Here is a 72,089-nt window from a genome sequence, read left to right as displayed (position 1 = left end):
GGAATTGGTGATGGCAAAATACAAATCGACACGACCAATGGATTGATCGCTATACCGAACAATTTTTGTACTATTGTGCAATCGATAGATGAATTGATTGAATGTGTTTTTCCGAATATTCTTCAGAATTATATAAATCATGATTGGTTGAGAAAACACGCCATTATAGCACCAAAAAACATTCATATCATTGCTATTAATTTTCAAATTCAAGGGAAACTGCCAGGTGTATTCACGACATATAAATCAATTGACAGTGATATGAATCAAGATGAGGCATTGAACTTTCCAGTTGAATTTTTAAATTCATCGGAACCGGCTGGTATGCCACCGCACTGCTTAAATCTGAAAGTTGGTTCTTTAATTATATTATTGCGAAATATTAATCCACCAAAACTGTGTAATGGCACCAGATTGACAGTGAAAAAGTTATTGCCAAATTTGATCGAAGCTACGATCTTAACTGGTAAATCTAAAGGTGAAGTTTGTTTGACACCGCGTATCCCTATGATTCAAACTGATATGCCATTCGAGTTCAAACGATTACAATATCCTGTTCGTTTATCATCTGCGATGTCCATCAACAAGGCCCAAGCGCAAACACTTCACGTTTGTGGTGTGAATTTGGAAGAATCATGTTTTTCACACGGCCAATTTTATGTTGTCTGTTCCAGAGTCGGTACCCCCAGCGGTTTGTTTATTCACACTCAAAAAAGGAGAAACCAAAAATATTGTTTATCCAAATGTTTTGAATTATATTTTAATAACTAGCAATTAAGTAAATATATTTTTTTAAGAAATGATTCGATGTTCTGACTCATTTTTGGCCGCGGGTAATGTATAAATATGTCGTACATATTAACAATGGAAACAAACTCTCCATAATTTCGGGCATATTTTAAAATTTCAATACAATATTCACATATTAACCCGAGCTACCTTTTAACTTAACGATAACACCGTCTGCGTTATATTGAACGTCTAAAGTTCGATTCTCGTTCGTGACTTACTAAACTGCATTAGCATTAGCAGCCTGTAAATTTCCCACTGCTGGGCTAAAGGCCTCCTCTCCCTTTGAGGAGAAGGTTTGGAGCATATTCCACCACGCTGCTCCAATGCGGGTTGGCGGAATACACATGTGGCTGAATTTCGTTGAAATTAGACACATGCAGGTTTCCTCACGATGTTTTCCTTCACCGCCGAGCACGAGATGAATATAAACACAAATTAAGCACATGAAAATTCAGTGGTGCCTGCCTGGGTTTGAACTCGAAATCATCGGTTAAGATGCACGCGTTCTAACCACTGGGCCATATCGGCTTACTAAACTGTTATTTATGTTAATAAGAATTTGGTAGTTAATAATATATTTCATTTGAGATATGGAGTAATTATTGAGGTTCTTGTTGGTTCTTTTCAGTAGAATCTGGATAACGAACCGGTTCACATTAAATATATCAAAGTGTTACTTGAATAAAAAATAATTTTCATTTTGATTTCCTATGTAAGCTATAGTTTTACTTAAACGTAAATTACCAGTGGACTCTTACAAGCTATGTCGGAATATAGATTCTAATAGTGATAGATTCAAAGGGGGATTTAAGTGACTCAAGCCTCCAAAAGTATTCAAGTTCTTCCGTGACAAATCTTAAAGTGAACTTGATAATTAATTATTATTCTAATTAAACTTCTAGCAAGCATTACACACCTTAAAGCAAAAAGAATTGTATGTTTTGATTTATATGTCTAGATACTGTCAAAGCTGAGAACGCGTCAAAGCAAATAGAGGCCAACAGTTGGTCAGTAAAACGCACACTAGTAAATTAGTATGTTTGGCGAGTGTCAAGTTTAGCCGTCACGCACACCAAGATAATATTGTCTCGTTGGTTTTAGTTAATTAGTTAGTTAATTTGGATATATAAATAATGTAAGGTTGTGTGTGTTTTTAGTGTATACTTTGGTGAAATACTACCCAAGAAATTTGTATAAATATGTCGAGCTATTTTAATATAAATGTAGGAGGAATTACAGTATGTGCCACACTCTCAAAATCGGCTGCCTCACTCTCAAAATCTGATGGGGCGGAGTTTTTCTTAACCCAACACTCCAATAGTTCTTTTAGACTCTTCCCGAATAAACCCAGAAGGGTTCAAAGTTCTCCTCGAAATCACCAGCTAGCCACTTTTATCTCTAGAAATTATTTCTTACGCGTCCTCCACGTGAAGTTGTGAAATATGGTACTCACAGTACCTAGAACGTGGCCCCAGCTCACCAGAACACTCATTAAATATGCATTAAATATGTGTTCGTCTCGAGACGGCCAACAGAAGTGATAACATAAACTAATCGCTGCTGAATGCGTAAGAGAAAGGGACGCCAACATACTAAAGCCGTAACGCGTTACGTAACGAAGCGGTTTACCCTCCCATAAGAAGTTATCACTTCAAAACCAGCGGTACCTAATATCTCTAAGGTCGCATCACGGGATCACTTCCTCATAATCAACTAGACCAACAAAATATATAAATATATTAGTAAAATTTATATTTGTGTAACATAACATATTCTTAAAACTTTCACACTTAAAAGAACATAATTGAAATCCGAAGTACCATAACTGAGTGCACAATACGAACTAGAAATATACGATAAACTCGTATTCAATTGTAAATTATTAAGAAAACTCGTCCAGATGGTACAATTATAAAAGAAAATTATTTCATTCTATCTGTATACGTTTCGTTTAGCCCTCATTTGAATACGCGTCGTTCAACTTGCCCGCCGGTTAAACTGATACTCGTGCGCATAATATGGATCTGTTATTAATTAATGCTATTTAAAAATCGTTTACTTCTCATGATATTTATTAAAATTAAAAGATATAAAACTTCATATTAAAAACACATTGATAAATAAAGTATATTATTAAATAAATCATTTTATTAAAGATCAAAAAGAATGGACTTGGTTTTTGTTGATTTATAAGCTTGATATACATATATATATATATATATATATATATATAGTCAGTAATTGAAATGCTGGAAAAGAGTAACTACTGAGTTTCTTGCCGGTTCCTCTCGGTAAAATCTACATTCCAAACCGATGGTATCTTCCCTTAATATCGTTTGTTAAATGACGATTTAAAAGTGCTTGTAAAAACCTACTTGAATAAAGTATATTTTGATTTGAATTGATTTGATTCGACCACATGTATCCGCAACATTGAGATATTAAGATACTAATATAAAATTCAATGACAAGACAGCTCAACTTCAGAAAGTGTTTTCGAAATAATTATTTCATTCAATTATTCAGTATTCAGTAGAATAAATTATAGGTGAACGTTTATGAAAAACTTATATGTTATGTGAAAACTAAAGAATGAAGCGTATTTATTTAGTTTTACTTCTACCCCAGCGAAGGCAGTTTTATATCTATTAATATACTGATTTTGTTTTTTGGAAATTGATGATAAGAATATCACTGAAATTTATGCTGAAATGTAATTTATGTTTAATAAGGTTTATGTCAGTAATATATTGAGATGCTGCGTCTTATCCATGCTAAGATATCTCCGTCTCAAGTTAAACTGTATACGTATATTATTTACTTGGTAATATTTCGTTTTTTATACGAGTATTATCTCCGATTCGTTATATTCATGGAATTATTTGTAACAAACTTCGGACATACATTTAATTTTATGAGATATTTTATTGCAAGGGATAATATTATTGTTAAAGTTTAATTATTATTTGTGTATTTTTTAATGTAATTTATTATGTAAAGTTATTTTGTTTGTTGCCATTTAATATTAAATAGCACAGCTGTTACAGAATTTACACATATATATATATATATATATATATATGTATGTATATATTATATGTAAAATATTTTGATGTTTGTTTTTCTTCGCATTAGGAAAAAAAGCAAAAATTTAATGTATATATTATGGACATTTTGCTTTTTAAGATTATATATATTTTTAAGGAAATTCGTTGATCAGTAAATTGAAAACATTCCTACAGGTAGACCGATGTAGACAGTGGAGGGACCCGTCTGGTTGTAAAAGGCGAGCCGAGGGCTTTAAGGCACCTCGAAAGCCTTTCGTAGCCCGTGTATAAGTATTTTTATTTAATGACTAATTGTCGCTCGCGACTTTGCTCTCGTTTTAGAGGTTGGGTTAGGTTTTCCTTGGAGTTCATGGGAAGTTGTCACCATTTCAACCATCCCCTACATTGTAATGTACCTTCTGTCTGCAATTACACTGGCTCACTCAGCCTTCAAACTGGAACGCAGCAAAACTAAGTGTTGATGTTGGTATTAGAATATCGGATGAGTAGGTGTTATAACCAGAATGGTTTGTAGCACAAAGCCCTTGTACCAATTTTTTGTCCAATATTTACACAATTCAATATGAAAACAATTAATAAAAATAATTCGTCTAGTATTTTAAACGTCATTAAAATATAAATATTAAGAGTATTTTAGGAGACTCGTTAAGTTTATAACAAACAGAATGAACGCTTAGCATACAAATTATACAAAATCAGTCAAGCGTGACTGAATTATTTCGCGAGGGTTCCGGATAGAATGAAATATAAATTGTCAATGGTTTACTTTACATTCAACTTGTCGTAGTGACAACTATTTATACTTTTTGTTTTAAGTTACACTAGTAATTAATTTAATTAACCTTCAACGCCGAGCACGAGATTTTATTATAAACAAAAATTAGGAGCATGAAAAATGTTCTACATAAATATATCGTAATAATAATTTTGTTGGTCGATGGTAGGGCTCAGTGTAAGCCCGTCTGGGTAAATGCCACCCACTCATCAGATATTCTAACGCCAAACAGCAGCAGTCAGTATTGTTGTGTTCCGGTTTAAAGGATGAATTGGTCAGTGTAACGACAGGCACAAGAAACAACATCTTTGCTCCCATACATTACTTAGTATAAAGGGATAAAATTGACTTACATTACATTAGCAGCCTGTAAATTTCCCACTGCTGGGCTAAGGCCTCCTCTCCCTTTGTGGAGAAGGTTTGGAGCATATTCCACCACGCTGCTCCAATGCGGGTTGGTGGAATACACATGTGGCAGAATTTCGTTGAAATTAGACACATGCAGGTTTCCTCACGATGTTTTCCATCACCGCCGAGTACGAGACGAATTATAAACACAAATTAAGCACATGAAAATTCAGTGGTTCCTGCCTGGGTTTGAACCCGAAATCATCGGTTAAGATGCGAGCGTTCAACCACTGGGCCACCTCGGCTGTAAATTGACTGCTTGCCTCCAATAGTATATCATATAATATATGCTCAAATGTGTATTTTTGACGAAAAACATCTATTTGCGCGCTTTGGGGGTAAGTCTTGTATGCCGTGACGGCCAATGGCATGACACAGTCTTATGTCGTCTTAAGGGGGAGTCTCTGCCATCGTTCTCTACTTCATGTATATAATATATATATATAATAATAAAAGCATTTTTATTTTTATTTATTACAGTTACAAAAATATATAATCCATACTAATATTATAAATGCGAAACTAACTAGGTAGGTACCACCCACTCATACGATAATCTACCTGGCCGTGACAGCAATACTCAGTTGTGTGTTTCGGTTTGTCAAAGTGATGTAACTAAAGGCACAAGGGAAATAATACCTTAGTTATCATGGTTGATGGTTCGTTAGCGATGAAAGAAATGGTTAATATTTTTTATACAACTATTATAAATGCGAAAATAGCTCTGTCTGTCTGTTGCTCTTTCAATAAACCTCTGAACCGAAATTGACGATATTTAGTATGGACCAATCGAACTCCAAGGAGTCCTTTCTTAATAGGCTTTTAACAGCTGACGACTAATCCCTAAAACACGTTGGAAGTCGCCAGCGCCATCTAGTTTTATATATTTTACTTCATATTATATTAAAATAAACGGAAGGAACTTATGACTCCAGGTTACAAAGAATATTAGCAGCTATGGTCCACAGAGTTTTAGATTTTTTCAATACGGAACCCTAATATTAAGATGTGATTATTTTTTAGTTTTTTTCCCACCCTCTAGAGTTCTTTGGGTATATTAAAACGGGGATTTTAATTTGCATAACGGATTCCTTAGTCTAATAGCTAGTACGACATTCTTAGGTCCCCGGTTCGAAGCCTGTATCGGATCAATAATTGAATATTTAAGGAGTCGTTGTAAAATGTAAAAAAAAAATATATATCCCGCTGAGTTTCTTTCGCCGGTTCTTCTCAGGTCCGAGGTGCTAAATTCCGAATCGGTGGTAGATTTTTGACAATCAATAAGCAAGTGTAAACACTTCTATATTGAATAAAGATTTTTGACTTTGACTTTGAAATCTTTATTAATTCTGTGTAGTAGGGTATCAGACGCAACTAGTTTTTGTCTGTTTTAGTTCTATATATATTATTTATATTGTTAATTATTTTAAATGATAATAAAAATTGGGAATAAAATGAACGCCATCAGAATATTAAAACAAAAATGTCTCGGCGGTGAAAAAAAACATCGTATCTGCATTACAGTTAAATTCAGCAACATTTGTCATGGAATAGAACGAGCCCTGGCACTTCTCCGCAAACCGAGAGAAGGTCCAGCAGAAATTACTGTTACTTTAACAAAAAATAAAATAATATTAATTTTGTTATAAGCAAAACAAGATGAGCCGAGTTGGCCCAGTGGTTAGAACGCGTGCATCTTAACCGATGATTTCGGGTTCAAACCCAGGCAGGCACCACTGAATTTACATGTGCTTAATTTGTTTATAATTCATCTCGTGCTCGGCGGTGAAGGAAAACATCGTGAGGAAACCTGCATGTGTCTAATTTCAACGAAATTCTGCCACATGTGTATTCCACCAACCCGCATTGGAGCAGCGTGGTGGAATATGCTCCATACCTTCTCCTCAACGGGAGAGGAGGTCTTAGCCCAGCAGTGGGAAATTTACAGTACGATACTATGACAACATGCAATGTTGCATGTTGTCATAGTATCGTGTCCCTAGTATATATATTGAGGGAATTATGTTGATGTAGAAATTATATTCAACAAAAAAGAGCTGTTAAGACTATTTACAATCTGATATATTTTTGACTTATTTTTGTTGACGTTATTGTCTATGAGGTGTAATTCAAATATATAATATACTAGCGATCCGTCTCGGCTTCGCTCGGGTGCAATGCTACAGAGGGTTCGTTTGAACGTTCACAGATTATTTTTTATTAGACAATACAAACCGCTATGTCTCTTCATTTTAAATATGTAATATCTTCGAAACAAAACATTTAAATTACATTTTGTAAAAGGTCGTATTTATCTATATTAAATGCACAATGTATTTATGGTACTTAAATGGATAAGAATTAAAGCTGTATTGCATTAGAAACATCTAAAATTATAAGTGTTTCTCAACTATAATACAAAAAAACCGCATAAACATCTGTTGCACAAATTTAAAGATGTAAGCATACACAGGGACAGACAGATGTTGGGAAGCGACTTTATTTTATACTATGTTGTGATTTAGCGTACAGAAGTGTTATTGTTTAAACAATAAAAATTAAAATACTCAAAACAATTAACTAACAAACCAAAAATAGTTCTAACTTCGAATTTATCTTAACAGAAATAAATGACCAAATCATACGAAATTGAAGTAAACTACTTACTCAGTTAAGTTTACAATTCCAAAATAAAACACAAGGAACACTTTTAACAAATTTGAACTTACTGTCCGCGCCCAAAAGAAAAATAATAATGGCGGCTTAATTCAGTTTCGCGCGCTTTTTTTTTTTAAATTTGTTCTAGCTAGTTTTATGGATAAAGAAATATCCTATATGTATATAATGTATATACTAAAAATAAAAAAGTTTCGAAGTGTATAAAAATAAGAAGGCGACTTTTATAGCTCGTGACTCGTAATTCAATAACGATTAGAGTTACATGCTCTTAAAATATTTATTAACGTATAAAAGTAAAATGTCCCGTCTGTATATGGACATAATTTTGTACAGATACTTTACTTGGTGGTAGGGCCTTGCCCGTCTGGGTACCATCAACTCATTAGATATTCTACTAAACAGCAATAATACTTAGTATTTCTCTGTTCCAATTTGAAGGATGTGTAAGCCAGTGTAGCTACAGACACAAGGGTAATCTTAGCTCCTAAGGTCGGTGGCGCATTGGAGATGTACGGGATGGTTACAACTAATTTTTAAAATTGGTATACTAACGGTACCATCGCAAATATATTTATATAAATAGCGAAAACCATTGTATAAACTCTAGAAGTAATGAAATATTTGTAACACCTGGTTTCCGTCTGCGCAAAGACAATTCATTCATTGTTGTCCGGTCAATCTAGATATTCGGTGATAGATAAACTCACAACAAGCTTCTATCAAGCAAAATGTTGAAGTTACCCTACACTAACTTCGAAGTACAACAACATTTTGTTGTAGATAATTTTATGATCTACAATTTATGTCTAAAACATTTTTATGATCAACGTACCGTTTTGCTGATAATTGCGAAAAACTAATTCATTGACCTCGAGTAATTTTTTTTCCATACGCAGGAATGGTGGGGAATTACAATTTTTTTTTTATAATTGTATTTTGAATAATTTTTCGAATTATCAGCTTGTAAGTATCTTCGTTCTCGTTTTCTGGTCTATTTTGAACGGATTGTTGTCAATGAATAAAATTCAATCATATGTAAAAAAAAAAAAAAAACTTTATTCGTCAAAGTCTTATATACACAGAGGATAAAAAGTGTATTGTTAGTATTTTTTTATTTCCACGAGGGATAAGTAATAGTTCAACTGTTGTATCTAATAATGTATGCAATTGATTGCAGGAAAAGAACTGCTGAGTTTCTTGTCTGTTCTTCTTGGTGGAATTACTTTTACACACACTTTTACAGTACATAAATTATTTATTAAAGCCTACTGGAATAAAGTATATATAAGTTTAATTTTTTAATTGACATTTCTATGTGAGTTATTCGCTGAGCCGCTTTTCGAGTTTCAACACAATCACGGCGACATTAAAATACATAAAAAAAGTGGTCTATCGTCCGACGCTTTTTTATCTCTCACTGGAAATGATATTCAGTCATTTCTCATACTTTATGTGAACTGGCCAAGTGCTATACCATCGCTACCCACTAAGACCAGCGCTACCTTATCCGTGATGGTGGACCATCACTCGTATTTATGTATAATATGGTTGTGACGTCATCACGTCGTGCCTCTGCGGTTTTTCTTATATTAAGCGCTGCTCAGAGGGAGTCTCCATACTCCACAGTAGCTTTAAACTATTGGAATATCGTGATATATTAAAATGGGTTCTTTATGCGATCAGTTCCTGTGTGAATTATCTATTTATGAATATATTAAAATGGTCCAATCTGCTTTTCCAAAATATTAAAGGAACAGATCTATATAAACGTCAAATGTGAGTACTGAGATATCTTAATTTAAGAAGTTTGAATCCTGAGTACCAGTAAATGACTTGATGTCATGATCCCCACGACAGCCATACCCAATGGCAGCTAGCTAGCTATCTGAGGTACGACAATGTAAAAGTGACTTCCAAACTTTAAACTCCAGCAAATTTCTCAGGTCTAAAATCCAGGTCTTCTGTGTCTCTAAATAAGTTAGCGACTTAAATGAGACAGTCTCGTTAGAGAAGTGTCATATTTGAAATCCAATTTAAACTAGTTCAGCACCTACAATTCAATACCTTTATAATGAAATTTGCAGTAAAACCTCCTGCCGTAACAGTCTATGTTTTTAATAAAACCTCTGCAGTATTTTTGAAATATTCACAACATAGCCCGAGAGCTGCAGATATTGATTTTCCAGATCTTCCGTCCAATTGGCTCGACGCCACGCCTCTGTGACACGAGGGGGATGAGCGAAAGTTGAGCAGACTCGGTAAATAGATGCGGCTGTTTAGCTGATCCAGTCAAGTTTAAAGTGCACGTGAAGTAATGCAATTGTTTGTCTTGGTTTGTAATGAAGGAAATCATATAATAAAAACGCCGAGATAGTTTAGACTATATGAGTTGAAAATGAAGGTTACAGGTGTGCAGGAAAATATCGCGAGGAGAATTCTAGGAGGAGATATCTACCACATGTGAGGTGAATCTGGTCCAAAATTTATTTTTAAAAAGGAAAGCCGTATTAGCGTACGAATATCTAAAAATATCTCTAATAGATGACTACTGTAGGCTTTAGAAATATCGAGCAGAAAAACGTTGTAAGCTGAGTGAAGGGAATCGTTGTGATGAGGTGAGATTAGTAGAAGAGACGAGAGGGGAGGCGTAGAGTTTTGACGGAAAATGGTAATTCGAATAGTATTGCTTGATTAGTACTTAAGTTTTAATATTTCATAAAGTGATGTCTTAGCTTAGGTTTTATAGCAATGTGATGGATGCCTAGATGACATAGTGTGCGGGTCTTAGACAATATCCTCCAAATAATGAAAGGGTAATCCCATTAACATCATCGTGAGAATCCATCTGATGAAATTTTGTCACGTTAAAAGACGGAGACTGAAAAAACGGAGTGGATACCAGTGGTTTTTTAGTAGGTAATCCGGCGCTTTTAGCAACGGCACTACATATCCCCACATCGGGTGGGGAAAACGCGTAATGACGTTTTACCGAAAAAATATATATGATGATGCGATTGGAGGAGTTTCAGCGCAGAACTAACGGTTTTACGAATCTCTTGACAGGGACATGCCTATAACTTTTAAGAGACGCTGAGCTTTATCACAGGACCCAGTTATAATCCAGCCAAAAGACAAATATCAATTCAGAAATTGTTGAAACAAATATTCCATGTTAAATAATAAATATTCCTCCGCCTCCAAAATTCCTGCATCGATGTCATACGAACCACGCCCAACCCAAGTCCCTCCCACTCGGATAGGCGTGTCCATTTCCGTATATAAAACATATACAGTATATGTACATTACATAGCTGTCTGTTCGTAAACTCTTTGTTCGTAGTTGTTACTTTATATCTGATACATTTGAAGTTGATTATGTCAATTGTTCATAGAGAGATTTTTTGCGGTATAGATTCTATGAATACGCCAGACACTGGCAATTATTATCGGTGAGAATTGAATTAAAAAGGCCAATGTAAGCCAGTGGTTAAGCATATGTGAATCTTAATTGAAGATAATGGATTCAATAAAAATCAAAATATACTTTATTCAAGTAGGCTTTTACAAGCACTTTTGAATCGTCATTTAACAAACTATTTAAAGTAAAGCTATTACCGGTTCGGAATGTAGATCCTACCGAGAAGAACCGGCAAGAAACTCAGTAGTTAATCAAACATGATTTAATTTTCATATCCTTGAAATCAAATGAAATCAAGATCCTTTATTGAATAAGGCAGCATTACACTTTGTAAAATTTGTAGATATTAGTATACTAATATTATTTATGGGATAGTAACACTGTCTGTCTGTTGCTATTTCACGTGCAAACAATTGAACGGAATATTATGATGAAATTTGATTTGAAGCAAGTTGGAACTCCACGGAAGGTCATAGGTTTTTTTGACTAACACCTGACTAACCCTTAAAACGTAACCGAATGCAGGCGACAAATACTACTAGACTATTTTCTCAATTAATAAATACATATTTAATATACATATACTGACTTAGGTTTTCGTCAATATTATTTTTTGAATGATACAATATTTTCTGGACTTAAACGACTTCTATATTTGAGTATAATATATATTGCTAAATCCAATCCTTAAATCACCAATGCGCCACCAACCTTGGAAACTAAGATGTTATGTCCCTTGTGCCTGTAGTAACAATCAGTTCAATTTAGTATTTGCATTTTATTTTTTGCAAATTAGTATAGCTGTTGGCCGTAGAATATCTGTCGAGTGGGTGGCATCTACCTAGACGGATTTGCCCGACGCCACCACCAAATAAAAATCTTCTGTTTTTCAGCCGGTAATGATGCAAGTCCATGTTTCTGTATTCAATAAACATTTTGGTTTAGCCCTTTTGCATAACAGCATCAATAAAATAAAATAAAACTGATCGTCACAGACTCCCGGCTTAAAACATAAAAATTAGGCAGGATATATAACATATAATTGTATTTAACTAACATAACTTTGTATTTTAAATATTGGAAAAGAGTATCTAAAAGAGGAACTACGGAGGTTCTTGCCGGTTCTTCTATGTAGAATCTACATTCCGAACAAGCAGTAGCTTGACTTAATATAGTTTGTAAAAGCCTACTTGAATAAAGTACATTGATTTGATAAGTATTTTGATTTGATTTAAAGATGATGATTGTTATAGAAATAATTAAAATAAAAATGAAAAATATATATATGTTGCAGCGTCAGATAATTAAATACTTTGATTGTAATCTCTTAGTTTTGAGATTTCATTCTGGATGGCCAGGGAAGTCAATCACTCTTTGTTACGTTAGAAAAACAAAAAAATGTCAGTTGTCAAGCAGGATAAGACAGATGTGGTCGCGGCCAATGAAATATTGTGAAAATCAATATACGATAATCCAGCTGTCGATTTGTTGTATTATTTGTGAACATGTATGACGAAGATGGTGACCCCGAACCAAACAATACTGCCGGCTCGCCGTTATATATATAAAAATTGATATAAACAAAATATTAACAGTTTCGTGAATAATCCAAATAATGTTATCATTTTTGTTATAATTATTTACCCTTCCCGGCTTCTCGCGAGTACAATAAGAGTTTATATATAACTTTAAGATTGAAGAGCAGACGTAAAAAGAACAAATTTTGTTATTTCCGGCCAGGAAAGTTGAAATTCTCAACTTTTCACGAATAAAATCAATTCGCCCGAAGGAGCGGGAACTGCATAGGCAAAAACGCGTGAAGCACCAATGAATTCCCATTTTTTTATATTGGAGATAGGCGGACCAACAAATGGTCCACCTGATTTTAAGTGGTCACCACCGCCCATAGACATTGGCGCTGTTAGCTGTTAACCATCCCTTACATCACCAATGCGCCACCTTGGGAACTAAGATGTTATGTCCCTTGTGCCTGTATACTGGCTCACTCACCCTTCAAACTGTAACACAACCTAAATCCTAAGATTTACCAAGTGAATGATGGTAAAAGTTCGAATCCCAAATTTTGATGGACATTTACCATTCATAATCGGTAAATCTTAGGTTTTACTGGTAAATCTTAAGATTTACCGTAGTTCGAGCTTTTAAGGTAAAATATATAATGTTTTAATAAATAGAGCCATGTGGTTTTGTTGACGGGCGTTATTATCCTCAACATCTTGTTTATATAATATGATACCTAAACAAATTATTATTATATTGTAATTTCAGTAGTTCGGGATGGCAATAAAATTATGTTTTTTACAATGATGCTCCAATCTCTGTATATATCTTTTACAATCCCTCACAATCCTCCAATTGTTTTCCTTATGACAGCTCAATCATTTTTAAAATAAGAAATAGTGTTACATGCCAGTATTAAATGTTATCCCATAAAATAATATTAACTAAAGTTGTACAAATTATTGATCAATTAATTACAATAATAATTGTATATATTTATAATATATGATATTATTAATGGTATAATTAATTATAATATCCTATGACGTAGCACCGTATGGAGGCTAGGGCTAGTCTCGTAACAATATACTTTAAACATGTAAAAACAACAATGTTAAACACACCTTTATTTAATTTCCAATACTATTAAGTTTTACTTTAATTTACAATATATATATATATTATTTTAAAACACAAAACAATATACAAAAAGTTAGACTTATTATACTTTAATTCACAAATTAACCACGTTTATATAAGGAAAAGTTATACTAATGACCAGTTTTACTTTAACCCAAAACGCTTCTCTTGTAATGTTTCCTTCTAGGGCGCCGAATGAAGTGAACTCAGCATCTTTCGATCGCGTGAAGTAAGCTCGGTGCAGGTGTCGCCATTTGTCAAAACAGGCTAGCCAACTTCGTACCGAATATATTTTTATTATAATTTTAAATGGCGACAATACATACACAAAACTAAATACAACCTCAGAAATTAAACTATGTAAAGGGGATGTTTAGTTAAACACTGATCTCTCTTTCTGACATAATTGAAAAAAGCCGTTAATGTTTACGTTTCCTTATAAAGGAAATTTACATTACATTAACAGCCTGTAAACTTCCCACTGCTGGGCTAAGGTCTCCTCTCCGTTTGAGGAGAAGGTGTGGAGCATATTCCACCACGCTGCTCCAATGCGGGTTGGTGGAATACACATGTGGCAGAATGTCGTTGAAATTAGACACATGCAGGTTTCCCCACGATGTTTTCCTACACCGCCGAACACGAGATGAATTATAAACACAAATTAAGCACATGAAAATTCGGTGGTGCTTGCCTGGGTTTGAACCCGAAATCATCGGTTATGATGGACGCGTTCTAACCACTGGGCCACCTCGGCTCAAAGAAGCCGAGCCGAGAAGGAAATTTAATAATGATTAAATTTTAACATATTTCGGTAATTAATTTTGTTATACTTTACAGTAAGGGGGGTAAAAGAAATAATTTAAACTTAACTATACGAATGCTTTCTCTAGAAATAATAATCTTTTTGTAGGGCTTGATAGACCTCTAGAAAAGTCGCCGAAAATCTATTATGATCAATTTAGAAATTAATAAAATTTGACTTTTTTATGGCACAGGGGTAAACTCTCTGTGGCATTTATTATTGCCATCTGGTGGTCGGTACAGGATGTTTGTCTGTTGGAAACAATGACAAGTGCAACACATTCCAGCTTCCGGTCGCGTTGCCGGCTTCAAAGTAATGATTAGTCTTCCATGGAGGTTACTAAGTCGAATCGGTTCGGAAAAATTGGCGGCGAATAAAAGCTGTATTTAAAATAAATTTAATACATCAGAAAGATCACATCTGCAAGTTTCAGTTAGTTATATGTGAATTCATCTAATCGATCCGTTAAATATTGTACTATTTTAAGGAGATCACCAAAAAATCATGATCAATATAACATCATATCAGTAATTAGACCAAAAACTGCTGCTGAAATCACATCAATAAATACGGAAGTCATTATTAATTTAATTAAATATATCTACTCTTAACTCCATAGTTATCAATATGGTTAATAACTGATTTGTGGAAAAATGCGTTTATACAATACGATACCAGAAAACGTTTAAAAATATTCAACTACAAAATTTAAAAGAATCGTTCGGCATGGTTTTTTTGCTAATCATTTCGAAGGTGACACGAAAATTGAATTGAAAAGTCCGCTGTTCCTTTTAGCAAGTTTAACGTGTCTATATTAAATAAAAGTTTTTGATTTTGACGTAATTTTGTTCTATAATTGGAGACACTGATCTTTGTTGTAATTCCTAGTATGTATTATATGGTATTCTATTGTATACTTATATTAACTTATGATGCATTTCATCTAAAAACAATGGATGTTATTAAATGTTCCGTACTTTTTTATATTATATAAAACTTTGCCCAAATATACTTTATTAATTGTAATATACTATATAATTTATGTTATTTATTATAATCTATATAATTTATATATACAAATGAAACTTTCCTTGGTTACTATTTAACTTGATAACGACTTTACTGATTTCATTCATCTTTGTTTTTAGTTTTATAAAAAATTAGGGAAGGTTCTTACGGAAAGAAAAATTGCGTGAGTCAATACAATTCTTATTTCACGCGGATTAATTCGGGACGAGTATCCAGTTATATATATTTTTATATTAATTTACTCTTAAGGTAATATAATTTATAATTAACTTGACACAGACCCCACCATTTTTTTTTACTCTTTCAATCGAGTCTAAAGTGTGTTAGGAGTGGGCATGACAATAGCTCAAGAGCGTAGGATTGAACCTGCGACTTTTTACATTGCTACGCTCGTAAATCAAATCACCATTGACGTTCTATATATTGGGTTACAAATACATCATAAATTATTAGATTTTCGTTATTTTTGCTCTAAGTGTATACATATATATATATATTCAATATGGAGATTGAACATATATTTTTAATAGACAAAAATGGCTAATTTATACAAAAACATATTAGTCAACAGTAATTAAATCCATTTTTGATTTTATCGCATTCAGAAAGACAGACTTTGTTTTATAATATTTATTGATAAAGCTGACTAAAACGATTATTAAATTCTACAACATTTTTTTTTTAAATATCGTTGCGTAAATAAATATTAGACAAAGGTAAACGATGACGGGAACAAACACTAGTTCAATAAACACGTCCGTCCCAAACCAACAATAGTGCGGAACAAAATGTTTACGACTTGGTCGGGTGAGGGCGAACATCCCTTAATAATTTAGACTCAGCCGAAGAATTTTATTGGCAAAGGATCGATAGGGACGAGGTGAAATGTCAATGAAAATATTTCTTCCTGATAACAACAAGCATCAACCACTACCCTCTGTTACTTGTTTAACTACCATCTGTTTGTTGTTGTTAAAAATGGTGATAAGCATAATGTTAAAAATTATCATGGAATATCAAGGTTGTCAATCATACCAAAATTATTTGAGAAGATTATTTACGATGTTTTGTTTCATTTAATAAAACCTCTGCTTATTACACAAGAACATTGATTTTGACGACCTCCGTGGTCGAGTAGTGTGTACACCGGTTTTCATGGGTACGTCACTCCGAGGTCCCGGGTTCGATTCCCGGCCGAGTCGATGTAGAAAAAGTTCATTAGTTTTCTATATTGTCATGGGTCTGGGTGTATGTGGTACCGTCGTTACTTCTGATTTTCCATAACACAAGTGCTTCAGCTACTTACATTGGGATCAGAGTAATGGATGTGATGTTGTCCAATATTTATTTATTATTAACATGGATTCGTAACTAAAAGATCAGTCGAGTCCAATCTTGTCGAGTTTCTTGATGTTGTTCTTTTAGCTATGGAGAGAGGACATCAAGTTGACGCTGTGTATACTGACTATTCAAAAGCATTTGATAAAATTCCACATTCGTTACTAATTAAAAAACTTGAATATATCCGTATACACGGCGATTTGCTTAGATGGTTAACATCATATCTTCGTGACAGAACTCAAGCAGTTGCTGTCAAAAGACACGTCTCTAGTTTCGTCCCCATAACATCTGTGGTACCCCAGGGCTCTCACCTCGGTCTCCTTTTATTTAACATTTTTATTAATGACATAATGAAAAAATTTCAAAATCCTAATATTCTTTTATAATTTTAAAATCATAAAAAACTGTGACGACTGCTCTAATTGACAAAGTGATTTAGACATTTTAGAGCAATATTGTTTGTCTAACGGTCTACATCTTAACTTTGATAAGTGCTGTATAAAAACATTTTGTAGAAAAAAAAATCCGATTTTGTTCAATTACACAATTTCCAATCATTCAATTAAGAGTGACCGAAATTAGGGACCTGGGAGTGCTTATGGATTCAACTTTACTGTTTGACAGGCACGTAAATAAAATTATTGCAAAAGCTTTCAGCATGTTGGGTTTCATATTTCGCCAAGGAAGTGATTTTAGAAATATAAATACATATAACCTTTTGTATAACGCGTATGTAATGTCCAGTTTGGAATTTGCTTCAATTGTTTGGAGTCTACAATATTCAAAGTATATTATAGCTATCGAAAAAGTACAGAATAAATTTATTAGAAGATTAACGCGCAAATTTGGGTCCAATTCCGTTAATAAAGTTAATATTTTGTCGCTTGAGAAACGCAGAGAATGCAAAGATCAGGTTTTTCTTTATAAAATTATAAATAACTATATCGACTCAATGTACTTAGTTAACAACATTAATATCAAGTGTCCACATGCCTCTGCCCGTTCAAAACAAACCTTTTATGTGCCGATATGCAAAACTAACTATTCCAAAAATCGCTTTTTGGTAAGAGCATGTGCTAATTATAATAAATATTAAATTTAACGTAAATCTGTTTAAGTTCTTACGAGTCTTAAAAAACACTATTGATCATTGATATTATTAGGAACTTGTTGTTTTGTTTCTTTTGTTTTATTTTTTTGTTAATCTGGGAATAATTCATGTTCGATAACCTTATTTCATATACTTTGATAATATTTTATTTTTATTACATGTCTTTTAGTTCACTCCATGTTTTAATGCAACAGTGGAAACTTTTTTGGCATATGATAGAATTATTTTGGTATTAATTGTATGTATTATACTATGCTGTATGTTTCCCTAAAATATTTAAATTAAAAAAAATACACAGGGGTGTAGCTCTTTCGTAGCAATGTGCTACGCTTCTACGAAATCCCAGAAAACGTTCAAAATTACACTTCATTCAAGAACTTGTTATCTTATAGCGAGAAGTCCTAGCCTCCAATACGGTGCTATGTCGTATTATATCGTATTAACCAATTATTTAAATTTTAATACACATTAATTTTGTAATTAGTTATTTAATATTTTGTTAAACTTTAATTAATATTATTTTCTGTGGCATTATGTGTATTTAAGACTGGCACGAATACATATATATATATTTTTAAGAAGATTTATAGTCACGAGAAATAATAAGATTATTGCGAGTCATTGAAAAATATATTTGTTGGAGAATTATTATCAAGCTTGAATTTATTTTGTCAACCTGATACTGTATTTACACTTATATTGAATTTAGTAGTTTAATGTGCCCACATGTAATTATTTCCAAGCAGAATTACTTCCATATAATATACGATAAAAAGACTTAAGTTAGTAATTGTTGATTTTAATAAATAATATATTCAAAAGATTATGATATTCACGCTTGTCTATAAACTAAACTTAATTTGGATGAAACTTCGAAGCGTAGCTGCTAATATATTAATATTATATACTAAAATGTTCTCCGAAACGCGTTGTATCTTCTAATATAAGTTTTATGTATATTGGTTCAGCAGTTATTTTACAATTACGTATTACAAAAGATACGTGTCCTAATTTATCTGTACTAGTTTAACCTACGGCTTTTTCTCTAGCAGACGCCCCTTATTTACCCCCTCGAGAAGTGAATTTAAAAAACTCAAACTATCACCATACGAAATCATCTAAATTGGCTCGGCTCATTTATAATATTAGTATATATATACAGGGTATTTGTCAGTTCCTTGTTTCATTTTCGTAGAATATACGTATCCTGCGGTAGATTTAACTTAGAGCCTTGTAGCCTCCACAAGAGGATCGGTCGCGATTCAAAATGCTGCTAGCATTCTTCGCCATCATTCAACGCGGTCATGATTTGTACAGTAACCATTTTTAATTCTCATTTGTATATAGTTAAAACCTACTTAAATAAAGTATATGAATTCACAAGAGAATCAGCACTATTAATAAACATATTGATAACATTTACAATAACAACATAGCAAAATATAGCTCGTAAAACAAAAAGCAAACAAGTTGGAGGGGAACCCCTCGGTTTATATAAGAAGCGTTGATTTCGTAGGTTCACCCTTTTCTATACAGAAATTAGAATAAAACAAAAACAAATACGTTTTTTCATTTCTCCTGTTCACAAATCATGAACGTTCGGAAAGGGGTACAGTTTTGGGAACCCATGGGATTTTCATTGTTAATCGATATAATGTAAATAATAGAATTATCTAGAATATATGTATGCTTATCCGAGATGGACTGGTCTTCGAATAGGTGACACTTAGCGAAATTGTGGTGCTGCTATCTATGGGGGCGATAGTCACTTTCCATCAAGTGAAACCCTCAAGCCTCTTCCATAAACTTGTGTTATGGACAATGAGAAGTAACGACGTCACCACAAACACCCAGACCCAAGACAACATAGAATACTAATGAACTTTTTCTACATCGACTCGGCTGGGAATGAAACCGGGATCGGAGTGGCGTACTTATAAAATCCGGTGTACACACTACTCGACCACGGAGGTTGTCAAATATTATTATATTATATTATATTACTGATCAGATATTACTAATGGTTAGCATTATGTCAATGTTTACTGGTTTGAAGAAAGAGTGAGCTAGAAACTACACACAAGGGACATAACATTTTAGTACCCAAGTAGTGGCATTGGTGATGTGGGGAATGGTTTAATAGCTCACAGCGCCAATGTCTATGAGCAATGGTGACTTAATCGATCCCTCAGGTGGTCCAATTACCAGTCCACCAACCAATATAACATAAAACTCAAACCACCATTCGAACACGAAATAAGGCTTTGTTTAGTTTGCCCTTATTAAAGTCAAATTATGCACGAAATTCTTTTATATATAGAGTCTCTAATGAATATAACACTAAATTTTCCAGTATTGATATATTTACAGAATCAGTTGCTAACTTCAGGAAATTTGTGCTAGAACCATAAAGCCTAGATCATTTTTTTTTTTTTTTTTCAAATTTGCCCTTTTTTCATATGTTTGTTTTTTCTTATTATTATTATATTAGATATTATAATTAATTTTGTTCTGCTCTTATTATGTTTTTAGTTATAAGTGGAAACTTTACTGGTATATGTGCTAATTTTTATGCTTTAGCTTTAAGAATAACTTGTACTGTTTGTTTCCCTAATAAAGTAAAAAAAAAAAAAAATAAACATCCCGTAGCTCGGTGATTAAATAAATTAAATTTCACCAAAATCGTTTCAGACACGTGTAAATTAATTCAAACATTAATATCCCAAGTAAGACTTTACTTAACGAAAATATATAATATTAATATTTCACAAATAACGCCTCCCCCGAGCTAGACTATAGTGATGTACATAAATGCATTATCGATACAACGCGTCGATAATTAGCGTTGTACATTATCGAAATTATGATGTCGAGACTGCACTTACCTGATACTATTAGGGTAGGGATGTGTTTTAATTTTATCGATATGAAAACTAATGACACAAAAACTATTGAAATATTTATTTCCTAAATGTAAAAGCTATGGTTTACACGTTTAATGTAATTAGTACTATAGTTATTTAGGATTCAAGGCGCCAGTGGAATTCTCATTTGTCATCCCTTGTAGGTAAACTCAGCTCCTCAACACTCAACTATAATTTGGGTATTGTCAAGTTAAATCTTAAGGTAGGGGTAACGCTGCGGACATATAAACTACTATATTAATAACGCGACATTTGGCAACGCACCTGCAACTCTGTGTTGCAGATGTCCATGGGCGATGGTAGTCGATTTCCATCAGGTGAGCGTTCTGCTCATTTGCCATCTATTCCATAAAAAAACATGCTTAAATCTCGAAACTCAAATTAAAAATTTGTTTCTTGGAACATTAAGTGCCATTTTCTACCCCGAAAGTGTCTAAAATTAATCATTTAAGTAATATTTTAAATACGACAGTTGTCAATGACGTCAGAACGGCAGAACAGATCTGAACAAAATTTGGCACAGAGATAGATTATACTCTGGAAAAATCTGCCGAACACCGGTAATCATACGTGGGCGACCAACAAAATAAAGTTAATAATTATATTTAAAATCACTTCGTTTATAAAAAAAAAGTTTTATCACAATATTGATTGGTATAAAACGTTGAAAAGGGAATTCTATCGATAAAATATCACCTCAATTCCAACACTAGTTCCGAGCAATGCAATAATTTTCGTACAAAATACAGCACTTACCTCGAAGGTTACTTTCGATACCGAGTCCTTTCCACTGGCGTTTATACAGCGAGCTCGAAAAGATTTGAGAATATATTTTTTCATTTAGTTTCAAAACGGTATATGTTTTGAATATTTATAATTTGATAAAAGGATTATTAGTATATAGTAAGTATTAAAAAATAAAGTATAAAATCAATTGAACTGTGATGTATATATTTCATTTGTAATATTAAAGGTTATTTTACAATTAGTGAGTTTTTTGACGACTTCCGTGGTCGAGTAGTGTGTACACCGGTTTTCACGGCTACGCCACTCCGAGGTCCCGGGTTCGATCCCCGGCCGAGTCGATGTAGAAAAAGTTCATTAGTTTTCTATGTCGTCTTGGGTCTGGGTGTTTGTGGTACCGTCGTTACTTCTGATTTCCATAACACAAGTGCTTTAGCTACTTACATTGGGATCAGAGTAATGTATGTGATGTTGTCCAATATTTATTTATTTATATTTATTTATTATTTAGTGAGCTTATGGTCAACCATGAAAATCATATCATTAGAACACCTAGGGAATTAAACGATTGTCTCCTGACTATTTATTTTTTGATATTGATTATATATCATCACAGACTGACAAAAAAAGCCTGCTGAGTTTCTTTCGCCGGTTCTTCTCAGGTCGGGGTATTTTCTTTTCCGAACCGGTGGTGTTTAATTTGACGATCAATAAGTAAGTGTAATACTTCTATATTGAATAAAGGTATTTGATTTGATAGCTTAAATGAAATTTATTAATAAATAGCATTTAGATCAGCCTGTATATACGGTAATGAGTGAGCACGTACACAGGCGATGTATATTTAAATTTGATGCCAGTACACGGGCGCAAGAAAATGTACTATATATACATAAAGTGGTCGTTTGTACGTTTGCACTTACCTTGAATTTATATCAATGCTGTGGTCCAAATTGTTGTCGTTTTTTCTCCCCTGGGAAACCAATGTCAAGGGTGACTCGGGAGAATTATCTATCACTGTGCAGTTTTATTGTAAACTAAGGCGGTACTTATAAATATTGTATTAGAAAATTTCAGAAAACGTTAAAAATGTATATTCGATTGTAAAATTTAACAGTCGTTAAGGAACGTGTTTTTGCTGACGGATATGACAAAACTAATGATTTTTTAGACAATTGTATACCTTGGGGACGAAACGATCGCTTCCATGCTTGTTCAAATAAAAAATAACAAACATTGTTTTTGTAATTTAGCATAACTGAATTTAAAATGAAAAAAAAAACTCTCTGGAATTCTATCGCCGACTCGTCTCAGGCCAGGGTTATTTTTTTTTAAACCGGTGGTAGTGTTTAATTTGTTGTATGATTGAATTAAATAATGCTGTCTTCTTCTCTCGAATATCAAACCCTTTATGACAGACAGAGACGTATTTAACTAAATATCCTAGGAATGAAGTTTCTATGTATATTGTAGAGTCGTAATTATATGTATTTTTAAATGATAAAATGTCGGTAGATAGAACTTACTAGTTCACCTAAGACGTTGTCTTGTCTTAGCTGTGAATATTTAATTCAAACTCGAATACATAACACAGCGAAACATAGATCCTGAACTGAGACACGGGATTTCTTAATGAATTTTTGGTAATGGTGGTCTGAATACGAACATTTTTGAAATAAACGCAATCTATTTAATAATTAAATCAAATAATAATCAATATCAAAAATTATAATATACTTTATTTAAGTAGGCTTTTACAAGCACTTTTAAATCGTTATTTAACAAACTATATTAAGTGAAGCTTTTGAAGCGGCTTTTAAAATATCAAGCAGAGGCGTAGCTATCATAAGGCAAGGCGGTGTGTTGCAGCACCCCTCAAAGGCGAGGAGCTTCTAGGCGCAATATATTCTAACAAAATAATTTTAAGATCAACCTTAGTGACAAATTAAATCAATTAATCGACTTGTTTCGATGCGTTGATGCGCAACGAAATATTTACTAAATTTAACATATTTACACTAGCTAAACCTGCGGCGTTACCTATGCGAAGTTTACTAAACTCTACCTACAGTACACACACCGTCACTTCCCATTATAGCCCTTGAAGTAGCCATATCAAATTTCATCTTATATATTAAACTATTAACCGTGAAGAGGTAACATATAGAGTTACTTTCGCATTTATAATATTAGCATTCATATAGATATATAGTATGTTAAGTATGCACCTTTCATATAACATAAACAGCCTGTAAATTTCCCACTGCTGGGCTAAGGCCTCCTCTCCCTTTTTGAGAAGGTATGGAGCATATTCCATCACGCTGCTCCAAAGCGGGTTGGTGGAATACACATGTGGCAGGATTTCGTTGAAATTAGACACATGCAGTTTTCCTCACGATGTTTTCCTTCACCGCCGAGCACGAGATGAATTATAAACACAAATTAAGCACATGAAAATTCAGTGGTGCCTGCCTGGGTTCGAACCCGAAACATCGGTTAAGATGCACGCGTTCTAACCACTGGGCCATCTCGGCTCTTTCATATATATGTCGCGTATATCCGTCTCACTGAGGCCTTAATCTAGAATCTAGCTACGTCACTGATCTCAAATCAGAACTAAGCTAAGTATAAAGTAATAACAATTCGAGACACAACCTTATTAATAATACAGACTTCGCCTGCATTTTATTGCTCTCTGCAGACTGCGATATTTTCTTTTTAATACCAGGTTTTTATTGCCACGAAATGGAATTGAAACGTTTTTACAATCAAGTTATTGGATTAATAGTTTTCATAAGGGAATGTTTCTAAGAAAATATTTAGTAAAAGTTTTCACACTGTTTCATTGCGAATGTAATATTGAAGGGTTCGTGTTTTGACGAGGATAGAGATATTTCTTTATTGGTATGAAAATACAGTAGTAATATTACCCATTCCTTAAATCGCTTATACGCCCCAAACGGAACTAAGTCCCTATTCCGTATTCTGTGCCTTAATTTACATTGGCTCACTCATCCTTCAAAGAGGATCGCACAAGTTCGGTGGTATAGTATATGAGGAGTTGGTGCTGGTGGACCTATCCAAGTGAAATTGCACAAATCCCTACCACTATATGAATTTTATCAATCTTAAAGCAGTTTGGAACACACGAAGGCGAGTGATCGATGTTGCCAACATAATTTTTACTGTGTGCATTTGTTGGAACAATCTGAAACCATACTAGTAGATGGATGATGTTTTACAGGGTTCGGTTTTGGGATCTCAGATTTAACTAGTTCATGGAGAGTTAATCCTTCCCAAAATGAGTCCGATCTGTTGCACTGATGATACTCTTCACACAGCATGACGCGGCAGATACGAAGTGTTGGCATTACCACCGCGCAGAAAATAAACCACCGTGACATAGTAACCGACGAAAAAATTAAGCAGTTTTTGTCTACTCTTGTAATTGATTACAATTTTCAGTACAATAAAGAAATAATCAGAAAGCGATCGTTGGTGGCAAACGAGCAGGAGGCTCACCTGATGGAAAGTGACTACCACCGCCCATGGACATCTGCAACACCGAGGGGCTTGCAGGTGCGTTGCCGGCCTTTCGGGAAAGAGTACGCTCTTTTCTTGAAGGTTATTATTCTGGCTCATTCATTTATAAACTCCCTTATTGGTTAATAACCTCTTCCACCCGAACACTGCTTTACATTTTTTCTAAAAGCGGCTTTCCAAACGTTTCTGGTTTCCAATAGCACAAAAGATTCACTGACTATCCAATCGAGTAACCGAAATATTTAAAATTTTAAACTTATAACCCAAGTGTTAATTAATACGAAAATTTTAACAACAAACACTTTAATATATAAAGTAATTGACAACAATTAATTCTAAACCTGAAACGTATGTAATTCAAAATTATGATCTATATCTATCACTAGTTTCATCTTTTACGTCAAATTGTTTAAGTCTTCTTTTGTTATTATTTTATTTTTATTCTTTGCGTGATCTACAACAGTATCTTTATTAACAACATCTTTATTTTTAAATGGATTCATTAAATTCTGCTTCACTTTTGTAGTCGTTAATCGACCGTATATTTTCGTTGCCTTCGTTCGTTTCCTTTCAAATATTTTGACAAATCTATTAAGATTTCTTTTTACCTTTTCTCTATTATAATCTTCTTTGTTTTTACTCAATAAATCTCTTCTGACACGCGAAACATATATCTTGTCATATAAACTGTACAACTGTAAAGAAAAAAATACGTCATTATTCAAAATAATAAATTTCGCTTAGCTAAAAATCAAAATCTACTGCATAGGCTATTCTAGAACCATTCATGATTCAACATTTTACAAATCGATCAAGTCAGAACGTGCAAGAAATTCGCCAGATTCTGTGTCATATTAATTATTGATACGCAAATTTATTACATAACATAAACAGCCTGTAAATTTCCCACTGCTGGGCTAAGGCCTCCTCTCCCTTTGAGGAGAACGTATGGAGCATATTCCACCACGCTGCTCCAATGCGGGTTGGTGGAATACACATGTGGCAGAATTTCGTTGAAATTAGACACATGCAGGTTTCCTCGCGATGTTTTCCTTCACCGCCGAGCACGAGATGAATTATAAACACAAATTAAGCACATGAAAATTCAGTGGTGCCTGCCTGGGTTTGAACCCGAAATCATCGGTTAAGATGCACGCGTTCTAACCACTGGGCCATCTCGACTCAAATTTATTACTTACAATTAAATTCGGTAAATTTTACACGAATAGTAATCCTTTAATCTGATTTAATTTAATCGTTGCTTGGAATTACATTCGCTGTGATTTATTGATAAAGTTTATCACAAATATCGTCATTGATAGTTATCTCAAATGACTTTGCCTCGATGTTCAGTATGCAGCTCATAAAGCTGTAGATGCCGAGGTTACAGATTGGGCTTAATTCCTGGGTCAGATGGTGAAATATGAACCATTTCTTACATCGCCATCGACCTTGGGAACTGATATGTTATGTCCCTTGTGTTTGTAGTTACATTTCCTTAATTGATAGAGCCAATTGGACCACAACGATACTGGGTGAATGCTCTGGGTGTACTCCAAACGGGCTTGCACAGAGCCCTTCCACCAAGTAAAATATTTATAATATGAGACATGGTTTATTAGTCTAGTCACGCAATTTACGATGAAAAACCTGTGATTCTAAATCTATAAATGAAATGCCAGACTGCATATGTGTTTGCGCGCTCTACAATATCTTCTGCGTGGATAGTTCTTCTTAAAATTGTCACGGTGATCGAAATCAGTTCGAAAGGTATTCTTACCGATACATTAAAATAATTATTTAAAAACTCACGTTCGTCTCCGCGGAACCATTTAGTTTTCTATTTAAAAACTTCAGCTGGTTCTCAAGATATTCCTTCACTCCGGTCATTTTGCTCTGTAAGAGTTTTTTTAGTTACAAAAATTTAATTTAATTTGATTTCTTCTATCTTTATTTCCAGAACTTCTCGTATTAACTGACCACGATTCATCTCATGAAAGATATTCACTACCATATTTTTCACAATATGTAGATATTCTCATCACTATTCCCTGTAACAGGAACTGTAAGCATACATAGTGACCTTATACGCAACCACAACCACTCTGTGGAACCAGCTTTCGCCGGCGGTTTTTCCGAACCGATACGACTTAGGAACCTTCAAGAAAAGAGCGTACTCTTTCCTGAAAGGCCGGCAACGCACCTGCAAGCCCCCCGGTGTTGCAGATGTCCATGGGCGGTGGTAGTCACTTTCCATCAGGTGAGCCTCCTGCTCGTTTGCCACCTCTACTATAAAAAAAAACGGCTTTTTTTTTAAAGTCTGTTAATACTTATTTCGTAATGTTTTTTATTTGTTCTCGTAAATCTGCCAGTAAATACTGCCATCTTGGTGCACTCTACCTAGGTCCTAAACAACTTCTTCACCTCTTGAAAAGGTAAAACGCTTATTTCACAGCGTTGATTACATATGTCTTAGAATTGCATCCGAAACCAATATATTAGGTTTGCTCACGATATTTTCCTGTCGTTAAAACTTGGTCATGTTTGACCAGGTATAAATCCACAATCAGCGGTTTTTTAGCTACTAGGTCATATCGGACATTCCCTTGATGAAAAATTTAAGCCAAATTAAATTAATTTATACTAATATTAATTTAAATTGCACACTTAACGTTTAATAATTTAGTGATATTAAATTCAGTACCTTATCCTCATCGCTCATCCCCTCATATTGCTGTATCAGGTCCTGAACAGCACGGATTGTTCCCAAACATTCAGTTCGGTCTTCCTGGTGCGTGTCTTCCGTCAACGTAACATCGTAAGACGGATATGTGGATTTCTCTGTGTAAAAATATTAAAACCGATTTCAAAAAAAAAAAAACAATTTCGCTGTATATTTTATTTTGTAGTCTCGATCGATTTCTTTTTTATTTGGAATAAAATTTTAAGTCAGATTTTTTTGTCAAAATTATAATTATAATTTTACTTAAGTGATATCGTGTAAACAATAATAAAAAATACTCAATAAATGCTTTTATTTTAACTGTTCTCTTGGCATATCGCCCAGTTTTCAATGTTTTGGTCAAATCTCTGTAGTATAACCTCATAAGTCACATTTCTTTTTGACTGTATGTACTGTCTTAATTACTTACGTCATTATGGAATCAACATTACCGTATCTATTCGCACTATCGTCAATGGTGTAACTTTGTCCGGGAAAAACTTCATCGACGTCAGCATTAGTATCCTGTGGTACCGTCAGCCACTCCAGGAATTTGTAAAGATCAGACGGCAGTTCTGTATAAAAAAAAACAAATTTAGAAGATTTAAATTTAAAGTTATCGCCGGTTCTGAACGTAGATTCTATCGAAAAGGATCGGAAGGAAAGTTATGCTTTTTTATTACGATTGAATTTCTTTACTTGGTTACAAGCCTGTTTCATATATTCAACCGCCAAGTAGTAATACTTACTATACTATTGTTGTGTTCCAATTTTCAGGGTGAGTGAGCCAGTGTAACCACAGGCACAAAGGACATAATATCTTAGCTCCCGAGGTTGGTGGCGCATTGCCGATTTAAGGAATGGTTAATATGTCTTACGATGCTAATGTCAATGAGCGCTTGTGACCACTTACCATCAGGGCCCCATCATCATGTGCGCACACAAGCTACAATCCTAAGGGGTCCAACTCAACTTGCATGATTTGACCTCAATAAAAAAAAAAAACAAAGCCCAATAAGGGGAAAAGATTCTGAATAAGATCTAAAAAAATATATTGCAAGTTAAATTAAAGCTATCAAAAATACCTACTAGCACAGTTCTTCTGCTGCACTTGGATATCGACAAGGTCGGTCATGAGACGTACCAGTTGTTGCATGAGGCTTGTAGCTGCACCATCTTCTTTTTTCTCCTCACGAACTGAACGAAATATATAATCTTATGTTAACTGTGACACTAATATTAACACTATAGTCAATTCAATTCTTAGTTTAATAGCTTTTAGTTGTGCCAACAGGGCACAGATTGTTTCGGTAATGTCACGTAGGATTGAGACGACACGAATAACATTGAGCGGTACGATTGACAGAATAAAGTCAATTAAATTTTTAAGACAAGTATAGTCGTAGCAATTTCCTTGTTAATCCTTAACCTAGAACAACATAATTAACTCTTTAGTCTATTTCAGATACAAGAGGACAGAAAGCAAAAACATTTGACATTAAATTGATGTGATATCATTGGTAGCTTAAATAATCTGTGGCATTCATTATGGATTTGCAAGAAATGACGTTTTGAATGTCAAATTTAAAACGCAGGGACATAGCGGTTTGTATTGTCTAATGAGTGAAAAACTCTGAGCTTTGTAAGACATTCTGCAGTGTATTTAGTATCAGCATTGCAACCGTCCGAAGCCGGGGCGGGTCGCTAGTGTCTTTAGAGATATATCGAGCAAGTATTGTTAGTAAGTAGTGTACAATATAGCAGAGCTGTTAGCAAATCACATGGAATGCTTATGTTTTTCCTTCTACGATTGGAGTAAACTATAGGAACGATCAAAAACCTCTGACAACTAGTGTTACTCAATTACACTGAGTTAATAACTCTTTTGTGGAACAATTAATACGCTTTTACAACAGGAATCCAGAACACGTTCAAAAATATTCAAGTGTAAAAATTTTCTAAAGGATATTATAAAAATGATGATTTTTTAGACGATTGCACACTTTGGGAATGATACGATCACTTCCAGGCTATTTCAAATATATAAAAAAATATATTGTGATTAACAATTGTTAAATTTGATATGGAAAATGAACCGTCTTAGTTTATTTCATCAGTTTCTCTCAGATACGAGGTGTTTATTCCAAACCGGTGGAAGATTTTTGACAATCAAAAACCAAGTTCAACGCTTTATTAACAGCCTAAAATTTTCCCACTGCTGAGCTAAGGCCTCCTCTCCTTTTGAGGAGAAGGTTTGGAGCATATTCCACCACGCTACTCCAATGCGGTTCAGAGGATACACATGTAGATTTTCATTGAAATTAGACACATGCAGGTTTCCTCACGATGTTTTCCTTCACCGCCGAGCACGAGATGAATTATAAACGCAAATTAAGCACATGAAAATTCACTGGTGCATGCCTGGGTTTGAACCCATTAATCATTAGTTAAGATGCACGTGTTCTGTAATAACCGATGGGCCATCTCGGCTCTATATTGAATCAATATTTTGACCTTTAATTCGGCATTGATTCAATTTCAAAAAGAGCAAGTAGTGTTACTTTTTTGTTTCGTATAGCATGTGAAGTTTTTGGTACGATGCTTTATATCCGACCATATTTCATTTCCTTCTCATCAGACACACACACCTTATTATTATATCTTATGCGCAGTGCCATGAGGCTGGTCATGAAGGCCCAAGATACGATCAAGCTATTTTATCTACCCGTCACTGGCCTGTGATGATCGTCGTTGACAAACGTCTGAACCAAGAACAGCCATCAATCATAAATTGTGATACAGTCCTTACCTTCAATATTTTTTGTATCCTGCACTGCCCTTACAGCTTCTTGGCACACCTTTTTCATATTTTCTGTTAAATCAGCGAAACTCTTTTTTATATCAGCGTCAGCATTCTGCAAGGAGTTCTTATGCATAAGATTAATTAATAAAATATTTCTTACACGCTGGTACTCATTAGCTATTCTATCGCCTAAAAGTATTAGTTAGTATTCAACCGGTTTGAACGGTGAGTGAGCCAGTGTAAGTACAGGCACAAGGGACATAACATCGTAGCTAACAAAGGTAGCGGCGCATTGGAGATTGTGAGGAATGGTTAATGTTTCTTTCAGCGATATAATCTATATGGGCGGTGGTGACCACTTACTATCAGGTGACCTATTTGCTCGACTGCCTAAATAATCTTTAAAAAATACCATATAGATAGAGATATTATTGTAATAAACACGACATAGCTAACACAGTTCCGTACTTCTGTTAGATAGCACTATTTTGACAGAGGTCAAGCCTAGCTGGTCAACGTAAGTTAAAACGAAACTATGTCTGTAATTTACTAACATCGCTCGTTTGTCTGACTGGTCGTTTAGGAGCATTAACAGAAGTGCTAGGGCTAGCGGTTGTATTCTTGGATAAAATTGGAGATTTATTTAAAAATTTGACTTTAAATCTACTTGTAAAATTTTTAAATCTATTCTGAAACCAATCTCTTGATTGCCTAACGACATTTTGTCCTTTTTTCGCTGAATGCTTGTCCCTGATATTTTCTGTATAGTCGATTTTAACTCCGTATTCATCATCGTATAGATCATTCCAGAATACTGACTGTCGATGTTCAGCGTTTCTCTTGACGATAGTTTTATTTTCGTTTTTAAGCTGTATATTATTACTGACGTGTGTGTCTTTATGTTTTGTAATGTTTTCTTTATCGTTTTTCACTAAAACAAGTGCTACAGGTATAATGCTGTCTGTTTCTGAAACAAGAAGTCTTACTCAAGTGAATTTTTATAACTGAAGTGACTGAACTGAACTTATTATTGCAAATATAATATTTAAAAATGTACAAAGGTTGCTAGGAGTTCGCTTCCGTGTTAAGTATATTTACAATTGTGTATATATTTTAGTACTTAGTTTTCAGATGGTTCTCTATAAATAGGAAATTGGAGAATTTTTCACATGAACCAATTCAAACATGACACAACATATATCAAAAAATTTACTCAAGTGCCTCCAACCTGTAGACGTATGAACTAGATCATTCTTTACAGGCATTCGATTGACCTTTCTTTTATCTTCAATAGACATCAGTACTCTTGACCTGTGTCCAATGTTATCAACCGTTTCAGAATCATAAGATGGATAGTTAAAATCATCTTGTGTATCATTAACATTACGAAGTATTTTACCTGCTTTTATTTTTGTTGCATTATATCTGTTACAAAATAAACGATTGCACTGATTACATTGAACTAATAATTATTTGAAATCCAATTATTCGGATTACGATAAATTCACTATTTGACAAACGTACCTGGAATTTTGATTGCTATCGCTAATGTTTTTTTTCGATTCTTCAATTTTATCGTTACTGGACAGATAAGGTAAACTTATTAACCAATCTGACAGCACTGATATCAAACTTAACATACCATCGGTCGAAAATGAAATCTTGTTATCATTAGAACCACTGTTATTACCATCAATCAGTGGATGAATTACTTCGTCTGTTTCATTAACATTATCTGGAACCTCTATAGATTTTAGTGAACGTGAACCTTTTTTCCAAGTGAAAATAGCATTGCCTGTTTGTTTTTCATTATCAGGGGTCACATAGTAATGTGTCTCCTTAGATATTTCGTTAAGTTTTTTACAATTATCGTTTTTATTAGGATTTTTAATAAATTTGATGTGTTTTGTGAGGGATTTCATGAATTCTTCTTTGTCTTTAGTTTCTCCTTGTTTACGTTGAAATGAAAAACCTTCATATGAACCTAAACATATTAACGGATTAGATACAATTTTATAATTAAGTAAAAAAAAATAATATGGATAATACATATAGAAATAATATTTAAACCTTTTTTCGATCTTCTGAAGAATCTATCCAATAAGGACTCTTTATTGATATACGGTTTAAGTTTGTTATATTGACCATTCTCATCACTATCCTTCATAGTTTCAGATCTATCCTTCTTACCATATAATACACCATAATCACTATACGCCTGAGCCATTTTCAACATTTTATTGTATTTATTGTCTGCATAATTTTCTATATATTCTGTGTCGCTCACGTCTTTTCCAGCCCTTTCTTTTTCCGACTTCATATCTTTGGTGTCTAATGGAAATTGATTCATATTTTGTATCGTCATTTGTTTTATTGCTGCGTTTATTTCATCAGGGTAAAGCGGCATCGGTCCTTTCCAATTAATATTGTGGGTGTTTTGCGCTGAATATCTACTTGGATTCGTTAAAGGCTCAGGGTCAAATTTCTGCAACGAGATAAGGCGGTTTTTTACTGTGAAATTATAAATTAATCGATGCGCAAAATAGTTTTAGAGATATTAATAACATTGTAATCATAACTAACAATGCTTGAATAATATAATTTGTATACAATTCGGATTTTTTTATGTAATAGGTACGCGGACGGGAAAATTAGGCCACTTAATCTTAAGTGGTTACCACAGCCTATAGACATTGGAGCTGTGAGAAATATTAATCATTCCCTACACCGTGAATGCGCCACCAACTTAGGGTAAGATGTTCTGTCCCTTGTACCTATAGTTACACTGGCTCACTCACTCTTCAAACCCGAATACAACAATACCAAGTATTGCTGTTTGTCGGCAGAATACTTGATTTATGGGCACCAACCCAGACGGGCTTGCACAGACCCCTACCACCACCTGGTAGATATACTTAAGATTATTAAAACAATTAAATAAATTTAAAACGATTACATCATCTCTTTTATTCCTCTCTACTTGTTTGTCTATGTCATCCTGGCTTTGACCTTCATCTTCGAGTACTTCTTTTAAATCTTCATAGACAAGATCTTCTTTATCTTCTTCGTCGTCTACTTGCATGAGCCTGCGATGTCCCGGACGTTCAACCGGCGTATATTTACGTTGAGGCATTTCCGTCACCGAAATGGGGCTCCTAAACAAATAAAATAAGATATATTCTCTTAATCATTGATTTTTGTAAAAAAAAAAAACATAAAATAGCATAGTACTATACGTAGCCTTCTACATAGGGAGCGTAGCGTAGCGTTGTGTTCTACATAGAACGCTACGAATAAAGAATAACGTAAATACGTAGAGTAGATGTGATTACGATGATGATGATACAATACTCCTCAAAAAATCTCAAGGGAGATTAATCAACGCACATGACTAATTATAGTGCTCAAATGTTTGTGCAAACAAAGGTTACACACGACACAGAGGCGCGAGTGTACACGCTCTAAACTTCCACACACCGAGCAGTTACTGAGAAATTTTCAACAGAAAAACCTAATAAGTTTCCATCAGCCCGACCTAGGGTTTAAACCAAGGACCTTGGGATCTGCAGCCTTATATCTGACCAAAAGACCGACGAGGCAGTCGATCAGTAAAAATCATCTATTGAAGACGACAAATACTAGTATTTCAAATATGTACTCCTCAATTATATACTTCTACTGTCCCAAAGTCAAACGAATTGTACTTTGAATTTACTTCTTAGTGGTAGACCTTCGTGCAGGCACATCTGTACATCGCATTAGTAGGTTACCTGCCACTCATCAGTGAATATATCGCTTAAGTTCATTACTTTGTATTATGTGTTAGAGGACGTTCGTTACACAATAAGATGGCATAGATCCCAAAATTAATAGTGGATTGTTAATGTCAGAAATAATTTCATTGCTTACAGTATCTATGGGTGATGATAGATATTTTCAACCAGCTTAAGCAATAATTGTTTATTTGTCATGAAAATAATTTGCAAAACGTTGCAAAGACAATTTAACGGAGACCAATTCTGTACTTTTAAAAAAATTATATGAAATGGCACGTAAAAAAACGTCAAAATAGTTCAAAAACTTTACCCAATAGTCAAGTATGAAATTTGCATTGTATCTTGTGACAAAAAACACAATTACAGTATTTTTTTGTTACGAGTTATAATTACGAGAAATCAAATTAAAAAAATTGTGTTACATATCTATTTCGTTAAACTTTGAGATTAGCCATACGTAGAACTGTTCTCAATTTATTTTCGATTCAATGTATTCCAAAATAATTCCTAATTTTCTTTCCTAGAAATAGTAAAACATCAACTAAACTTACATAAGCGTCGAAACAATCAACGTAATACGGTACGCAGGAGGTGTAGACATAAATATATTCTTATTAAAATCAGTTTCATTTGGACTGTAACCAATCCTCTTATCTTGTTCATCACAAACTATATCTTCAATAATATCGTAGACATTATCTTTATCTGTCAACTTCTTTCCCTTACGATTAACATTTTTAACTTTATTTAAATTCGTATTATCTTTCGTATTCTGTTCAATAGCCTTAACGTTTTTAGTTGTTTTTTTCTCATAAAGCATTTCATCAATTCTTTGACTGTTTTTGTAGAACGGATGCTTGAGTTTCCTTTCATGATATTTTGTCTCGTGCGAATGAGAACACTTCGGGAAGTTCCTTCTTCTTTCTGGTACGTATTTGATAAAAATCTGTTCATCTTTGATCCACACTCTCGTCACACCTGTATTATTTCTAGACTCAGTTCTAGTAACATCGTTCGTTGTGTCTTTATCGAGATTTTTATGTACACCGTCCTTATTGTGTTTACGTTGACGTTTCGATGCTGATCTTTTAAACCGATCCGCTATAGCTTTCGTATCTGTCAGATAATTGTTACTCATGTCCTGTTTTAGTTTTCGAATCTGAGTGTCAGTTTGGATGAGTTTTTTGAAGAATTCTATAAAAAAATAAAATTATTATTATAATCTATATTAATATTATAAATACGAAAGTAAGTATGTCTGTCTGTAGCTCTCGGCTAAATCATTGAACCGAATTTGATGAAAATCGGTTTGAAGCAAGCTTGAAGTCAATGACATTTTAAAGCGAAGCGAGCAAAGCTGTGGCAAATTAGTTTACAATAAAGTAAGTAACATTCTGTGTATGTCCTAGCGCAAAGGCTCTTTTACTAATACAAGCGGCTTCAAAGCGGGTTGGTGGCAGATTTTGATCATGAATTACAAAAACAAAATAAACACATAAAAATTCAGTGGTGCTCGCCCGGGCTAGAACCCGCAATCGATCGCTTCACGTGTTTTAACAGCAGGGTCATCTCAACTTAACGTAGTTACAATTATTGCTATAAATGTTTTTTTTTTTTTTTAATTTCTTTAATCAGTACGCGTCTTATTATACTGGGATCGCAATTGCCTAACAAAAATAATACTCATGTATTTATTAAACAGAAACAGTTAATAATTATATTAAAATATAAAAATTAAATATGTTTTTTATAACGGTCAAATCAAATGTGAACTCCCTACCCCCCCATATTGTCTGGAAATAATAGCTAAAATAATTTAAATTAATATATTTATAATAATTGACGACCTCCGTGGTCGAGTAGTGTGTACACCGGTTTTCATGAAAACGCCACTCCGATGTTCCGGGTGCGATTCCCGGCCGAGTCGATGTAGAAAAAGTTCATTAGTTTCCTATGTTGTCTTGGATCTGGGTGCTTGTGGTACCGTCGTTACTTCTGATTTTCCATAACACGAGTGCTTTAGCTACTCACATTGGGATCAGAGTAATGTATGTGATGTTGTCCAATATTTATTTATTTATTATTCATATTATATTTTATTCTATGTATATATTACAAGAGGCTGTCTATAAACAGTTAATTTACCATCGTTAAAAATACCAGTGACTATATTAGTAAGGAGTTAACCCACAAACAGTCAAACATACGAATACAATCTTTATATATAACAAAACTGAGACCCCGCCGTGCCTGAACGCGATACACTAATAAACTACCCAACGTAATTTACACCAAACGGAGTGCTTAACCACCTAGACGGCGAATGATTCATTAAAATCTTGTGTAAATTTACTGAAATATTTAACGACGATCATTGAAGAGATCGAAAAAAATACATGTCGACCGATAAATATGTACGAATATTATGATATCAAACTTTTATGTAGACCATTAAACTATCCGTGCGAAGCCGCGTCTCGTAGTAAACGTAATAATTGTTCAAGATGTCAGAAAAGATCATGCCGCGTCAACCAGTAAAATTTAATGTATTCAAATATATTATTTTTATTTATATAATAAAACTTGCGACCCGCCCCGGCTTCGCACGGGTGCAATGCTGATACTAAATATACTACAGAATGTCTTACAACGTTTACCGTTAGACAATACAAACCGCTATTTCCCTGCGTTTTAAAACTGTAATATCTTCGAAAATATTCATTCAAATTACATGCTGTAAAGGGCCGTATTGATCTATATTAAATGCACAATGCATTTAAGGTACTTAATTGGTCTAACTCTAAAATAATGTGCATATAATACATATAAAAAATCTTCCTCATGAATCAATCTATCTATTTAAAAAAACCGCATCTAAATCTGTTGTGTTATTTTAAAGATCTAAGCATACATAGGGACAGACAGCGGTAAGCGGCTCAGCTTTATACTATGTATTGATGTGATATGTACATATATATGTATGTCGCATCTATCACGGTTGTACAGAAATTTGCTACAATCGAGAATCGAAGCAGTACCATTACAGTCGTAATTATAGAAAGTTAATATTCATTATGAATAAGACATTCAAATAGAAAAAAAATATAATAATAATTTCCATGATACTAAAAGCCCCTTGCAAATAATAATCTTTTCATCCCTTCCGGCTCCATATTGCTATTGTTCCATCAACCCCTAATGGAAACATAGTTATTTACCGCGTAGACGGTCGCATTTTCGTCCCTCTATAATTTTCTGAGAGCTTAGAACATTAGCGAGATCGCCACTTAGACTTGACAGGTCTGGAAAATTCTGGAACAGAGGAGACGCATTACAAATACTAAATAACTACCATTTTAAACTAATGAATAACTTAGATGTGTATGTATTTATGTAATTTACTAAATTGTTACAATTTAAAAAATTATCAATTTAAGAGAGCGGAACAAAAGTACTGGCCGGACGTCAGAGACGTCAGAGAGCGCTACGTCTGTACAAGAAAATAATTAAAGTAAATTGGTATCGACAAACTCCAATTCAAACTGAAGTAATGTATACTATTCAACATTAAAAATTTAATTCAAAAAAAGTTTTTTTTTTTTTTATGGCCTTGATTGGCGGACGAGCATATGGGCCACCTGATGGTAAGTGGTCACCACCGCCCATAGACAAAGGCGCTGTAAGAAATATTAACCATTCCTTACATCACCTATGCGCCACCAACATTGGGAACTAAGATGTTATGTCCCTTGTGCCTGCGATTACACTGGCTCACTCACCCTTCTAACCGGAACACAACAATATATATTTCATAATTTTGGCGCTAAATGTAGATCATCACGTCATCATCATCATAGACGTGGAGTCACTCTTCCGAGTGACTTCCAGTTTACGATGAAATGAAATCAAAACAAAACCTGTCATAGGTTACGGAATTCCTAAAAAATATTTTGAATAAACGCGAAGTTTCGCGGGCGACCCAATAGTTTTAAATAAAATATAATAATGTTTTTATTGATATTAAGTGTACATAAATAGTTAAATACATACATACAGACATATGTACATACATCAAAGAGGCCCTGTACCCCTAAACTAGGAGACCTCGTGTCTCACGGGCCAGTAACGTGTGATCCCAATCAGTGCTTAAATTCGTTTGATTTATTATAAAGTTTAAATTTTATGTTCAAATATATTAAGAGAATATGGGAGTCTTAAAGGCCCTCTCAACCCACGACCTTGCTAAGAACGTGTCAGATTGCATATCAAAACGACTATATTTTATCCAAATAAACTATACAACAAATCACATTTGAATCGCCGTTTTTTTTAATTAAAAGGCAGAGAACCGAGATCTTCAAGGCACCTCGAAAGGCAGTATCTTTATTTATGTCGCCCGCGGCGTTCTATGTGATGGTCATCTTTTATATAATTGTCCTTCCTTGGAGTTCAGGGTAAGTGGTCACCATTTCCTATAGACCTTGGTATTATACCATACCATACCATCAACCTTGGCAACTAAGATGTTATGTCCCTTGTGTATGCAGTTACGCACATTTTAAATCAAATCAAATGTTTTCTCTTGTTCACTCAAGTTAACTTTGCAATGAAGCGTTTTTGAATAGTAAATATTTAAACACTACCCACTTTTCAATCGTCATTTTACAAACTATATCAAATGAAGCTACCACCGGTTCGGAGTGTAGATTCGACCGAGAAGAACCGGCAAGAAATACAGTAGTCGCTCTGTTCCAATATTTAAAATACAAAGTTACTTTAGTTATACATGCAATATATCCTGCCTGGAAGGCAATACACGCATCATGCTCAGAGACACATAAAGATTTTCGATTTCGTTTGTAGAACAAAACGGATTTTTTTTTTATTATATCGGTAGGCGGACGAGCAAATGGGCCACCTGATGGTAAGTGGTCACCACCGCCCATTAGACGATGGCGTTCTAAGAAATATTAACAATTTCTTACATCACCAATGCGCCACCAATCTTGGTAACTAAGATGTTACGTCCCTTGTGCCTGCAGTTACACTGACTCACTCACCCTTCAAACCGGAAGACAACAATACTGAGTACTGTTGTTTGGCGGTAGAATATCTGATGAGTGGGTGGTACCTACCCAGGCTTGCACAAAGCCCTACCACCAAGGGAAATGACATTTTTTCGTTTTATCAAACGATCAAAAATTAAATTAACCGAAATCGATTTTGCTATACTGCGTATTGATATCTTCCAACCATAACACTACCCGTAATTAATAAAGATTTAAAATTCAAAATCAATGTTATGAAATGTCCTTATCTAAAATAATCGCTTTAAATACATTTCAATAAGATTACATTAAAGATATGGTCACTGTTGTTTTATCTAGTTTTAAGAATTAATATTGTCTGATAATGAAATGAACGGAAGCTACGAATTGTAATTTATTTTCATTAAAACATGAATTATTTTCGTTACTTATTTGGCAAAAACTACTAAGTCCAAGTGGGTCTTTATAGGCATGGCTTTGAACGTAGATTCTACCGAGATGAACCGACAAACTCTTTTCCAATATTTGAAATACAAAGTAAGTATACAGAAGCATTATATTATATTACATACTTGAGAAGAACTCGCGACAGAAACTCAGCTCAGGTTTGTTTTAAATCAATTTCTGATTGTTTACATATACACAATATTAAAAAGAAATAGCAGGAGGCAATCAAAATAAAAATATACTTTATTCAAGTAGGCTTTTACAAGCACTTTTGAATCGTCATTTAACAAACTATTTAAAGTAAAGCTACCACCGGTTCGGAATGTAGATTCTATCGTTTCATTGTATCAACCATGAACTCACTAATTATATAACAACTTTGAAAAAGCATTCGCTTGAAACTCTTCAAAATTTGCCAACAGGGGCATTTCGAACGCTTGAATTAAATGTATGTATATATTACATAAATATAATAAACCAAGATTACGCAAAAAGTAAGTGGACTCAGTATATTGATTTACATGCAGGACAGTAAATAAATATAGTCTAGGTACTTGGTGTCACCCGTAGCTTGGCTTGCGTTTCGGGGTCAGTCGTTATATGTTAGGACTTGGAGTTCAAACTCGCTCCATACCAAATTTGAACAAATCAGGTGCAGTGGTATTTTGATATTTTCTGCCTCAAACAACCACTCCGTGGAATCAGAGTCGAAATCTTGTATCCTCTAAGCAATATCACCTTGATTTATATTACAATATTTTGTATGTATAAAGCAACACACACACATCAATACTCGAGCACACATACACATCTCATTGATCACACAAACACACGTGCACTTTCGCAATTCATCTTCATCGTCAGTTTGAATTCATCGTTAATTTCAATTACCTTTTCTTTATTTCTATTATTTAATCTTTATTCAGCCGAGATGGCCCAGTGGTTAGAAAGCTACTTACCGATGATTTCGGTTTCAAACCCAGGCAAGCACCACTGAATTTTCATGTGGTATCGCGTTAATTCCATGTCAAATGTTCTTTATATGGCCATTATCTTGTGGTCGGATTACACAACTTTTTTTTTTTCATTGTAATTTTTTTTTTTTTTAAATCAGTTCTACTGGCAAATATCTCACCTAATGGTATATCATTTCTGTCCATAAACATTAGCACTTTAAGAAATAATGCCCACCGACATTAAAAATTAAAGACGTTATGTCCCTTGGCCGTGTTACATTGGCTCACTCACGTTTCAATCCAATCCAATTGTAATAATACCTTTTCAATTAATATATTCAGAACATAAACTTTAATTACATCTTTTTTTTTTTTTTTTTTAATTTAATACAAGGCTACGAGCGTGCCAGCTCGTCTCAATCAATAATTACCCTAATAAAATAAATTTTATACAAAACGGGTACCTAGTACAAATTAAAAAACATTATTTAGCACTTAAACGCTTGTATAACTCCCGTCTGAAGTGCCACCTGCGGACTTTTAAATAAACACCGGGCAAATTTATTCGGAAGGGTTAATATAGAAAACGCTGGGGTCTTTAAGACCGGGGCTCGTCACGTCGTATACGAGATGGCGAGTGGTTTTTTTTCTACACATCACATATATTTATAAAATCTAAATATAAACTATATCGTGTTCTAATCGATGTTTGTATAAAATGCTAAGTTTATGGAAGATTGTTAACATATCAGATCTTTTATATATATGATCAAGCATATATAATACGTTAATTTAGCGATATATCTTAAATTATTAATTATTTAATTATTAATTATTGGACGCCTTTATCTCAGAATTTACGCGTCAGTTATGTTAGATGGTGCATTTATTGAGGACGGTTTAAGATGATTTATATTTCAAATCGAATTTACAAATTTACCTGACGGAAGAATTCGCTTATGCGTCCGCTATCGTAAACGCTCCTCTTATGCAATATAATCGCAACCGAACAGCCCTATTAGAGTAGTATATTTATGTAATTTTAACTTTCACGATTAAGTCACCTGCTTTCCTTTTAGCTAAGTGGTCAGTGAATCTTTTTGAATATATAGCGGAATTGATTACCGGGTCGGTGAAAAATTTTAATTATTAAACATTTAAATAATTTCATCATCATAAACTCATACCATTGGTACATGGAACAAACACAATCTTGTTACTCCTGTTACTCGACTGCATAGAGTCAGTAACTCTTTTGTGGGGCAATGTATACGCTTCTACAACAGGATTCCAGAAGGCGTTCAAAATGCTTCTGTAGCCAAATTAAAAAAAAATTGTTAAGGAACGCTTGTGTGCGAAAGGTTACTATACAATTAGTGAGTTTATGTTTGATAGCACACCTTGGGAATGAAACCTCCTGGCTGTTTCTATTCATATACAATTATGTATCTAATTAATTTGACAAAAAAAAAAAAGACCCGCTGAGTTTCTTTCGCCGGTTCTTCTCAGGTCAGGGTGTTCCTTTTTCCGAACCGGTGGTAGTGTTTAATTTGACCATCAATAAGTAAGTGTAATGCTTCTATTTTGAATAAAGGAATTTGAGTTTGAGTTTCACGAACTTAGAACCGACAAAGTCAATGCTTCTCAAGCTATCGCACAGTTCATTACTCTAGTGACTATAAAGTCTTATATCCTGAATTACATGGGCTCTCCCTTGAGAACTACCTCCGAGGATATACCGCAAAGCAGCAATACTTAGTATTATTGTGATCCGGTTTGTTGTGGGTGAGACAGTGGACAGTGTATCTACAGGCACAAGAGACACAACATCTTAGTTCCAAAGGTTGGTGGCGAATTGGTGATGTAAAGAATGGTTAAGATTTTAAACGGCGCCAATGGCAATGAGCGGTGACGACCATTACCATCAGGTGGCCTTATTGCCAGTGCACCCACCCATTTCATAAATAAAAAACTGACGCTCGGTGCTTCTATCCTGGATTTGAACCCGCTACCTTTCTTTATGATTCACGTATCCAGCCACTAGGCCACATTATAAAAATACAACATAAGATTTTCAATTTATCCATCGATAACGTCGTTTACTACAAATTAAAAACTAATTAAAAAAAAAAACAAAAACATTTCTAGTATTGACCGACTACAATTCGATATTCGAACTAGTATCGTAATAAGTTTAATGGGGGTAAGGGAAATATCTTAGGCACCCTGAGTCCCCTATACCGATCGTCGATCGCTTGATTAGTCACGACGTTAAAGCGTAACAAACATATAAACAAAAACATTTTCTCATTTATAATAATAACAGTTACAATAATAGAATTCGATGTATTTTATTACAAGACCCAAAACTTAAATTATAACAAGAAATTCGAATGGAGTTCGCGCTATAATGAACTTGGAGACTTAAGGGGTAGTTTAACCCTTATTCGTATTATTGCTGGCCAATCCCCAATTAACTTTCTACGTATTTAACAAATACTGTTTGAGAAATGATTTCTTTAGCATTTAATTATCGGAGAAAATAAATATCTATTCGAACCTAAACGCGAAAGTAACTCTGTCTGTTACGTCTTCACGCTTAAAACGCTGAACCGATTTAGATGAAATTCGGAATGGAGATAGTTTGAGTCCCGGAGAAGGACATGGGCTAGGCTTTTTTTTAATCCACTCCTCGAGATGCTAAAATGGGGGTGAGGTTTTATGTGCTATAAATAAACTTTCATAAATTACGCGCAGTTAAAGCTAGAACATATACAAAAATTAAAAATATTAGAAACAAATCTTTAAATTTAAATGAAACCGAAACCTTGGTCCGTTCCAAACTAAAAAAAAAAATGCAAATACGTTCATAAATAACAGCACACTCAGACGAGCGATATAAAAAAAAAAAAAAACTTGAAAAATCGATAACCTCCCCATTTGAAATCGGTTAAAAACTCTCATAAGAGCAAAGTCGAAAGTATATTTCGATTTTGATTCTATGAAAACAATTCAAAGTTAGTTACAAATAATTATAACACAAGAAATACGCCTTAAACGTCTTCAAATTAAACCGTCGTTAGTCCCACGTGACGAACGCGAACCATTAAATCGCATGCCCTCTCGTTCACAAAGCGGACGTTAGAGCGAGACGCGTGACCAATTTTTGGAACTCGACTGACGTACGAACGTTCCCCTTCCCACATGTGGAGTTTGTTGTTTATTGAAACGATATTAAGTCTCAATTGATTTATAAGTCGTTACGCAGTCGGTTAAAAACGATTTACAAAGCCGTATATGGTATATTTTAATTGGATATTGTAACTACTCAGTTAAATAGTTTACACGGGCCTAGAGAAATTTAAATATCATTTGTTTTTAGACAGTCAAGTAGATTAAAACCGTTCTAATCGAAGAGTTCAAACTCAGTCACATCTGTATTTGTGTTTAAAAGTACTGTAGTTCGGGAAAATAATCCAATGCACGTAGACGGTAATATGTTCAGGGCAAGGTATCCGTTTCTATAAAAAAATCCGCTGACATTTTTAACTTTGCCGTTTCGTAAATTCAAATCATTTGTAAAAAATACATTGGTAAAGAAGGCATATTATTCGATACAAGATTATATTGATGATAAAAAAGCGTGGAGTTAATGCTCGTTGACTTCCAAGCAGGAGACATGACATACATATATAATTGTATTTAACTAACATGACTGTATTTTTAGATGTTGAAAAAGAGTAACTACTGAGTTTCTTGCCGGTTCTTCTCGGTAGAATATACATTCCGAAGCGGTGGTAGCTTTACTTAAAATAGTTTGTTAAATGGCGATTCAAAAGTGCTTGTAAAAGCATACTGGAATAAAGTATATTTTGATTTTGATTTGATTTGATTTTGATTACGATCTCGTCCACGCAAACATACGTTTAAATACTTTTTGATAAAGAAAAATATATGTATATTTTAGTAGGTAAGCATATGGCCCAGCTTATGTTAAGTGGTCACCACATCGCCTATAAACATTGGTGCCTTAAGAAACTTTAATTGTTCCTGACATCTCCAACGTGCCATCAACGTTGTGAACTTGGTTATTATATCCCCTGTGCCTGTAGTTACACTGGCTCACTCAGCCTTACGAATCACATCAATACAAAGTGTTGCAGCTAGGCGGTAGAACATATGATGAGGGGCTGGTACAAAGTTATGTGAACAGGCAAAAATCTTTACCAAGCACGTACGTTTGAAGTAATTATACTAACTGGAGTTCTCGAGGCTTTATATAAACTGTAGACAAATCGAAACACGAATGAAAAAGCTTCAAATGATAGCGTAAAAATCATACTTGAATCATCTTTTAAAACCAGTTTTTCATTGCTTTAATATACCAAGAATACTCGTTAAGCCAAGTTTTTCAAAATCAAAATAATCTTCATTCAAGTAGGAATATAAAGCACTTTTCAATCGTCGTGTTACATTGTTGAATTAAATGTAATGTTATCAAGTTTTAGGAATTAATTTAAAACTAAGTACTTGGTGGTAGGGCTTTGTGCAAGCCCGTCTGGATAGGTACCACCCACTCATCAGATATTCTACCGGCAAACAGCAGTACTCAGTATTGATGTGTTCCGGTTTGAAGCTCCTCTTTAACTGTTATAACACTTTTTCGAAAAACAAAGAAAACAGTTTTTTAATTCTAATTTGAATTACGCATTCCATCGTTCAATCGACTGTTTTATATGTTATATTTTCTGTTTCCCATCACTAGCCCGTCTGTCAAAAAGATCGAGCTAACTTGAACAGGGTATAAACCAATATCTCTCGTTTGAAATTCTACCACAAGTGTACTAACCAATTAGTAAAATAGTCATTGAAAAACTTGAATGCTATCAATGGTATAAAACTTTAAATAAGAGTTCGATAACTGTTTAATATACGATCTTCTAAAATTTTCAACAACAAATTCCGACCGCCGAGCAAAGAGTCAAAACATCCGAAGAAAAAAAAAACTCCATTTATATACACGCAAGCAAGTTTAAAAACTACTTAAACGTTATGTTTCGTCATCAAGCAGGGAGAGCAAGAAATCAAGGAGTAGAGTTCATACCGAACGCGAATCTCCACAGTCTGGAGTGCCTGAACGCAACGTCTGCCCGAAATATAATATTTTGTATTCATTATTTTGTAGTGTAGGAGTTTGCGGACGTTTTAATTTTTAAAATGAAATTTTAAGTTTTTCGTTCGATGAAAATATTATCGACGCGCTGATATTAACAGTTAAATCAAATTTGTACGATTCAAATATAAAACTATACAGTAAAGTATTTTCGAATGGTCAATATGTCAACTGTGTCATCGTGTCGGAATACAGCCTCGAGCAAGAAGAAACGGCAAGGACCCCGCAGATTGTTCTTTGAAATAAATAAAAGAGTTTTGTATTATATATTATATAGATATTACATTTAACATACATTTGCAACCTGTAAATTTCCCACTGCTACGCTAAGGCCTCCTCTCCCTTTGAGAAGGTTTGAGGATATTCCACCACGCTGCTCCAATGCGGGTTGGTGGAATACACATGTGGCAGAATTTCGTTGAAATTAGTCACATGCGGGTTTCCTCACGGTGTTTTCCTTCACCGCCGAGTACGAGATGAATTATAAACACAAATTAAGCACATGAAAATTCAGTGGTGCTTGCCTGGGTTTGAACCCGAAATCATAGGTCAAGATGCACGCGTTCTAACCACTGGGCCATCTCGGCTATATATATATAACGAAGCATAATATAGTATATAGGATAGAGAGTTGTGTTAGAGGGAGAACGCGATTGTATAAGAGAATGTCTTTCCATTTGGCGTCACGACATTGGAGTCGGTCTTGGATCTACCACACATAAATACTAAACTATTCTATACTTACTTGGTGGTAGGCCTTTGTGTAAGCCAAGCTGGGTAGCTACCACCCACTCACCATATTTGACATACTTTGTATTTTTTTTCCGGTTTGAGGGGTAAATGAGCCAGCCACTACACTGAAAGCACCAATGTCTATGGTGTCTACTTATCATCAGACGACACATTTGCTTGCCTAGCAAAAAAAAATCTATGACGTCATAACGTTACGACATTTTGTATATTTTTAATATCATGTTGTGTTCATATGTTTTTTTTTATGTGTCATCTATGAGTATATCATTTATGAGTCAGGTAAACTAGAAGATCACCGGCTGAGCGACCCCGACGGAAACCGTACTGGCAATCGCTAATCAGCTGGTACTCCTCTAGGTACCGCAGGAGCTGGCAGTTTATAATGGACTCCATTACCTTGGAGAACAAGGAGGTGATAGCTATAAGCCTATAATTGGACGGGTCTGAGCAGTTGCCCTTTTTAGGAATCGGATGCACCAAAGCAGTCTTCCAGGAATTTGGGACGACGCCGAATGCATAGGATTGCCGGAAAAGACGCGTTAAGACCAGCGCCAACTCGGGAGCACAAGTCACGATTGGAGAGATACCATCGGGTCCATTTGACTTATGAATATCCAAGGAAAGGAGTGCTTTACGAACTGCACTTTGCCGGAATTTAACCTCCGGCATCGTGGTATTTTTGATGGCGACTTTCTTCGGTCATCCAGAGTCGAGTTCACCGCGAAAAGAGAGCCTAAAAGATCAGCTTTCTCCTTCGCGGTATGGGCCAATGACTCACCGTCCCTTTGCAAAGATGAAAAAGAGGGCTGACAGAAATTCCCTAAAACAGCCTTAGCGTAAAACCAGAACGTACGTGTTCCTGAAGGGAGGCGTACTAGTCTCTCGCCAATTCTGCCAATTTACTTCGTCTTCGCCTTAGCAATCACGTTTTTGAAGGACCTAGAGGCAGACTTATATTCCTCCAGAAGAGGATCGACGATAACCTGGTAGCCATACGGATGAGAAGTCAGCAGAAGGTCCAACATGTTAGCTCATTACACCCAAGTGACAATAAATGTCGGCACCTGCGATGTCGTGACCTGATTCTTAACAGTGGGCAGCGTCTACCATCGCAACGTGTCACGTCACGACGTCATACCATATTATTGACATACCATCAGGGGCCCCCATTTCTTCGTTGCCCCGGAGCTTCAAAACCTTTAAATCAAGCTCTGTATAGTAGCATCCGCAAATACATATTACATATCAATAAAAATATTATAACAGCTCTAGTTTTTATTATAAACATAAAATAAGCGATTAATTCATTAGCCTCTCTGAATTCTTGCAAAAAAAAAACAATAATCACAGAGAACGTCACTCAAATGGAAGGTTAAACATAATAAACCGTCAAAATACAAAAGGCCATTCATCTCCTAGACTAAACTAAGAGATTCCCTCGCAAGTCTCGACGTAAAATGGACAATTTTTTTATAGACCACCAACTCCTTTGTGCATTGTGATAGTCTCGGCATTTTATTACAAAAAAATAAAACGGCACAAACTGTTGCGAATTCAACATTTTGATTACTGATCCTATCGACGGGTGACTGACTTTGACCTTATCGTAGTATCGCTTTTAAAAGTCTCGAAGGTATAAATATCTAGACAATATTAAAAGGTTCGAAATTTCATTGAAGTAACTAAAACTAGTTTCTTCAATGAAACTAACTAACTCGCGAATACGCCCGCGATACAAACAGTCGTTTCCTGAATCTAAAGGCTCCTTTACATTTGAGGGGAAGGTTTAATATGGGTTGGTGGATTCACATGTGGCAGAATTTCGTTGAAATTAGACACATGCAGGTTTCCTCACGATGTTTTCCTTCGCCGCCGCGTACGGGATGAATTATAAACACAAATTAAGCACATGAAAATTCAGTGGTGCCTGCCTGGGTTCGAACCGGAAATCATCGGTTAAGATGCAAGCGTTCTAACCACTGGGCCATCACGGCTCTTACATACATTCACAAAAATCCCAATTCATTGCTCGTGTCTCGTAAGATTAACATTCGCGTATTCTAACAATATACTAATTTAACTTTTCACTATCGAATAGACTTATTAGAATACGTATTATTTGCACAAAATTACTATTTAATTTTGAAGACGTAGATTTACGTCACTTTAAGTTAATTATTTTTTTGTTCATGGCTTCGAATGGGGGACGGTCAAATGGACCACCTGATGGTAAGTCACCACTGCTCATGGACGTTCCCGTGAACAATTAAGGCATTCCTTATAAGGCCAATGGGCCTAAAATGTTAAGTCCCTTGTGCCTGTAGTTGCAGGCATTTTGATGATTTGCATTTATTGGTTCATCTTGAGGGTAAAGACCGATTCGTATGCCGTGACGGCGACCGGCGTGACGCTCACTTATGCCGTCATATCTCTCTGCCCGGTCTCTACTAATCCTTTATATGTGAGTAGATTACTATATTCGTTGCTATATACTGTGCCCACGACTTCGTGCGCGTTTGAATTTAACAAAGAAGTTATTATTGTAGCCCAAGTTACTCCTTATTACATCACCTATCTACCAGTGAAAATCCCGTCAAAATCGGTCCAGCCGTTCCAGAGATTAGGAACAAACAGACTGACAGAAAGACAAACAAAATAAGAAAAATAAAAAAATTTGGTATAATATGTCCCGTGTATAAATACATATGCATTTAGTAAAAAGCGGTTATTTTAATATTACAAACAGACACTCCGATTTTATTATATGTATGTATATGTATATATATATGTTAAATATATTAATTATTTAACCTAATATAATAGACCGATCACTGAATTCACATGTGTTTAAATTGTGTTTGTAATTCATCTCGTACCAGGCGAATGGAAAACATCACTAGGAAACCTACATGTGTCATGAAGACCTGATGATGACATAGAATTAACTCCAAACCTTATACTCAAAGGGAGAGGAGGCTTTAGCCCAACAGTGGAACATTAATAGCCTACTTATAGTAGGATTAATTATAACACGCCTTGGGAATGAAACGATCGCCTTTAAGCCGACGAAAAATAAAAAAATATATATTTAAGAAAAAGTAAATTATACCGCGGATTTTATTGCTTCGCTTCTTCTCTGATTTTCTCTCCGAACCGGTCGTAAAATTTTGACAATTAATAAACAAATGTTATAGATGTTATAAACGCTACTTCATTGTTAAAAAATATTTGATGCTAAATTTCATAACATGCGTCCTGTGACGGATCCATTTTTAATTCGTTAATGCAAACGTATTGAATACTATTATTTGGTTTTAATATTAGTGTTATACAATAATTTGAATACAGTTTTCATATTGTTCCTCATAAAAGCCCCGCTAACTAAAATCCGTCCACGCTATCCATATCTAAAATTGTCTGAGCGTATATCTGTTAGGTCGTCTACATACGAGATGGTTTTTTATAAGATGACATTGAATTTTGTTTAAATATATATATTTTTTTTAAACTGAAACCGATTGCCATCTGTTTATAAATTTAATAAAATAATTGACTTTGTTATTTCTTTTAAATATTTTTATTGAAGTGCACTTAGGAGATTTTTGAAACAATCGAACATCGAAATAACTTTCAATTGCGTTTAAAATAAACACGTAATACGATATCTAAGGTAATTAGAATTTAATTGAGTTTTCTTTTCAATTCGTTAACTACTGATTGAATTTATTGAATTTGTATTTGTCTACAAAATCCAACTTACACAAAGCCCTACAAGTAAAATATATTTTTACTGAAGGGCTTTATGCGAGCCCGCTTGGGATTGGTACCATCCACTCGTCAGATATTCTACCGTCAAACAGCAATACGTAGTATTTAATCCGGTCAAATTGGACCAGAAAACAAGAGTGAAGATACAAAAACTTACAACAAGCTGATAATTGGTAACATTGTTCAAAATATAATTTTAAATTAATTTTTTTGTAGATAATTTTATGATCTACAATTTTTGTCTCGAGTATTTTATAATAAAGCTCAACGTTTTCTGAAAATCGCGAAAAACTCATTAATTTGACCTTTCACCTTGAGGTGGGGAACTTCAACATTTTTAATTTAAGTAAATGTCTAGATTGACCGGACTATATTGTTGAGTTCCTGTGTTTTGAGTGAGTTAGTGTAACTATGAGTACAAGGGACACCATAGTTTCTAAGGTCGGAGGCGCATCAGCGATTCAAGGTATACTTTCTTATAGTGTTAATTTCTATGGACCGTAGTAACTACCAGGTGGACATTTGTCACTTCACTACCTAACCACTAAAAATAAATAAAAAGAAAATGAAATGTGGAGGGCGTGTGAATTTCCTAACGTTTTCATATCAAGACAGATGACACTGTAAAATTATATCTACATTGTATAAAACAAAGTCACTTCCTGATGTCTGTACACTTTGATCTTTAAAGCTATGAAACGAATTTTCATGCGGTTTTCATCAATGAATACACTGATTCAAGAGGAAGGTTTATTTGTAATACATGCATGTTACAGTAGAGAAAAGTCAAAAATTTTAACTTTCGAAACCAAGAACTCTTTTAAGTCAAGTAATGTACATTTATACTCATATTACAAATGCAAAAGTAACTCCATCTATCTGTTGCTCATTCATGGCTACACTGTAACACTGTAACTGTAACCGAATTTCATGAAATTTCGTGTGCAATGAAGCAATCTCGAACCCCAAACGATACGCACGAACGAACGACCAACAACTAAAACGCGAACAAAGTCGCGTATGACAACTAGTATATAAATGCACAAGAATATATCGAAACAGACAAAGACATAACTCAATACCGTTTTTCTTTGTATGTCAACCGGATTTCTATCGAATAAACAATCAATGTAATAAAAAATTCTAAATTCAAATGAAACAGACATACAAATCTATTTTAATTATTATAGTACATATTGCTACAGTTTTCCTATCTCAAACTTAACGCTGACTATAAGAAAACAAAAGAAAATTATTTTTGATCACCCATTATTTCATTCATAAAATCTCTTTTTTCAATCATAAACCTATAATAATATTTTATGGAATTCATAATTCTTACTACACCCAACTATTATCATCATAATTTACAATTTGTTTCCGGACGCAGTTCGCCCGCGTTTAAGGGGACAGGTGCAAAGTATAGGGTCTTTATTCCTCCTTAAACCCCTGACAATGTGCATGTCAAATCAAATCAAATCAAAATATACTTTATTCAAGTAGGCTTTTACAAGCACTTTTGAATCGTCATTTAACAAACTATTTAAAGTAAAGCTACCATCGGTTCGGAATGTAAATTCTACCGAGAAGAACCGGCAAGAAACTCAGTAGTTACTCTTTTTCAACATTTAAAATACAGTCATGTTAGTAAAATATATGTATGTTATGTCTCCTGCCTGGAAATCAACAAGCATTAACTCCACGCTTTTTTATCATCAATGCAAAATTTTTCGTGGTTGCGTAACAAACAAACAAACCCACTTTACAATATCAGTGAAGATTAAACTTAAAAAACAAAAACTGTCCGTCTACAGACAGCCTTATCTTAAACAACAAGGCGCAGACTTTTTTAATCTGCAATGCGCCCACGGCACTCCATTGTTACACCGGACCGTGGTCTTTTCATGAAGCCTTTTGTAAATTGTTTGTTTTTTTTTTTTTGTTCTATTAAGCAGCAGGCTGCTGATAGTCGGGCGTGATAGACGCTCCTATCCTTCTAATCAAGGAAACATTGTAAATTTATAAAATAGATTGACACAAAATTTACAAGTTCACTAGTTGTCAACCGCGGCTGCGCTGATGTTTTAGGGGCAAGTCAACAGTTGTTAAGTGTTAAAAGTCCTTCCTTAGGGAATGTTGGTCATACTTCCGCTTCTATAATAAAATTCCGCAGACATTTTTAACTTTGCCGTTTCATAGATTCAAGTCATTTGTAAAAAATACATTGGTAAAGAAGGCATATTATTCGATACAAGATTATATACAGGAGACATAACATACATATATAATTGTATTGAACTAACATGACTGTATTTTTAGATGTCGAAAAAGAGAAACTACTGAGTTTCTTGCCGGTTCTTCTCGGTAGAATCTACACTCCGAACCGGTGGTAGCTTTACTTTAAATAGTTTGTTAAATGAAGATTCAAAAGTGTTTGTAAAAGCCTACTTGAATAAAGTATATTTTGATTTGATTTGATTACTAAATATCATCCAATACGGTGGGTGGCTTGACCTTCAAAGAGCACAGACACAGACACAGAGTTGATATGCGGCCTTATAACGAGCCACTAGACCATCGAGATAGTCATTTTACTTATTGACGAACACTTGGGCTAGGTAACATAACTGTGTTTAACTATAATAATTATAATATCTAATTGTGATTGCGTCTTTCACATACTCGTTTTGTATCCTTTTTTTATAGCTAATATCTCAATGCAGCGAAAATCCCTTCGCAACAATAACGAAAATATAATTTTTATTATCCTCCTCTTTGACAAAACCAAAATGTGAAGATGCATAACCTCCCCCGAGATTTATAAAAAACATATTTTTTACTTACGAGTGACAGTTTTTTGAATTATTTATTTCATCTTCAAGGTAGATTTTTGCAGTTTGGCATTTTAATGGCAAGTTAGCCAGTGTACAGACAAATGATAGAACATCATAGATCCAGTCGTTGGTGGTATATATTGACGGTGTAAAGAGTGTTTTATATTTAAAATGGCAGCGTCTATGGGGAATTACCATCAAAGGGAGGGATAGCTTCCCTACCGATTGGTCTTATAAGTAGTTCATAAACCGGAGATCCAGGTGTCTTAGATTCAATCAAGTTGGGTCCGTAAAAAGTTATCATATCTGGAATTTGCTAGGATTGCAAAGCAGTGCCTCGGAGTACACAGCTATCAATCCCAAGACTGAACACTTTCCAGTTACATCGGAATTGCCCATCAGAGTGCACGAATAAAAACGACACTTGAGTTTTTGGACACACTGTTCCACAATAACATATCATGGTTGGCCAACATCGTTCAGCAAGACATCGTAACACAACATAACCACACTCAAAACTGTATATACAGATAACTAACCTATTTTTACATAAAAAATGTCGCGTATACTTAAGCACGTACGTGAAAAGTTCTACATCTTCTATTTAGTTTTTAATTACATGCGAATGATATATTGATCACAATAAAATATTAATCTACTTATTAATAATACTATACCTAAAAATTATGAAGCGAGAGATGGCCCAGTGGTTAGAACGCGTGCATCTTAACCGATGATTTCGGGTTCAAACTCAGGCAGGCACCACTGAATTTACATGTGCTTAATTTGTTTATAATTCATCTCGTGCTCGGCGGTGAAGGAAAACATCGTGAGGAAACCTGCATGTGTCTAATTTCAACGAAATTCTGCCACATGTGTATTCCACCAACCCGCATTGGAGCAGCGTGGTGGAATATGCTCCATACCTTCTCCTCAACGGGAGAAGAGGCCTTAGCCCAGCAGTGAGAAATTTACAGGCTGATTATGTAATTATGTAAAAATTATTGTGATAAATGTAATTAAATTTTTTCATCAAAAATATATATATAGAAAAATAAGTTCGACGTGAAGTTGTCTATTTCGAGCGACTTGACACTCTATTGGCGTTTACTTCATCGTGTAGTTTCGACGTCACCCTGTGCGGACGCATCATAAGTATCAACTATCATAATTTCATAACGCGAAAAAAGATGTCCAACTTCAATATAAAACAAACCCAAGGCAGAACCTACGGTGTCACGGAGATATATATATCACAATATATCAAATCCCAGACCGAAGATCTGATTCCCTTTGTAATAGATTTCCTGTTTCCATCTGTCAGTTTACGCCCTGAGACTTATAAAATAACTTGAACATAAATCTCTTAGGCTTGTCTACGGCGGAAGCGTTGCGATGCGAGAAATGTTTGCGTAACCGCCGCTTTTTTTATTTAAATGGAAAACCATCAAGGAAAGACCGCTAATCGAATAAAGAGATAAAAGATATGACAATTACATTATTTGTTTGACATTTACTTGATAAAAAATCTTAAAATATATAGATATAGCTCTCGACCAATTATATCGCTTCAAATCCCTGTCAAATGTTGTTTATTTGGCTCGACTTCTCTGTTCTTAACACTCGCCTTGTATATTCATAGCATGTGATATTTATATTATCGCTCAAGCGCTGGACATAATACTTAATATTGCTTATAGAAAAACGTGCAAAAACCTAAGTACAGAGTTTAGTGAGACATAAGAATGAAAATGAATGAAGAACGATCGAAAGAAATATAATATGGGTTCCGTAATATTAAAAAAAATAATTAAATGTTATTAAAATAATGTCCTTTATCAAAACAAGTTGTCGAATTGCGAATAAATTAAAAACTAACTAACAGATTTGTATGCGGTTTTCACCAATGGATTGAGTGATTCACGAGGAAGGTTTAGGTTGATAATTCATTTATATCTTTTGTGAATTGGCTAAAATATGGCAATGTATGTAATGTGAGCCGAGATGGCCCAATGGCTAGAACGCGTGCATCTTAACCGATGATTTCGGGGTCAAACCCAGGCAGGCACCACTGAGTTTCATTTGCTAAATTTGTGTTTATAATTTATCTCGTGCTTAGCGGTGTATTCCACCAACCCGTATTGGAGCTGCGTGGTGAAATATAGTGGTTTAAATCCCTCATCTCCTCTAATGTCAAAAGAGTAAGCTCAATTTAAAGGAAAAAAAAAATTAAAAAAATACCATCGGCCCACGGAACCCCAATAAAAGAGTTGCCTCTCTATAACCAAGTTCCGGCCACAAATCACGCGGAGCCGGGAGACTATACAAGCTTAATACTCGGTATGATTTGTTATTTCCTCGGGGTGTATAGGGTGTTCGTTTCCTGGCAGGTAATAACTTATAATAACTATATAATAATTATATATATTTATTATTTTATCCGTAAAGTTTTTTCATTAAATTTTTTTATTAGTTTCTCGTGACGGAGTCCCAGGTGGACGTTCCAATGGTAACAGGTTCAAACCGGTGGGATATTAATAAGATGTTTCTTGTTTATAATTGACTAGTTGTCGCCCGCGGCTTCGCTCTCATTTTAGGGGTTGGTCGTCATATGTTAGGCAGAAAACTAGCCTATGTCCTTCCTCGGAGTTCAAGTTTGCTTCGTAACAAATTTCGTCAAATTCGGTTCATAGGTTTGACAGTGAAACAGCGACAGACAGACAGACAGACAGAGTTACTCGTTGGTCTAGTGGCTAGCTTCTAATGCTGTTCCCAAATCCTGGATTCAAGGTTTCTATAGTATTATCGAGTACAGCTTGCTAAATTCTACGAAAAAATTGTCTCATCATCGCAATAGAATCGAATTGTTGCCGTTCTGCTGTCACTTGCAACCGATCGAAGTTAGATCGGAATCGTATCGTAACTATACATAAATAAGTAGAATTAACCCTTAGTTAAAATATAACTGACGTTTAGTGAAGAACAGTCGAAGTTGAATCGGGTTGGAATCAAGAACATATAATTACTATTATAATTTAAAGAAAGATAACACAAGAACGATCGGTTATGAGTCACGATGTACAGCAACGATTCGTTAAATATAACCAAAGACGTATTTCGAAAAAGACGACGAACTGCAATACCAGCAAAGATCTGCTGCTGTTTAGTTAATAAGAGAAATTGTTAACCGTCACACCAGACTAAAACTACAAAACAAAACGTGGAAAGAGGCAGAGGCAACTTGGAGCCCGTGGATATAGTGTTACTTTAAAAAAATCAAGAGAGGTGACTTTTAAGATCTCAGAACTCGATGACGTAACGTCGATCTGATCGTTGAATTTCTCGCAGCGCCATTCTCACTAAAAACGATTACGCTGGACAATTCACAAAGTCAAGAAAATTCAACTAAGTCGCATTACGAGTTTGAGTCGCATTGAAAACGAAAAGCGCGTGCACGGCCGCGGCACAAAGCTTGTATCCGCGCAAATTCACAATGACATATTCAAATGTGTTCTCTTTTATATTTAAAACTTCAAAACGGAACCCCCATCTAATACATCAAGAAACAATGGCCGCGCTAATGTATATACAACTGTACTGTACAGAGAAAAAAGAATAAAAGGAGACACAGAAAACGTACGGATAGCAGAACAAGTTAGAAGGTATTTTTAGGGGCAAACGGGGCACCCGATGGTGAGCACTATCGCCCGTAAACGATGGCGCTGTAAGAAATATTAACCATTCCTTACGTCGCCAATGTGTGACCAACCTTGCGAATTAAGATGTTACTGGCTCACTAACTCTGTAAACCGGAACACAGCAATACCGAACGCTGCTTTTGGCGGTAAAATATCTGATGAGTGTATGGTACCTTCCCAAAAAGGGCTTGCAAATGAAAACATATCAAAGTCAAAAATCTTTATTCAATATAGAACTGTTTACACTTGCTTATTGATAGTCAAAAATCTACCACCGGTTCGGAATTTAACACCTCGGACCTGAGAAGAACCGGCGAAAGAAACTGAGCGGGATATATTTTTCTTTTATTTTCATGTTACTTGGTGGTAGGGCTTTGTGTAAGCCCGTCAGGTACCACCCACTCATCAGATATTCTACCGCCAAATAACAGTACACTGTATTGTTATGGAAATTTACAGGCTGATTATGTATGTATGTATGTATTGTTGTGTTTCGGTTAGAAGTGTGACTGAGCCAGTGTAATCACAGGCACAAGGGACATAACATCTTAGTTCCCAAGGTTGGTGGCGCATAGGTGATGTAAGTAATGGTTAATATTTCTAACAGCGCCTTTGTCTATGGGCGGTGGTGACTACTTACCATCAGGTGGCATATGGGCCGCTCGTCCGCCAACCAATGCAATAAAAAAAAACAATTATAAACTCTAAACTTACATACTTACACGTACAATATCTAGAACATATCTCGTACGAACGAGATTTCAGAGATATTTTTTTTTTTTGTATAAACTACCGCTTCATAAGACCTAAGCCAAGACCAACGAGACAGTGAATATAAAAAAAAAAAAATTAAGTGCGTAATTAACATTAATTAAGAGTTTTTTTTTTTAATATTAAAAAATCAAACTTGTTTTTCTATCCGTACTTTCTCAGTCTCTTATTATTATTTTCTGTAAAAAAAAAATAACTATATGAATCTATTTAGGTATGACTTAACTAATGTTATTCGAAAAAAGAGCCGTAATGGCTCAGTGGCTCATGCGTTCACTTAGTGGTAGAGCTTTGTGTGGTACCACCCACTCATAATATATCCTACCGTCAAACAGCAATACTTAGTATTATTGTGTACGGTTTGAAGGGTGGCTGACAGGCACAAGAGTCAGGACATCTTAATTTTCAAGGTTGGGTAATATTACAGCGACAATGTCTATAGGCGGCGGTGACCACTTACCATCAAGTGGCAAGAAATGAAAATGTTCAAAAATTATTTACGTATTTGTTTGGGTCAAAAGGTTAAAAGACTGCAAGCCCACCTGGGCACCACAATTGCACAAAACCCCACCACTAATAAACGAATTAAAAAAAATGAAGTCCAGGCTCGCGTACTTACTCGCATACTTTAAACATTATTACAAAATATACGTATTTTCGGAGACATTTATTACTTAGCATTGCTTAAGTAGGAGATCCCGCCGTCCCACAACGAGCCCTCTGAGGAAACCGAGGAACTACTACGAGTTTACGTTAACGAAATTACTTAGATAATATTTAAATGAAATCAGGGAGAAATTATCACGATGAAAAAAAATTATGAGCAAGTCATGATTACATTTAGAGCAATGCTGATTGGTGGAATCTAATCCATATTTTATACCAAATAGAACAAGACGCCTAAGCCCAGCGATGGGTGCCACAAATATAACAACATAAACACAAACACACAATGAAAACAGTACACTCCCTTTTTGAGAACTCGTGTAAAAAACTCACTCGCCATAAATAACTCGAGCGTATCTCGCGTATAAAATAATACACGAACAATGGTACCCCTTTAGGGGGTTGATTGATAAAAATAGCTCCCTAAACTCTAAATCAAAGGGTGTTTCTTCGTAACAAACGGCAATAAACCTGCTATATCCAATAAATAGGGTCTAATAACGACAGACGGAGGTGTTTCAGTATATGGACGAAGGATATACGAAGAAAGAAGTTTATTTATTTAAAAGTTACATCAACATCACACATATTCAGCACTTATAAATAACAGATAAAACAAGAGAAAAAAATTAGGACCTGATATGAATGACAATTACAGATGTACACAACATTCACACAAAGAAAAAATTAAAAAAAAAAACTTATTGTCTACCTGTTGAATTTAAGTAATAATTAAAAATATATATATATATATTAAAGAGAAATCATAAGACCTAATATACAAAACTAATATATAAAACAATAAATAAAAATCCACAAATGAAAAATAAAGTTATATGATTACGCACCAAAACTATTTAACAACATAAAATACAGTCGAAATATTTTACAAAAAATATTTATAATCTGTTACGACTAGAGATTCGCCCGCGAAACTTCGCGTTTATTCAAAAGATTTTTTTAGGAATTTCGAAACCTATGACAGGTTTTGTTTTGATTTCATTTCGTTGTAAACTGCAAGTCACTCATCAACATTTGGCGCCTAAATGATTAAACCTTTTTTCCCTTGTTCCTTCCCTAAGTGGCACTACGCTAGTGATACAGGTGCGGGTGCGGTCTTGCGTTGAATATTGCTCGCATCCCTGGGATGGCTCCGCTAAGTGCACAATGGAAGCCTTGTATCGGTTGCAGCGACGTGCGGTCAGCATTACTGGTGACGTAGAGGTCACAAACACTCTCGAACCTTTACGCTTGCGTCTAGAAATAGTAGCGCTGAGCGTTTTCTATCGACTGTATCACAGCGAGTGCTCTGAGGAATTAATTCTCTCTAATTCCTGCTTCCCCTTTCCTTCACAGATCTACGCGTGCTGGCTCGCGATGTCAAGTCACATATTATTAAGTTGGTTCTTTGATAATAATAAATATCTTTGAAATAATTAATAAAAATTTAACGATTTGAATCGGCTTTTTAATTATCCTGTATGAATCTATCCTATGGCCTACGAAAGTACCCCATTTACTGTACGAACGTCCCATACCATACTATACCCATACGTGGGGTATTCGTACAAATATTTTATGTAGAAAAATGCCTTATAACCCTTTAAAACCCTTTTGGCATAATAGTTTTGGACTTTTTTGTAACAAACTATAATATATTTGTTACACTTAAGTACATAAACTAGGTAAATACGACAATTAATCACATAGTAAAAAAATCTAATCTAAAAAGTCTACGAAGGGTAACCACTTTCCCCTAATGTCGAATTAAAAGTACAACATTATATGGATGAACATAGTGAATACCTGATTGTACCTGAATGTAACGTAATGTTTGCGCTATCCTGCTTATTTTTTTCTCTAAATACGAAATTTAAAACAAACGCCAACTCATACCATTACTCGTGTCGTTTAGTTCGTCTGGTTAATTTCTAATTATTTAAATGCTCCTGCACCCCCCTGATTTTTGTGTAATATAAAATAATTTTAATTGAATTGTTTCATAAAAAATACTTTTTTTTAATAAAGACTTGTTTAACCAAGAAAAAGTATTTCGTCTTTAGTGTTTTGTTAATTAAAAAAATCATTTGTTTAATATTTACCTCCGTTATTTTTATTTATAAAATTTAAGCACTTTACGCCCTAATTCGGAATACCTACCAACCTTAAAATATCCAGAAAATAATAATAATTTAGTTAGACGAATGCAGTTGAACTGTTTCAACTTCTCAAAATATTATCGTATAATCGTATCTTAATACACTCTGACCGCACCCTATGCTAACGAATAATTTATAATTGTGTTTACGAGTGACAACCTTATAGCTAATACATTACTCGTAAATAAATATATATTTATAAATCCTACGTTATGAACGCGCAATGAAAATTTAATTTATTCGTTGCACCGAAAACAAGCAACTAATTGTCTCCGGGGATGCGTACGATACACTGCACAATGCAACTGTATTACTGGAAGGTGTCTATGTGTGTGTTCTAAAATAAAATCCCACGCTTACAAACTACGCTCTTAAGACTGGCACAAATACATATACATCCTTTTTTTTAAGAAGATTGTTCTGTCACGAGAAATAATGAGGATATTGAAAAATATATTTGTTGGAGAATTATTATAAAACGTGATTTTATTCTGTCATCTTAAACTACTGAAATTACAGAATTATACATACGTTATATTTTATATCAAATGTATTTGATCAACGCTGGGAATGAGATGATCGTCTCAGGCTATTTCAAATAACGAAAACATATATTTATTTTTTTTAAATAATCCCGCTGAGTTTATTTCGCCTGTTCTTCTCAGGTCCGAGGTGTAAAGTATATTTATGACTATCGATAAGCAAGCGCAACACTTCTATATAAAATAAAATATTTGTAATTTGAAAAAAAAAAAATCTTAATTAATAAATTGCAACCCTGTGAAGTCAGAGCGATTGCTATTATAACATCAAACTAACTACTATGTAGAGTTGATATGTCTTTAACAAAGAGTAATAAGCACGTTTTAAGGGATTACTTAAATTCCTATATAGACTTCGAATAAAGTGTACTGCTTGTGATATAAGGGACAACTATAGGATAGGGTTTCAAGAACGAACTTGAGACTTTACGCCGATTGGCGGCCAGTAGAACATTGCTCTATTGGTTCTTTACCACACAGTACAAGATTATATAGATGATAAAAAAGCGTGGAGCGAATACTTGTTGATTTCCCGGCAGGATGTTCTAAAACATATATTTATTTAACTAACTAAGTATGTAACTGAAATGACTTTGTATTTTGCAAATGTTGAAAAAGATTAACTACTGAATTTCTTGCCGATTCCTCTCAGTAGAATCTGCATTCCGAACCGATGGTTCACTTAATATAGTTTGTTAAATGGCGATTCAAAAGTATGTTTTGATTTTTTGACTTCACTAAAACGATTCATATTATTTATACTAAAATTATAAATGCAAAACTCTCTTTCTGTCTATCTGCCTGTATGTCTTTCTGTCTGTTACGCTTTTGAGACCAAAACTCTTAACCGAATTAGATACTATTTGTTATGAAGCAAGCTTAACTTCAAGGAAAGGCAGACTACTTTCTGTCACGTGACGACTAATCAAGTTTGCGTGATTCGAACGGGGATTCCACCTTCGAATATCATGTTGATCGAAGGGGGTAACTTATACAATAGATATAGAGTTCAAAAGGCACGATTGGGTATAGATGGATAGCTTCTTAGACTTGAGTTTCTACTGAGATATTTGCGATGGAAAAACTCAAAGGAAAGAGAAATTACAGAGTTGTTTACCGGTTCTTTCTATATTCCGAACCGGTGGTAGCTTCACGTTTAAAACAGTTCTGTTAAATAAACGTTCTAAAGTATTTGTAAAAGCCTACTTTAATAAGGTTTTATTTTCAAATTTTAATTTTGATTTCAATATTTTTTTTGGGCTGTCTCGAGAAAGATCTTTGCCAAAAATTCTTAAAAACTACTTACTGAATTTTTGATGCTATCCCCAGTGTAATCTGAAAAGAAAATACAAGCGATCAAAATGATAAATTCTTCAATAACCGATGTAGATCAAACTTCAAGTCTCTTACCAGATTCTAAGCCTCCAGTAAGTCTTCCGAGGTTGGAAGAATCGTCCCATCTGCTCCTAAAAATAATAAAATAATTAATTATTTATATTTAAATATATCGACAATTAAGTTAAGAACATGTCTGTGCCTATACTAAAATAAAAATCAGAATTTCTTCTTCTGAATGTATTAGCTGTTGATCCTAGTTTTGACAACGTGACTGAGGAGGGCAAGTACTAGAACTCAAGTTAAGTGCTCTTAAAGTCAGCATGAGACACATAAACGAAAGGAATTTTGATATGGGATAGACATAGTAGGGAGATAAGAAACTTTTGAGATACTAGATCTTAAATTAAAACACAGTTATATCTTATCATAGTATCTGGTAGACAAAGATCAACCCAAAAAGCCCCTCACTGCCAAGCAGTAGAAGACTTATATAATACAATTCTAAAGTTTGTAGGAATTGTGTTGCAGTTCTTTGAATCAAACTAGTATTTTTTTTTAAATTTATATTTATTGTATTTAAAAGGTAATTAATCAAGTATAGCATATTCCTTTTTTAATTTGTTGCGCTTTCTTTAAACTAGGTAACGTTCACAGTCAGTAAAATTATTAGACTCAAACCATCAGAATCATCACTCACTTAATAATCTATACTTGTGTTTCAAACGTGTAGAGGTTCGACGTTGTCCCATACGCTGAAATGTCCCTTACAAGCTTTCCCATGCCATCTACTGCTCGACTCGTTGATCAAATAACGAGGGCATCAATTAAACAAATACCTACATCTGTTAAAGGTGTCAACTCTATCGAATGAATAAATATTTCACGTTTGACCAATCAATTTACTATTATGGAAAGAATTGCTGTACTTGGTCGAAGGGCTTTGTACAAGCACATCATATATTCTATCACCCAGCAGCAACACTGTATTGTTTTGAAGGTTGAGTGAGCCAGTGTGTCCACAAGCACAAGGGACATATCAACTTAATTCCCAACGTCAGAACATTGGAGATTACCATCTTATACAGCTTACCATCAGATAGGTCCATTTGCAAGTCTTCCTTCCTATTTATTTCATAAAAATTAACCAAAATACCTTTCAGTGTAATCACTCCACCCGTAGCTCTCAGTCAGCTGCCGCTTCTCCTTCAGAACCCTCATTTTGTTCACTAGGCTGTCGTCGTCACTGGATTTGACATCTGCTGTATCGTTGCACGTCATCGTTTTGACCACATTCAAGAATATAATGGCTACTGAGATCGAGAATAGAATGAACAGACACGCCACGCAGGTATACTCGGATCCGGCAATCTTTTTTAATCTGTAAATATTATATTATTATTAGTTTACAAATTTTGACTTCAAGGACCGAGAGAATTTTCGTGATACGACCTTTTTGAATGTCCTGAATAGGGCATTCTACTGTGTTTAAAAAAACACCTTTTCACTACCAAAAATACCCTTAATTAACATGATGAAATGGATCATTCTAGGAACTACTGCATAGTATACTGAGACATGGAAATTGAAATTGAGACATTTTTTGAGTCATTTATAAAAACTTATAAGTTATTTTGCAAGAAGTTGACATGACTCGTTATATAGTAATTAATTTTTATGTATAATATTGTTAAAGCAGTGAAAATCAATACTCGGATAAGTGACGTCACTGAAGATTTAAAAATATTTATTGACAAACCAATGCGCTTATAAAACGTATTCTATACATTTTATGTAAACTGGTATAGCTCACAAACGTCACTAGTCCTAGCATCTATTGAGTAGCTTGAAAGATGACTTATCAAAAGAATTGCAAAAATAATTTAAAAACTGAGCAAGTAACACTGAGTTACGTGTTAAATTTTCGCTCTTGGTTACCTGCATGTGTTAGGTAGACTTGCCATTTAAATGCACTTATAGTGAAATAAGCTTCTCTTTCAAAGAAACAAAAGAAAAAATAAGTGGATACCTTTGCCTAATTGCGAGACGTTTACTAGCTGATTAAAAAAAAAACAATTATATTAAACTCACGCGCAAGAAACGCAGGAGCAAGTATCGTCTGTTCTTTTCTGTTTCTGATCCTGATTCTGGTTATCACCCTAAAAGAAAAAAAAACCATAAATACGAATTATTAGACGAGTAATTGTAGTAGTTGTGATGTTGTTTTGGACCAAACCTTAGTAACTTTTTAATTAAAAAAAAACTGTTGTGAGTTTAATCAGTCCAAAATACTTCCGGTTAAAGAACTTTTATTACTCATAAAGAACCTTACGGTTCACTTTTACAATGAGCAGTACATATTACTTACAAAGTTGGTTTCAGTGGTAGAACTTGTGTTAGCACATGTCCACATCATCATCATCCTCCTGCCCTTATCCCAATTTTACTCGGGGTCGGCGCAGCATGACTTTTTCTTCCATACTTCTCTGTCGGACGTCATCTCACAAGTAACATTCTTTCTAACCATATCGTCTTTCACACAATCCATCCATCGTTTCTGAGTCGTCCCCTACCTCTATATCCATCCACGTCCATTCTCAAAACCTTTCTCACAACATGGTCCTCATTCCTCCGCATACCAAGACAGCCGGTTTCCAGATAGCTTCTCGGTTACCGGTGCCACTTTCAAACTTCCTCTTATGTACTCATTCCTCACTCTATCCATTCGCGTAACACCACACATTCCTCTCAGCATTCTCATCTCCGCCACATGCAATTGTCTTTCAGTCATCCCTTTTATAGCCCAACACTCTGATCCATATAGAACAGCAGGTCTGACCAGAGTCTTATAGATCTTCTCCTTAAGTTTAAGGGGAATACGGGGGTCACAAATTGTTCCCGTAACCAGTTCATGTCCACAATGACCCAAAAAAAAAGTATAAAAGAATACTTTAAATGTTAGCAACATTTAATTTAAATTTTCTCTACTCATTTTATCCGTATACATTTTCCCTTAAAAAAAATTTTAGTACAATTTATTGGTACAATGTCAAATATCACGTGATTCCAAGGAAACTGACGTAGCTAGAAATTCTAAAAGTGTCTCTATTAATCCACCGAGTCTTGCTTGCTCGATTAGATCCTAATTTCAATCACACATAAATCTCTTACCCAGAACCACCAGCTCTCCCTTTTCTCCCCTCGAAAAGGCTGAAAAAAATAAAACAAATAAAGTTCCTCGATTCCTTTTTGTCTCGAACTGATAAGACCTATTGGTGAGTATGAGAAACCATTGCGAGTTTTAGTTCTACAAGCAATTATCACCCTTACAACGTTACAAATACTGAGGTAACATCAAATATAAATAAAGGTATAGAGAAATATATATATATAGAGCCGAGATGGCCCAGTGGTTAGAACACGTGCATCTTAACCGATGATTTCGGCTTCAAACCCAGGCACCACTGAACTTTCATGTGCTTAATTTGTGTTTATAATTCATCTCGTGCTCGGCGGTGAAGGAAAACATCGCGAGAAAACCTGCATGTGTCTAATTTCAACGAAATTCTGCCACATGTGTATTCCACCCACATTGGAGCAGTGTGGTGGAATATGCGCCAAACCTTCTCCTCAAACGGAGAGGAGGCCTCAGCCGAGCAGTGGGAAATTTACAGGCTGCTATTTGTATGACAATAGAAATTTATAATTTATACAAACTAAAGATAATTCCACATAATTATACGTTGTAATTCTTTAGCATCTTTAATTGGTTCACGTACATCTAATATTCACCCGCTTTCGTGAGCGAAAACTGTACAATACGCAAATCTGTTCTGCGTTACACTTTTCAGGTGTCAGCCCTAAGGGACAACATTGAGAATATTATCTATCAGTAACATAAAACTTGTGTTTACTTCACTTTTTGTTCTGTTTTGGTTGAAGACCGCATTCTTATCTTCTTGCAGTTCTTGAACGGTAATTTTTGTTTGATCGTTCGTTCTATATCTGCCCGTGCTGCTGGAGTCGTAGGACCTCTAGAAATTATATAATATTCACCAGTTACCTAAGCAAAATACTTGGTGGTAGGGCTTTGTGCAAGCCCGTCTGGGTAGGTATCACCCATTCATCAGATATTCTACCGCGAAACAGCAGTACTCAGTATTGTGTTCCTATTTTAAGGGTGAGTGAGTCAGTGTAACTACAGGCACAAGGGACATAATATCTTAGTTCCCAAGGTTGGCGGCGCATTGGTGATGTAAAGAATGGTTAATATTTCTTACAGCGCCATTGTCTATGTGCGGTGGTGACCACTTACCATCAGGTGGCCCATTTGCTCGTCCGCCGAAATCATAAAAAAATCCACATTAAATCGAATCATCTCTTTGGTACTTTGAATACCAAAAAAAAAGTAGGAGAAATTTAGTAGACAACGCCCATGGCATAATATTTTGTAAAACTGATGGATGAGTCTGTGTGTATTATACATAATATTTATATTTGGGAATTATGATATTATGTTCCTTGTGCCTATAATTACACTGGCTCACTCACCCTTCAAGCCGCCACTCAACATTACTGAGTACTATTTGGCAGTAGAATATCTTATGAGTGGGTTCAACTTTTCTAGATGGGCTTACACAAAGCCCTACCACAAAATACCATTAAGGGTCGTCTACCTTGCTATAACTTACTTGATCTGACTTTGGACGAGATTCGGGATAGACTTTTCTCTTCTTTTCTCTCTTCTTGTCTTTGAGTAAGTTTACTTTTTCAGGATCTCTGAAAAAGCCATGACATTTTTTAAAAAGCACACAGTTTTCATTGGATAACGACTCGAAGTGTTTTTCGTCAACATTGATATATTTAAACTCATACAACGTACTTGACTTCCTTCTGCATGATATCTTTGAATATCTTCAAAACAGGCGATTGTGTTTCTTTATCGGATTTCTTTCCATGACTGGAAATAATCATTTTAGTTAGTCAATATAAAGTCTAGTTAATTTTATCATGTAGTATTTATGGCATGTTTAATAATTATCATGTTTTTAAAATTTATGGAAATTTTTGGACTGTAAGATTGTAAAATCGAACTTCGTTAGTTAGGGTAACGTATATGTGTCGAGCACTAGATGAATTATAAAAAAAAATAAGCACATGAAAATTTTGTGGTGTTCGCCTAGGTTTGAACCTTCCATCATTAGTTAAGGCTTCAAACGATAGTCACCATAAATTATAGATATTTTCAGTGATATATCACACTAGAATTTATCCTTTAACCTGGGACGTAACCTCATGTATCGAGCCCCTCCACAAAGCCAGGCATTCATTTTCCAATGTAAAAATAATTCTCTATTTGAATGTATGTCGATACTCACCCGGGAGGTATTATTCTTTCACTATTTCTATGAACACTCCTGGAGTTATTCTTTACGACAAAATTTGCTCCAAAAATATTTTGTGCAAAAATTGAATTTGCGATATTTTTTTAATTATTCGGTAAAATATTTCCAACTCACCTTTTACGGTTTATACCCATAATAATATTGTACAAATAAAAAATGACATTTTAAAATATATTCGTACGTGACTTCCAAAAATTATTTCTCGGTAATGTCATTCGACAAAGAAATTAAAATATATATATAAACTTTTTCCTATTATTGTGTTGCATAAAAAAAAAATTAATTTAGAAGTAAGGCAAAACAGTTGGTGAATACCCTTTTATGGGGGAATTAGGAATAACTCCGATTATTGCTGCGACTTGGTGTCTAATCTGAGATCTTAGGACACTTGTTTTTTTATAGTGGATAAGTGGATGTGCAAATGGCCACCTGATGGTAAGTGGTCACCACCACCGATAAACATTAGTGCTGTGAGAAATATTAACCATTCCTTACATTACCAATGCGCCACCAACGTTAGGATCTAAGGTGTTACGTCCCTCGTGCCTGTAGTTTCACTGGCTCACTCATGCTTTAATCCGGAACACAACCTAAGCATTGCTGTTTGGTCAAATATCTGACGAGTGGATGGTACCTATACAGCCGGGCTTGCGAAAAGCCCTACCACCAAAAATTTGTGTAATTAAAAAAGGGTCTTTTTTGTAAATTGGCCGAAATACATATTATGATGATTGTTCAAGACGTCGGAAAAATCACGCCGAACGGTGTAATAGAGTTATTGATCTTACGATACAAACGTTTTATGCAGAGCCGGATTTGAAGTCCTGGGGCCTGGGGGCACAAAAGAGTGGATGCCCTAGAGCAATAGAGGATCATCATCATCATCCTCCTGTCCCTATCACAATTTTATTTCGGGTCGGCATGTCTTCTTCTTCCATACTTCTCTGTCTGACGTCATCTCACAAGTTACATTCTTCCAGCCATATCGTCTTTCACACAATCCATCCAACGGAAAATAAATTGAACATTTTAATTTCTGTCAATCAGGTTTGTCAATGATATGTTCACATTTGATATCAGTAACTTTTAAAACAGTACTTAGTAATATTATTATAATTTGACTATATATCTAAACACAAGTTACATCAAAATTATTAACTCTTCAGAATCTCAGTAGTTGGGGCCCCTCTCTCGTGGAGGCCCCAGGGCAGTTGCCTCAATTTCCCTCCTCTAAATTTAGCACTCGTTTTATGTAGTCCAATATTCTACCCATAAGGGTCAGATAGCTAGTAAATTATATGTACGTTTATAATATAACGGATAATATGTAAAATATTAGTAACTTCACGTCATTTTGTGTATATTCAATTGATATCATCGTGATAACGTAAATATATTCCCCAAAGGTCACTAAAACATCTCCGTGGCAATTATTCTATGAGATGTTGGAATGGTTTTTTATAGCACGGCTCGTGAGGTACACGCAATTTACTTGAGTGAACCGGGAACTAGAATCCGGGTTCCGTTGTGAAATAACAAAACCATTTGATAAATTTATTCCATAGTTTTTGTAGTTATATTTTTGGCCTACTCACGTAGGAAAAAATATGTGAGTGTTTTTATTATGATGTGTGCTCATAGTGAGATATTAAAACTACACAATGAAGTTGACAGCTTAACTGCCTATTATGTATCGAGTCGCTCGAAATAGACAACTTCACGACTTATCTTATTTTACAGTGTTAATATTATTACAAACTAGCGACCCGCCCCGGCTTCGCACAAATGCAATGCTGATACTAAATATACTACAGAATGTCTTACAACGTTCATAGTTTTTCAGTCGTTAGACAACACAAACCGCTATGTCCCTGCGTTTTAAATTTGTAATATCTTCGAAAATATTTATTTAAATTTCATGTTGTGAGGAGCCATATTGATTTGTATTAAATACAAAATGTATTTAAGGTACTTAATTGGATAAGGATTGATGTTGTATTGCTTAAAATCACTTCGAAAATAAGTCATTATTTCTCGTAAAAAGTAAAGGATAAAAAATGGTTATTGTGGGCTATCCCTAAGAGATAGTCTCAGACTTTTATAGGATATGGTTATCGGAGTGTTATAGGGTATAAATTATATTTATATTATATAATTTACTTTATCAATATATTTATGCCAGGGAGTCGGGGTCAATAGTTATAAATATTATTGCTATTTCCGACGCAGTAACGCAATATAGTGAGTAGCCTTTTATAGTCCCAGAATGACCTCCAACTTTATTGAAATAGATTGTTTTGATACGTACGTATTTGACAACGCTATTCCAGTAGGTTAGTGACTTCATGTGACAGATATTCAATTCATACAAGTTGCATTACAATATTTTCCGTATAAACCAATTAAAAAGCGGTACCCCGGTATTGAACTCACAATCTTTGGTTGAGATTCACGTATTAACAACTGTATATAACTAATATTATAAATGAGAAATTAACTCTGTCTGTCTGTTGCTCTTTCAAATGACACAGGGTACTTTCTATGCCTAAAACTCAACGATCAAACCCTCGAAATAACAGCGAAGTCGCAGGCGACAACTACAGCAACAATGTTATATTAAAGTATTTGATACGGAACCACAATCTGAAAACAGGAGCTCCCTTAACAGAGTTTATTTCGTTTTATTTGATATGGTTTTTGAGGTATGCTCGTACTAAACATGTAATAAACTGTTTAACTCGGCCAAAGTGGGCCATTTCGTTACCTTATGGTATATGAGAGTATTTACTTAAGTTCGTGTTATTGTTGGGAGTCACGTGACGCTTGGGTTATTTATATTTTAATGTCCGTTTTTGTCAACATATCTTTAAACTTTGACGGTTTTTAAGAAGTGGCTAAGGGTTTTTTTTTTATGTGTGTAACATCTCTCATAGGTCACAGTTGTCCGTATCTTTTTCACTTTTTAGTTTCAGTTTAGGTGTTGTGGTTTATATTTTTCCTTATCAACTAAACATTAGCTGATCTTCGTTGGAGTTGAAGCCCGTCGTCCTTTTTGAAGGACGTGGCCCACATTGACTGAATTATTAATATCATTTAATGTTATAATATATTATTCTAAACATATATTTCTAGGTATAGCTAACAGTTACAACATGTAAATTTCCCACAGCTGGTCTAAGGTTTCCTTTCCCTTTGAGGAGAAGGTTTGGAGCATATTCTACCACGCTGCTCCAATGCGGGTTGGTTAGTTAAACATGTGGCAGAATTTCTTTCAAATTAGACTTCCTCGCGATGTTTTCCTTAACCGAGCTCGAGATTAATTATATATACCAATTAAACACATGAAAATTCAGTGGCGCTCCTGGGTTTGAACCCGCAATGATCGCAATCTTTCGACAGATAGATTATAATCTAACGGTATTTACAATTGTACGGCGACATATATATTCCAACTGTACATGATAATACAATTGACAGAGGAGACGAGAACACATCCAAAAAGTATTACAGGTTACCAGGTAACAAACTCGATACAGGGGAGTGTAAGGGTGACCATGTTACAAGTCCCCTGGGGGATACCCTACCATAAAACTATTACCCCTAAATTTGGACAAATTGTTAATTTATTATTGCGTCAATATTTATTTCGTGTTGCTGTTACGTAAATATATTTTATAGTTGCTAGCAGTGCCGGATTAACCACGTAGCAAGCCCCGCGCGGAAGGGGGCCCGCATATTTAAACCAGCTCAGTTTTCAATGGTTAATTTCTTATCAAAATTATTCTTAAATGCCAGGTCAAAGTCAAAGTCAAAGTCAAAAATCTTTATTCAATATAGAAGTGTTTACACTTGCTTATTGATTGTCAAAAATCTACCACCGATTCGGAATTTAGCACCTCGGACCTGAGAGGAACCGGCGAAAGAAACTCAGCGGGATA

The 72,089-nt window shown here is 34.7% G+C and overlaps 1 protein-coding gene and 1 long non-coding RNA gene across 2 annotated transcripts; both read right to left on the bottom strand.

Moving 5' to 3' along the window:
* Nucleotides 1–26,622: 26,622 nt before the first annotated feature.
* Nucleotides 26,623–35,734, bottom strand: LOC135194219 (uncharacterized). Its single transcript, XM_064219403.1, has 12 exons — nucleotides 35,148–35,734; nucleotides 33,777–33,975; nucleotides 32,891–33,305; nucleotides 32,345–32,804; nucleotides 32,049–32,245; nucleotides 31,375–31,787; nucleotides 30,827–30,932; nucleotides 29,107–29,214; nucleotides 28,470–28,592; nucleotides 28,000–28,136; nucleotides 27,108–27,191; nucleotides 26,623–26,664 (listed from the first exon to the last, which is right to left on the bottom strand). Exons 1-12 carry the CDS (start codon nucleotides 35,732–35,734, stop codon nucleotides 26,623–26,625), a joined length of 2,871 nt encoding a protein of 956 aa, XP_064075473.1.
* Nucleotides 35,735–66,701: 30,967 nt separating this feature from the next.
* LOC135194224 (uncharacterized) lies at nucleotides 66,702–67,710 on the bottom strand. Its single transcript, XR_010309720.1, has 3 exons — nucleotides 67,629–67,710; nucleotides 67,438–67,525; nucleotides 66,702–66,780 (listed from the first exon to the last, which is right to left on the bottom strand). It is a non-coding gene; the product is annotated as an uncharacterized LOC135194224 (long non-coding RNA).
* Between the last annotated feature and the right edge of the window lie 4,379 nt (nucleotides 67,711–72,089).

Source organism: Vanessa tameamea, chromosome 28 (assembly GCF_037043105.1).
Source record: "Vanessa tameamea isolate UH-Manoa-2023 chromosome 28, ilVanTame1 primary haplotype, whole genome shotgun sequence".
NCBI lineage: Eukaryota > Metazoa > Arthropoda > Insecta > Lepidoptera > Nymphalidae > Vanessa > Vanessa tameamea.
The sequence above is the reverse complement of the archived record's forward strand: the minus strand, read 5'-3'. Positions and strand labels throughout refer to the sequence as shown.

Coding starts and splice junctions, on each gene's coding strand:
- LOC135194219 (XM_064219403.1), bottom strand. CDS start 35,734: ATGAGTAACAATTATCTGACAGATACGAAAGCTATAGCGGATCGGTTT. Junction 30,933..31,374: donor CAGTCAGACAAACGAGCGAT/GTTAGTAAATTA, acceptor AACTCCTTGCAG/AATGCTGACGCTGATATAAA. Junction 27,192..27,999: donor GGATGAGCGATGAGGATAAG/GTACTGAATTTA, acceptor AAACTCTTACAG/AGCAAAATGACCGGAGTGAA.